The following is a 72,089-nucleotide window of genomic DNA, read 5'->3' as shown; positions in this document are numbered from 1 at the left end:
AGGGGTTCCAGGTTCGATACCCGGTAGAGGCACAAGTGGTTCGGATCCCACTTTAAACTGTAGGTCCAGTCGCGATTAGCCATACTGTGCATAAAGTGGACTTAAAACAACAAATCAATTGAAGGTTACCGAAATCTATCTTCCCAGGAAAAACGATTAGAGCCCAGATTTATAAGCGAAATGCATATTCTTTTCCAGACTTCTAATGGTAAGAAGAAAGGTTATACTTCGTATTCCATACCTTGATGAACTATTTAACCAAGGTTGAAAGTGCTTGGAAATGCTTATTTCTGCAGGAAACGGTTATGCTTGCTTATTTTATGATTTTGGTTTAAATAGCATAATTTACCCAAATCTATCATATTTCAATCCTATTTCAATCATGCGATGCCATCGGTGAAGACGAGATCAATGCTTCTAAATAGCCGCACGAGAGAAACGGCATCCTAGAAAAGATACAGTGCATCCATAATAATTTTTCCAAATTACCTAATATTATAACACAGTTGAAAGCTCGAAATAATACATTGCAACATTCGCTTTCTCTCATTGATGAAATTTCAGTAACGTTGTCTTCAGAAAGTCACGGTGTTGGTAAAAATTGTGTCCGACAAGCTCAGTCAGGAATTACTGAAAAATCCCGGGTACAAAACACTGTGTCAAATTTATAAAAAGATTTCTGGTGAAGAAACAGACATTGAAGAGGAATTCACCGAAGAAGAACTGTGGTGTTGTTCACATGCGCTTGTGATGTCATGCTACGTGGAAAGAACATTTTCACTGTACAAATCATTCTTCACTGACAGACGCAGGAGCTTCACACAAGAAAATCTCAGGATGACCTTCCTTACATACTGTAACAGCTTTGAATATATTAAGAGATCTAATAAACAAATATTTTTTTTCAGATTTTCCTGTATTTGTTTATGCTTTCATTTTTTGTGCTTATTAACTTGCTTATTTTACTGTTTGATTGTGCTTATAAATCTGGGTTCTACAAATGATAATAATACCATTATTATTTAAATATTCCTTTTTATTCTTATTAGTTGTAATAGTATACGCTTTTTCTATTCATTTGTGGTTGCCGTTCCGACTATTTACTTAAACCACTTTAAAAAAAATTGATTATGGTTGCTTAAATCGTTCCGGCTGTTAAGTTTGGCAATACCGTGCAAAATATAACTTTCCCGTTGCTTGGGTAGCCCTTCCTTGATCGGTTCGTCAACATATTATCTTTCTACCCGCCTACAAAAGTGACAACATGCCCATTGACAGCTCTAAACTCTCGTTGCTCGGTGAATAGTAGCTTCTATTCTCTGGCCGGTGTAAGAATGAAGTCAACGTAAACAAATACACTTGGCATTTGAGAAATACTATTGGTCGTTCCAGTGGCAGCTGTGGAGGATTCTTGCGCATAGGAATATAGTGCATGTGATAAAGTCATACCAATCAAGGCAGCTGTTGTATTTAAGTTGTGAGACCTTATACGAGCTGTACAGCTGTGACCAATGCATTCATGGGCAGAATAACACGAAAATGACTTATTTTAGAAGGAACTACTTCTCAGAAGTCACGTGGTGTTATTTACTCTTTACAGCAGATGTCCATATTAGAACGAAATATGAATGCATACCTTCCTAAAGTTACATGGGCTCTTTTCAAGTATTTATTTGCTATCTTTGATTGGTTTACTGGAAGATCCTGATATATTTTCATAATATCATGGAAAAACTTTGATATTTAATTTTTCTTCAGCTGAGCTTAGTTGCCTCTATTAATGTGCATATACCTTAACATGAAATTAATGTTTTACTGAGAAAAGTTTGCAATATTGGTCTAATGTAGAGAATAGTTTTATACACGCCATCTCTGGGTAGAAAATCATTCTACGTTGCACTTTTTCGAATGAAAGTAAGTAAACGTATAAAGTTCCCACTGCGTCATTGTCTGATTGACCATATACGTTTCAGCCTACGTCATTGTTCAGTGTTTCGCAAAAGGACAGAAGATAAACACAATGATATTGGCTTCGTTACATAACTTAGTAAATGCGATTCTAGCTGATTGTTATGCGTGGATTTGTTTCACAATGAGAATTCCAGATGGACTGCCCTTAAGGGAAATAAATATTTAGAAATAGGCGTTTGGAAAGATATTTTTCAAAAGTAAGTGAATACATTTAACTGTATTGTAACAGTAAGTGTAAAGGAGCTTTCAAACTAAAGCGACAAGCGAGCCACTTCAGAAACAAATGCAACCGTTTATACCGTTTGCGGCTCTTTATTATTATTATTATTATTATATTTGTTATCGTGATTCGTGGTAGAGTGCTTATTGAAATTAGTAAATAAGATATTTATTTTAATATATATAAGTAAGAATGCTTTGTTGATATTAATATCATGATACATTTATGAAATTTTTTGAGATATAAGTTTTAACTCAAGTGTTTGAGCCCAACCAATGATTTTCAAAAGTTGTCACCCCTGCAAGATAATACGGTATTGATTTTGTGAATTTTTATAATGTGGAAATCACAAATTTATCTGTTAATATAAACAAAGAAAATATCATTACACCATGGTAGAATGTACCCTACAAGGGTTCAAGAGATGGACTCCAGACTTTGTCCTCCAACCAAGTGTCTGTACTTTTGTTTGTTATGTAATGATTACAATTTGTCTACCTTCCGCATCTACAAGTGCTGCCACGGTACAAAGGTAAGTCCGTGAATGTAAGGTTAATTGTTTCCTTATCAGCGCATATCGAGCCACGTGTAAATATTACGAGACAATATCCAAATACCTCTTATCTAAGTCTTGTGCATTCTTTTTCTGATTTATGGATTCCTATGTTTCTTGTGCATTGTTTTCTCAAGGATTCAGAAGTTATCATCGACGGGGGGGGGGGGGGGACATAGTTGATGTATCTTTTTCAAAACTCTCACATTTGTTTTACTGTTCATGTATTCAATTTTCCTGTGTTTAGTTTCTGTAATCCCTAATATCTCTCTCTCTCTCTCTCTCTCTCTCTCTCTCTCTCTCTCTCTCTCTCTCTCTCTCTCTCTCTCTCGCTCCCTCTCACCAGTGATGTGCGTCTACGCGTAAACAACGATAGTCTACACTCTGCATGTAGACTATTTTATACACGTAGATGACGTAATCTATGTAAACAACATGGCGAAAGGTGATAACTTAGCAAAGGGCGCCGTGGAATTAAAAGAAAATTATACTGCGTATCAGTTGCTGATGTGTGAGGAGAACTTTTCATACTCTTTCTTCCAAATTCGAACAATTCCTCACCTAGGAAGAAACCTAATATAGGAAATAATCTAGTGTACCTCACGACTGCCAACCGTTGTTGTTTTTTGCATACTATTTATCTCCTTCCATAGTTGATAATAGAAGAGAAGATACATTTTGTTGTAATGTTAAATAGGATTCTTTTCAGTTTGTTAGGAACCAATATAGTTGAAAATATCACTTTCCTTTCATGAAACCCTTGGAAATTAATTTTAATGCACTTTAGATTGTCTACGTAGTCTATGTAAACTACAACCCAATGTAATCTACGCGTAGATTACGTGTAGACAACGCATGTAGACGTAAACTTATAGTCTACGGCACATCACTGCCTCTCACTCACTCACTCTCTGTCTCAACGAATAAATCTGTGTCCAGGGGTTCCAAAAATTTTTCTTTTCACGGTCACGGCTCCCTTAGTGTTTCAAGATACTTCTGCAGCTCCCAAGTCAGAATGTAAGCCTATCTAGCACTTGCAAGGCTCTGTTACTGTAGTTTGGTTGCTTGCCTTAAGTTTAAAAATAAACACAAATTTCAAATTCAAAAACATTTTATGTGTAAAAAGTACTAAATGAGCACATATTTGAAACAATCATATCATACATTGAATTTCAGTGAAAATATTGGAACATTTCGCGGCGCCCCTGCAGGCCCGTAGTTAGAATTGATCTCTGGGGGGGGGGGGGCTCACGGGTAAACCAAGTCCATTTTTAAAAAATATTAAATGAAAGTAAATTATGTGTGTGGGGGGGGAGCGCTCATTCATTTATAAATATCATATACTACACAAATACTACATTTTTCTACATCTTTTAAAACAACTTTTGAAGTGTTAATTGACTGATACTGAAATTATCCCTTACACACCCCATACTATTTTAGATGATACCAAAAACTCACAATATTTAATGACAGTGCCTACAGTATATTCCACCCCCGGCCGAAGCAATTAAACTCCCCTTCCTTCCCAAAACTTGGGAGCTGTTGTTGACCTTTGACGCAGATGCGGAGGGAACTTGCATGACGACATCAAAGTCACAGATTTCTGTCTAAACGGGAGGTCGCAACAGGGACAGTGAAGGTACAGATAAAGAAGCTCCCCTATGAAAGAACTTTCTGAAGTCTAGAGAATATTCTAAATACTTGCAGCTACTTCTGCTCATAAACAAAATGAGCGAATGTAATGGATGCTGTTCATATTCTGTGGATTTATCCTTAAAGTTGTGAGTTGTCTACATTTTCACCCTTCACTGCAAACATGCTGAGCTCCCCTGGTTCCTGCCTGGCTACGGGCCTGCGCCCCTGTAAGCCCCCAGGGCGCCTTGGCGCACAATTTGGGAACCATCGTCCTACACATTTTTCTCTCTCTTTTTTTTTATCTTTCTTTTGTCTTTTTCTCCTCCTTCTCTTTAAGTCTCCCTCCATCTATCTCTGATTCAGTTTTTCTTCCTTAGATTTGATTGATTGATTGTTGTTTTAAGTCCACTTTATGCACAGAAAGGCTAATCGGGACTGGACCTGCAGTTTAAAGTGGGATCCGAACCACTATGTGCCTCCATTTCTTCCTTAGACAATTTATATTTGGTGAAAGAAATTTTAAACATTCATTCCTCAAGTTCCAGCTCAGCACGTTGTCAAGACATACCACGTAAACAGTAATCAATCAAACTTTCCTAAGCATTAGAGTCTAGAGATAACTTTTAAACTATAAATAGGGGCAAGATAAGGATATAGCAGCCAATCTTTGAATCCAAGCCAGGAGATCATTAGATTTCGTAATGCCAGATGCCGATAAAGTTGAAACAATTTATTGCAGCTTAAACGTGGATTGTAATTAACGAAACTAAATTTAGCCTGACCTTGAACTTTCATCCGTGCTGTTAACATGTGCAAAACTGAATCAAGACGTTTCTTACATATTGACAAAATTTATGGCTTAGCCCAATGTTTCTCAACCGGGGGCCCAAGCATTAATTACCGGCCCGCAAGAAGTTCTGGAATTTGTCATTTAGCAACTTTCATTAACAAATATTTATATTTGTCAACAAACTTAAAATACACAAATTAGAAGATTGCTCTTTATTGCCATAATTTATTAATATTTAATTTCCTGAGTGCATAAACTTTTAAGAAAGGTATTTAGGAGTAAAATTGTTTGGATTGGGGCATCGTCTTTTACAAAATGAATTTACGGGGCCGCAACCTCAAGAAGGTTCAGAACCATGGGCTTAGTGGGCCTCCGTCAGGGGCGGCGCAAGGGGATGCTTGCGGAGCCCTCAATTTTCTTCCACAGCCTTCAGTACCCCGGAAGAAACCAACTCTTGAAGTGTAATATTATATCATGCCGTCATATTGAGCACCGAATTTTAGCTAATGAAGTGAGACAGCTGTTGTTCAATAGAAAGAAGTGACTTGATAATTACATGAAAGTGACTACATGATTTCGTATTTGTTGCGTTATTTTATTTTTCAAACAGCAGAACTTCAAGTTGCATAGCAATTTTTTTCTTTTACCCAGCAGTTGTTTCTACCTGTATAACATATTTAATATTTTATTAATAACTGAGTTTTGTACCTCCGCTTGTTAAATTGCAAGGTTCAAAAGTGTGTTTTTAAAGGCAAGGATGATTTTTGTTTCGCTATTTCAATAAGACCGTAACGTGTCTCTGAATCAGGGGGTGCTATTCCGGCTTCCCGCGCTACGGCGGCACGTGAAGGTCTTCTGCTAGAGTGACGTCGAAAAGGGGACCCCTCAGTTGCGGGCCGCTTAATAACATGTAAAATCATACAAGTTTATCGCGTCATAGAGGCGATTATAACTCTTGGGAAGCAATGTTTATAACATGTAGTTCTTCTTCACTGCTTTCCCGTACCTTCTCAAGTTAACTGAGGATGGCAAACGAACAAATTCATGCTGAATTTAGCAAAAAGGGAATCCATGTCTTTGGTTCTTTAACACTATTTGTCTACACTTCTACACGCAGCAAATAAAGTTGGTTGATTGGTTGATTTGGTGTTTTAAGTCCACTTTTTGCACAGTAAGGCTAATCGGGACTGGACCTACAGGTTAAAGTGGAATCCGAACCACCATGTGTCTTCACAGGGTATCGACCCCGGGACCCCTTGATTACGAGACACAGCAATGAAGTTAAATGATTCTTAGATGAGAGTCTCATCTTGAGACGAGCACAATAGAGAACACCCGAAAAATCGTCAAGTGAAACAATTTTAAATGCCTGTGTGTGCAGGAGGGGGTGGGGGTAGAGTCTCGTGCGCATATTTTCATGCAAATAGTTTACTAACTTAATTAATTATAGCATGGACATAACTGCAACAGGATCGAGAGAGTAAGATTGAACGGAAAGGATGAAGTAAGTCCCTCTACATGTATATAACGGGTCTCCATGACAGCATAACGCTTTAGGAAGCCAGAGGCCCCAGTTTGAACCATAGTAAGGCATATAGCAATGTTTGTCTCATTCTCCACTCATTAGTTCATCATTCATTCTCATAGTAGCGATCAACGCAGTAGAAATTCGTCTTTAAATGAACGACACATACATACCTATTGATTTATTATTATTTCGTTTTTCTGCTACTTCTGGCTAATCGCGAAGATGAGGATGAATCGTGATAAGATGAGGCGGATGAAGGGACAATCATAAACATGTAAGGACAACACAATACGAGCCCCACCGAGGATTATAATGGCCACGAGTCCAGACGCCAGAGCCTCGCTAGCCAATGGTATGTAAAATGCAGTCCAGGGTGTACTACGTGGAAATTAATACAATTGGGCACCCAGATATATATATATATTGTGTGTGTGTAACGACCCTATATTTAGGCTTTTTTGTAGTCTTTGGGTCCTGTAGAGTTGCATCCACGGGAAGCTCCAAAATTTCGGTGTTCTGTGTGTGTGAGTAAAACTATTATTATTATGAAGTTACAGTTACGCAATAATAAACTTCTAAGCCGTACGAATGCAAATATTGCCATCAGTTTCAATAATACGAATGTCTATAACGGTATCCTTCTTATTTACTTTTTATTTAACACGTAGTGTTTTTTTTTCTTTGATACGGAAGAAACATGCATCAAATTATGTCAATATATTGTACATATATTCAGGTAGTGTTGTATTTTAAAAATTTCCAGCAGTAGAATTTCAGCAACTTCTTTGCAGGGGCGACTTATTGTTGACAAGAATTAATTGAAGTTACTGCTGCATAACATAATAAGTACGAGTATATTGCAAAATCATCGAGAAAATGCAGTGGGTGGAGGATGTCTATGCAATTTATCCTAGTGGGGGAATTTTCTTTAAGAGGATTTTCTTAACTAGAGAGATAACATTCCAAAACCTTTCCCTCTTTGAGCACTGCTGCCTCTCCTGTGAAAAAATCTTGCGGTCGTCCTTGTCAAATTGCGTCATTACGAGGCAAATATTTTTTTCTTATTTTTGGGTTGCTTTCCTGTAACTTTTACCTAATTGGAAGGCGAGGATGAGTAATGAATAGATGAAATAGATGGACACCCGCTGTAACGGTATTGGTTGTGCTTTTAAGCTGATTCTCAGCAACATACACAATATACACAACCATACATTTTTTAATCCTTGTCTCGAGGTTCAAAACTTGCAGTACCTGAAGTTCTGTGGATGCTAGTTTAGGCAATAGACACGTACCTCTTCAAATTACAACTTAACGCCCATTTCCTTTTAGATATATACAGGTTTATTCATAATATATTTACAGAAGTTAATTCTTGGCCGTTATTCACAAAATTACATTCCGGTGTACCCTGTCCCCCCTTCCCGAAGAGAGTGTGTAGACTCGCGTAGCCACTGGCTCCACGAGTAAAAAAAATATATAACCCTCAGTACCAAAAAAGGTGGCTGAAGGTATGTGTGTTGTGTACCCGGTTTCCCACATGAAATAAACTATTGGAATAATGTGAAAAGAGCAAGTGTGTGTATTAAAAGAAAGAAAGAAAGTTAAAGTATCCGCCTATTCATATTATCAAGAAAAGTCTTCGTTTCGCCCCATAGAGAAAAGACACCTCTTTACCTCGCCGTATTGCACCAAAACATCTGAGGCCGACTGCTCCTCTGCCCTTCCTATTTATAGGCCCCGCTAATGACTAAACCGTTACTGGAAACTTACCGCTCCCCAACGGCCAAGAACTCAAACGTACAGGACATAGACATAGACATACACAATTTATAACATAAAAAAGGATCCAGTAATGATGGCATCATTACACCGCAAAGGGACACAACGTCCAGGCGGGACTCGAGCCTTAAACCTTCGCTGGGTAGCGAGATCGTTAATGAACTAATTAACGTTCTCAACTATTTCTATTTTGAGGGCCTCCCGGATGGCGTAGTGGTGGCGTCATCGCCTTATAATCGAGGGTTCCCGGGTTCGGTACCCGGTGGAGGCACGTAGTGGTTCCGATCCCACTTTAAACTGTAGATAAAGCCCCAATTAGCCTCAATGTGCATAAACTGGACTTAAAACGCCAATTCAATCAATCTGTTTTATTATTTCACGTAGCTTTTTGACATATAAAGCAAACTAGGGCAATGAAATGAAAATGAAAGATGAAATAGATAAGACACACAATGATACACACCCATGCCTCAACCAAGGTTCGCTTCTGAGTCCATAGAGCGTTAGGCTAGCGATTCCTGCAGGTAAGGGATAGACGATAGACGATTTGACGTACACCGAGGGGGTTCATACCTGCAGTTAGGAACATTCAAATGGAAAGTAATTGCTTCCAGTTTCCGCTTTCATTGTTCGGTATAAGCCAACTTCGAGGCACAGATTTCTCCCAGATATCAGAAAAATCTGCAGGTCCAGTAGTAGCGATCAGGTATTCGTTTGCAGAAGTGCTTGTGCTGTTTGTCTTGAATATTAAATGGAGTAATTTTAGGTCGTATTACGTGTATTCGGTGTCTGTACCATGAATAAGCGTGCCAAAGGTAAACATTAACATTCTTGTGCTGTTGCAGAGTGTACCAATTGGGGCTTTGAGGAATCTGGCACCACATCTATTTCTATTTTGAGGGCCTCCCCGATGGCGTAGTGGTGGTGTCATCGCCTTATAATCGAGGGATTCCGGGTTCGGTACCCGGTGGAGGCACGTAGTGGTTCGGATATGGAAAAAGTTATTCAATTTGAGATTGTGTTTTTATCCTTCCATGGGCCAACTGTTTCCAAGCAACATAAAGTTATGGACACTCTAAAGACAGTACTTCAGTCAAAATTTCCTGAAGTTAACGGAAAGATTATTTCCCTGTATGTCAGAACAAGAACTTTTATTAGAATTCGACATTTGAATAAACTAATGAAACTCAAGTCCATGGAAGCAAGTGCAGCGAGAAAAAGACGACAGTGGGTAGCATCGTCTTCAAAATCATAAGTCTCAGGAAGGGTAAGTTGTAATGAATTTTTATTCTTACTGATATTTATTTCCGCCTCTGCCTCCACCGTATAGTGATTAACAAATCACATTGCTAAACCAAGACAGAGGCCAGGCCTATTGTTCATGTATTTGTTATTTGACGTCGCTTTTTTGCCACTTTTGGTTAATGAGTGTTGAGTGTTGATCACATAAAATTGATGAAAGGGCAGGCACAAAGAACGTCAATGCCCACGACGTGACTCCAAGTCGGGAACTTCAGTGATGGGATTCAAAGTCGAACACGCGGTTGACCTGATTCGCCATCGAGCTGGCACGAGTTTCCTTGAATTTATTAAGGGATTACGCTTTCCCACGACATTGCATTTTGTCCATTTATTATTTATTTATTAATTTCTAAAAAACATATTTTGATGTTACGATTTTTTAAACAGAAATCAGTTTAGGTAGAATATTTCTGCAATTTTACCATAGTGTAAACACAAATGTAAGCGCTAGCATGTGTGCATCACTAGTTAAAGATTTTCACATCTACCAAAAAAAAAATATATATCTATCCAAAACCCATTTCCACCTCACTCAAGGATTATGTTAATTCAATTCAAATTGTACGCGGGTTCAGTGCCATGAATCTAACCTTTACTGAACAGAATGAGATTGGTTCATAGAATGTATCGCCGAAAATCAATTTCGCTGATATCCCGTTGTCGCTGTTCTATTTTCATTAGATACGAGCTCCAATTACCATTTTAACCCTTCGTTTTAAAAGTTATTCAAACACAAAAATAGTTAAAGGGGGTCATTTTAAAGGTTCTTTTTTTTACTTCATTACTGTCTTCATTTGATTTTTTTATATTCTAAAAATTTCGGCGGGCTGCAGCCCCTTAAGACCCCCCCCCCCCTGCGTACACCAGTGGTTGCCACACTCATCTACCCTACGCTCCCATCAAATTTATAATTTCATCATTCATTTTTATTGTTGCGGTTACCCTAAAAACGTAGAAAAGCGACGTCATTTAACAACAGCGACATCCTATGTATACTAGATATATAAATTATAATGAACAAATTATTAATAACAAACATCTGTGAAAATTTGAAGGTATGAAGGATAATAAGTATTGGTGTGGTAGCGAAATATTTAATATGTAAAATTGTATTTATTTACCCATACGCAACTTCAGATTTCAATGTAGCGGTGATATAAGAGGATAGTCGTGATTACTTTTTGTTTGATTTGTATAACGCCATTTATTGTAATTGCGTGCTGTAAACTTCTTCATATTATTGCCTAGGTCTTATTCCTTGCGGTTTGCTTGTTATTCTGCTGCAAATGGTTAATAGAACCAAGATATGGACAATTAAAAATGAAAATATTTTCCGTAAGCTTCCATTGCTACGCGAGCCTCACCACTTGACAGATCCCCTTGGTCACGTCAGAGCTCGTTGCGGCTTCTGGCCAATGGGAGAGCTCCGTGTCTCGGAATGCTCTTCCTAAAATACTTCCATATTCCTTGTCTCTGAATGTTTAGCCTCTATGACCACTTCCTTGGAGTGTAAGACGTAATATATAGTCCGGCTGCCTTAGCCGAAACCATGGACAGAAGTGCGCATGCGCCAACTGGACTTGTTCAGTGTCAAAATAGGGGTGACGGCAGAAATCACAGACATCTAACTTCAGACTGAAAACAATGGGCTTTTTAAGCCTCGCATCTTCGCTCTCGCATACTCCTGGAGGTAGAAATATGGTGGAGATGCACATTAGAGCTTGTTAAGTTTTCATTTTTGTGAATAAATTATTTATATTCACTTATGGAGTGTAATATGTAGAGTTATATACTTTTTAGTAAACTTAAAAATTACAATCTTGCATGCTGCAATGACTCATTATCATCGAAATACTTGTTACAAGTAGAAATATAAAGGTATGTTCGCCGCCATGATAGTATCTCCCTCTGTACGAAATTTTTGGCTTAAAGTTGACCCATATGCGTTTCCGGTCTGGTACCTGGAGCTCTGTGGCAGCAATGATATTTTGAGAAGGAAGGGTTTCCGTGAAATTCGTTTGCTGTGGAAACAGCAAGGTAACAGTTTCATACATCGGAGACACATTTCTTCAATTTTACACAAGAAACTACGTACGGAAATGAGTTTCTCCAAGGTTTACAACGTTCGTTGAGGTATTTTCTTTCATCGTGGAATATATTTGATCTGGAAATGATGTATTTTTCAAGAGAAATATCTCACCGACGCACAATTGCCATTGCTTTCATTTGCTTGCCTTACGACAACCGGATGTTGCGTACGTTTGATGATGTAAGCCCCTGTCAGTGTTTCAATCCCCCTTTTTTTACTATGCTTGCCTAACGTAACCTAACCTTATCGGAAATGGTTCGTGGGGCTATCGGTCAGCTAGCGTGCATAATGGTTTGTGGGGCTATCCGTGAATGGTTCGTGGGGCTATCCGTTAATGGTTTGTGGGGCTATCCGTGTATGGTTCGTGGGGCTATCCGTCAACTATCCGGGCTATATGTCAGCTACCCAGGCTATATGTCAGCTACCCGTGCATAATGTATAATTTCCACCGGTGACAAACACGATAGTAGGTATTTTTCGGTGCAGAAGGTTGAAACACTGCATAACCCCACAACGTGAGTCAAGATGTTCCCGACATATTGTGTGTTCCGGAAGCGAAGAAAGGAATAGAAAAAAGCACTCAGAATGTGAAACCATGCGAAACACAAAATATCCGATTTTAATGTGTCTCCGATCTATGAAACTGTTACCAACAGCAATATCGTCGGTAAGTAAGTAGAGAGATATGAACAAATTATGGAAGGTTCAGAATTTAGAAAAAGCCATCCATATAGTAATAGTGTGATCGTTTGACCGGCGCTTTTACCCGCTTCCCCTCTCGCGTTTGGAATAGACTTTTCCAGCTAGTTTTGTCTTCCTTGGCTGGACTGTATGTCATCATGGACTCCCAGGAGGGGGAAACAAGGGGTGTTAAGATCATCCCTGGATATTAGATGCCAACCTACAATTACATATTTCCCATATATCATTTCCATATCAGTCAAAGGTATTTATGTTTATTATTACAAAAGCATTGCAGGAACATGATAATTTCAAAGTCGAGTGTTTTCTTTAGAGGTTTACACTTTTGGGGGGGAAATATGACTAGTTTGCCCCCCCCCCCCCTGGAAATTCTTCCGAGCGTCCATGTATATCATTGGTCTTCCTTGAACAAGCTGTTCCTTTCAAATTTCCAAATATATTTGTTGTTCAAAGGCAAGTAAAAATTAACCAAGCCGCTAGTATTCTTCAGTTTCATTGGTAGATACGACCTAAAAGTTGATTGGTATTTGATGTAGTGGCTAAAAGTTGCATGCGTGTCTCATGTTTTCTTATATTCAGCATCGCACCCCCTAAATTTCATTCCTCACCCCTCAGCACCCCTAGATGATTGATCCTGGCTCCGCCGTTGGCCTCCGTGGCAGAGCCGTTAGTGTCCTCAGCAAAGACATGGCATGGACATTTCGTTTTTGCCTGTTTGGTAGATTGAATTCTTTTATTACACATTATATAAATTTAACTCAGCGGAAGTGTTCTCCATAACCGACCCGGATGTATGTACTATTTTATGATGGGGTCTTCATCGAATGGGTGTGCATTTCTGTGCACTATAAAAGTTAAAATTTATTGAAACGACTGTATATTAACAAAGTATATGAATTTTTATGAAAGTTGTGTAAGGAGTTACTTTCTGCTAAGCACCCAAATGTCAATTTTATTTCCACGTAGTACATCCAGGACTGACGAAGCTCTGGCGTCTGGCAACCCTTGATGGGGTTCTATGTTCTGTTGTCGTCTTTCTTACCCCACATTTCTTCTGTTCCTTCTTTTCTCTATCGTTCTTCCTTCTCTCTCCCTTTCTCTGCATGTGTATGTGTTTGTTTGCTTCCTTCGCTTTATTTATCTGTTTTCTCCTACTTTGTCTACATTCCTTCCTTTGTTTCACTACATACCTATTTCGTTCATGTGTTTTCCTACAAATATAACTATATCTCTTTCCTTCTTCCTCGATTTATCCTCTGTGTATCTCTACCTTTCTTGCTATTTCTACTTCTTTGTTCTTTCCTGTTTCTTCACCCCTTCTTCTTCCTCGTGTTCTTCATCATTCTTCGCTTTATTTTTCATTATATTCTTTTCACTCTTTCTTGGTGTCTCTCATTTTATTTTGATTTCTCAACCGTTCTTGTTTTAGCTCTTTCTTTCTCTCTCTTCTATCCTCTGTTTCTTGATCCCTCTCTCTCTCTATCTCTCTCTCTCTGTCGCTCTATCTCTCTCTCTCTCTCTCTATCTCTCTCTGTCGCTCTCTCTCTCTCTCATACTCTCTCTGTCTCTCTCTTTCGCTCTCTCTCTCTCTCTCTGTCTCTCTCTCGCTCTCTCTGTCTCTCTCGCTCTCTCTCTCTCTCTCACTCTCTCTATCTATCTATCTCTGTCGCTCTCTCTCTCTCTCTCTCACTCTCTCTGTCTCTCTCTCTCTCTTTCGCTCTCTGTCTCTCTCTCTGTCTCTCTCGCTCTTTCTCTGTCTCTCTCTCTCTCTCACTCTCTCTGTCTCTCTCTCTTTCTCTCTCTCTCTGTCTCTCTCGCTCGCTCTCTGTCTATCTCTCTCTCTCTCTCTCTCTCTCTCTCTCTCTCATTATTCATTTTTCATTCTATATCCATTTCTATCCTTATCTCCCTTTGTTCATTTTATTTTAATTGTTGCTCTACTGTTTGTAAATGATATTCGCAATTTCTTGTGCAGGTTACTTTGATGGCCAAAGAGTTTATCAGAACAGCTCGCAATGTCGACGCACGTCCTTGATGTTGGATAAAAATTTACCTCTTTCCAAGTTAACTTTTGTCTATTAACAAACAAGTCTTACACTTTCTTATCCCCTAGAATGGAGCAAGGATGAAATTATTACTTCACTTAACAACTGAGTCAGTCGTGCTAAATGAACAGTACGATGGCAATCAATGGCTTCCACGAACACGGTTGCAAGTGAACTCGCCAGTTTTCAATGACCTTGGCCCACAATTTTCAAGTCCACCTTCCCGCGCAAGGCTAGCTTTAGCCGGTTCCCTTGGGAAAATAAACTTGTTTCGCGATCACTTAAGCCCGGAAAGCACAAATGTTATGTAATATAAATAATGACTACAATTTTATTCATGGCGTCTACTGTGGAACTATTTTCGTACTTGTATCGCAAGGCAAGTAACAAGAATGTCATGGGTGTTCCCTGTGAATGTCCCTTCATCATTTCAACATATCATTGTTCATCCTCATCGTCGCTATTAGCCAAAAGTGGTAGAAAAGCAAGTAAGATAAACGAAATCAATCAATCACAAAGTTGGAGGTACCGGGGAAATAGACTTCGCGTAGTAAATATATTATCATTATTAAAAATTGTAGTGTATGATATTGTGCAGTGCCTTCATGTCTGTTTATGTTAATCTGCGGCAATGTAGATGTAATTTAATTTGATTTTTGTTTTTAGCATCGCCTTTCTACCACTTTAACTTATCGCAACGATGAGGATAAGCGATGGTATGATGAAATTGGTAGACACTCACAAACATCCATGCCTAGTCCCGTTATCGAACCCGGGACCCCTGACGTCATAGCGCGATGTACAAGATGGATGATGAAAAAAAGGAAAGGGCTGCCCTGTGCTTTGCAGCACGCCATGAAGGCATATAGAGGAGTTAGGGCCCCACACTTTCTTGTTCACAGCCGAAGGTGGGAGTGATGTGATCAGCACCACGCCCCTGGCCACCGTTAGAATCACCTCATCACATAACAGGGAAGCGAACATTTCAGGATCCAGGTGTCACGTTTTTATTGCTGGTGACATGTACCTAAATGTCATGTGCAAAAATGTGTTATTTGGTTTAAACTTCATTATATTACCACCAAGTGGGTTGAGCTGTTTGGGGGACAAGCTGGGGGACAAACCCTGTCTCTGGTCTTGTATCATTTGAGCAGGTTTGTTGTAGGTCCAGGAATTTTAAACGAATTCAATTCCGGTCCAGGAGAGAAAATGAGCAAGCGTAAATAGGTTCTGGACAGTAAAGAAGCTTTTTATCTGTAATGTATTTCAATTCGGTCCAGGAACATTTTTAACAGATCAATTTGAATACGGTCCATGAACCTTTTTTCAGCATAAATTTGAATACTTTTTTTTTTCAATGAAATAATATGCAACTTGGATCGAATTTAAATTATGCGAGAAAAAAGGTTCCGGTCCTGTTGTGGATCCTATTAGAATTTATGGGTACCTGGACAGGGGCGCCAAGTTGTCAAAATTATTGTGAGGGCTCTGATCACTGACATAAATTAATGAATGACTCACTCTCCATTTTTTAAGTTTTGGCTTCAGTGTTCGGAATCTCATAAAAGCCCATGAATTCCTCAAAAATATTAAAATTTTCTTTTACAGTTCGAATGCAAAATGTCAATTGTTCAAAGATGGATATGTCACAAGTTTCGTCAACCATAATAGCAAAATGTTCCCGACTTTTAATATCTGCTACCACAGAGCGCAAAACAGATCTCCCTAATATATCAATGATCTCGTTCTGAATGTCATGTGAGAGCCATTTGTAGCCCAAACATCCCATCCACTCTCCTAGTTCATGCACATCTTATTTTGAAACTCTTTTTAGTAAAAATGTTAACAATACTCATAATTATATACTTAGTATATAGTAATAAGTCATGTGTTTTGCTGTCTCTGGTCATAGCCCCCCCCCCCCCAAAGTTGATGGTTTAGCGGTCTCATCTCCCCAAAGTTGATGGTCTAGAACATTTCAAATGTGTATTTAAAGTTAAGTTCATGTGGCACAATTCAGAGTAAACTTTACAAGAGAAGCAAAATAATACATTAGCAAAATTATTTTGGGGCTCTGCCCCCACATCGTTAACATTGGGGGGCTCGAGCCCCACCAAGCCCCATGGAGTCGGCGCCTATGTTCCTGGACCTTTAACAACACTGCTTTTGAACAGTGCTATACTTAATCAACATTTGTGTAATCATGTACTGCGAACACTGTCCTCCTATTGCGGTAACCGAAAACCCTTTATCAAACAAAACGAGAAGCCTTATCAATTCCCTGCTCGCGTGTCTTACGTCACAGTGACTCTCGGTCATGATCGCTGCGGAGGACGAAGTTGTTTAAGCTTCGCCAGTCAGATCAGTGTTAGCAGCCAGTGAGATAACATGCACAACATTGTTGTAGGTAAGTCGAATGGGCCTTTTCTCTGCTTGGTTCTTTTGTAGTTCTTGTCCTATTTTACTGCACATTTGTGCAATGATGTTACGTTTTGTAGCGTGTTGAAGTAATGCGTTTTCTCTTATTGCAACCAAATCGAAATCTAGTGCAACACTTTTCCGGAACAATGGATGATTGATTGAATTACGCCGCTTTTCTGACTAATCTCAGCGTGGAAGATGGGTGATTTTATGGTGAAATGGATGAACGGGCACTCACGGACAACCCCCATGTCCAGGCTGGGATTCGAACCCGCAACTTCTTGGGTCGTAGCATTCTGTGATTACCACTACATTGCGGAGGTCTGCTCCAAATGGGATCCCACTCTACCGGGTGACGAACTCGGGCCCCCTTGATTGCAAGGCGAGGACGTTACCACTAGGCCATCGGGAGGTACTCTTGCATTCGTCTTTTACTTTATTATTTACATATTTCTATGAATATTTGATATGATGAAGGAACACTCATAAACACCCATACCCATGCCGAGATTCGAACCTGGGACCCCTCGGACTGTGGACGAGAAACGTTAGCGCTCCACTTATATTTTCCAAGATGTTTCTCAACATCTTCAATAATAATAATGATAACAATAACAAAAATAAATTAATGAAATTAATTAATGAATTAAATGAAAACTATTACAAACACCTCACCCCCGGGTTCGATACCCGGTGGAGGCACATAGTGGTTCGGATCTCACTTTAAACTGTAGGTCCAGTCCCGATTAGCCTTACTGTGCATAAAGTAGACTTAAACACCAAATCAATCAATCAGCAAACACCTTACTGAAAGTTTCGATAACTGCATTTAATCTCCAAATATTGGATGTAAAGGGTTACTTCCCTATAAGTATCAAACGTCATCCTCTCTTCCACGTAGTACCTAGGTATATCCCGGACTGCATTTTGCATACTAACGAAGTTCTGGCGTCTGACTCGCAAACAGTATACTTCTCTGTGGGGCGGGGCTAGTGTGGTGACCGATCGCACCCTCTCGAAAATTCCAACTTTTTTCCTTTCCAATCTTCACATTTGGATGTTTTAAGGTGCCTGAAAGTTATTTTAACATGCGGAAACGACAAATAACAGATATTGATCCTCCAAATGTGACCACGGTATGTCCAATGACCACTTTCGCCACTTATTTGAAGCAATTTTCGTCATACATGCAAGAAATCAACGGCGGATATCGAAGGATAAGGCGTAATTACTATCACCATGAAAAAAAGTGTAAATTTTAATAACGTCTACTACACTTCACACATTTCTTGTTCAACTCACGAATGTACACGGAGGAGGCTCTGTATTGAAGAAATCGTAACTTTCGTAACGAACTCTGTGGTTCGTGGGATCTTACCAAGAACGTTAACCATTGAGGTGGGTGTTGTAGCTACCACAATAAATCAATGGGTGATGTAACTTATTCATCCTTCATCCTCAATGATGAGAGCACTCGTCATTAACATGACAAGTTAAACGCTTGGCAGTGCGAAAGGCACAACTAAAACTAAACAGCTTAACAATTAGAAAGGGCAATGGTCACTCATTGGGTTTTATGAACCTTTGAACCTGAATCATGGCTGGGTTAGGATAATTACCTGTCTATCTGAAGAGTGATGATAATTTCGAAGAATAAGATAAAACTAAGTCCTCTCTAGGCTTCGTTGCAGGTTGACCAGGCCTCGCCTCACTTTCCCTCAAGTCCTTTCTCCAAGCTCCTCTCTCCTCAATCCAAATCAAAAGTCAGTCTCTTCCCAGTCTGTCTCACCTCTATATCACCCAGGCCATGGAGACCTTCCTCCATGCCGAATCGTGATTTTTACTACCTCAGCAAACAGCTGACTCCATAAACCTGATGGAACTTCCTACATCGTGAATACATCAGGAAGTTTGCATAGCACAACACTGTGCATTATTCACATACCACAGAGGTTGAGACAACTGAAGTAAACAAGTGAACGCCCTGGTCAACATGAAGCATCCAGAGAGAGTTTAAATAAAATATAATCTTATAGATTAATACGCTTTCAAATTTCGTAGAACAACGTGACAACATGTTTGGTACCACACTTTAGACTCGCGACGTTTACCTCAACGTTTATGCTAAGAGAACCAAACCTAGCAACGTAAGATTCCTCATGCGTGACGTCATAAATCATACCTCATAAAATCGCCGATTACTCGCTTATAACGCATTTCCGCGCGCTAAAACAACAAGAAACGTTCACATGAATGACAATGTTTCCAACCCACTAAAAATGTTCGTTTCTCGAGGGGCTACGAAGGGTCACCATCCCCTGTGAGGCTTCGGTTGTAAGTGGGTGTGTTTGTGACCAGTGGCGTGCCCAGGATTTTCGAAAGGAAGGGTTAAGTATACTTTCTCTTTGTAGTCAGCCCTCATTTTGTCATATTTTCCTACCTTCGACGTTCTTTTTTTAGGAATACTGGGCGAAAGGGGACCCCCATCAACCCCCAGCCCCTTGAGCACGCCACTGTTTGTGACAGTCCTGTCGATGAAATGCGGCGCTTGACAAGAAGGTGTTTGAGTTTGGTGCGATGAGTCTACCCGTGGCATTCACCGAAACATCGTCTTCAGTAATTCTCGCGCTCCATGACGTCACACCAGGATGATGATTGTTATTATTATTTATTATCTCAATAGGGTTACAATCAGGGTTGTTAAAGGTCCAGGAATTTTAAATAATTTCAATTCCGGTCCAGGAGAGAGAATCAGCAAACGTAAATGGGTTCTGGACCGTAAAGGACCTTTTTTATCTGTAAAGTATTTTCATTCGGTCCAGGAACCTTTCTTCCGGATCAATTTAAATACGGTCCAGGAACATTTTTCAAATAAACAATACGCAACTTGGACCGAATTTAAATTATGCGAGAAAAAAAATTCCGGTCCTGCAGCGGAACCCAATAGAACCAGTTAGAATTTATGGGTTCCAGGACTTTTAACAACCCTGGTTACAATTAAGTCATACAATATTTCATTTAGAACAATATTAATACAAACAATGCACTGAATGCCATATACAGTAACAGCAAAACAAGAGACATACAAGGGATTATACTAGCTGTGTCTCCACTCCTGACGCCAGAGCCGTGAGAGTCTACAGATAGTCAACACAACTATTTTAATTTAGCCGCCGATTGTACAAAGAACGGCAAAATAAAACTGGTCGACATGGGTTTGGATGTCTCGGTATGTGACTGTTATGTTATAATAATTTCAGCTTGCTAATTCCAAAAATACAATCCATTTTTACCCATCATGTCTTATTTTTTCAATAAATAGCAATATATTAACTGCCTTAATTTCACAATAAAATGTGTATTTCCATTATTTCCCCGATAGATGGCTCTGTTTAGATGCTGGTAAAATATTGATTCTCTACAATACAAATCCTCCAATTTTGAAACATAAATGCATGTAAAATGCTATGCATTTAATCCACCTTCCACCTTCACATGATACATTGGCATATAAATGGTACGGACTTTGGTTATTGTTTATGCGATTCACAGCTCACGCATTCAACATACACACCCATACACATTTTAAAACCTTGTCCCTAAATACAAAACATGTACCTGAAGTTTTGTGGATATAACTATTGGCAATAGACAGGTATTTCTTCGAATCATTACATAACACCCATTTCCCTTTTGATATATGCAGATTTATTCATATTATCTTATTTACAGAAGTTAAAACTTGGCCGTTATTCGCAAAATTCCCATCTCGGTGTACCCTGTGCCCCGTTCCGAAGAGTGTTTAGACTCGTGTAGCCACTGGCTTCAACGAGAAAAAATAACCCTTCAGTAACAAAATAGGTGACCGAAGGTATGTGTGTTGTGTACCCGGTTCCCCCACATGAAATAAACTATTGAAATACTGTGAAAAGAGAAAGTGTGTATTAGAAGAAAGCAAAAGAAAAGCTCTCCTAGCCGCTCCCCTTAGAGAAGAAGATGCCTCTTACATCGCTGTACTCTGCCAAACATCTTAGCCCCTCCCTCCCTTCCCTTCCTATTTATAGGCCCCGATAACGACCTAACCCTTTACTGGAAACTTTCCGCTGGTCGGTTGTCCAGCGACGCACCTACCTACCCCAACGGCCAAGAATTCAAACGTACAGGAATACATAGACATACACAAGAGTTGCACACTAACATTACCAAAACACATGAAACTAAAAACCAACCGGCCCAATTAAGTTAATTAATGAACATATAAAATAAAAAGAATCAAGTAATGATCGCATCATTACAGTTATGTAAGTTTTATTTTCGAAATCCATCATAAAAATTTTCTTCACAAAATGTCCAATACTCAATGTTAAAACATGGTTGGTTGAATGAACTTTGTGAATTAGGGAAAAATCCCTGACGTGATGGGAAGAAATTGATGTTTTTCCGTGATCAGAATTCAAAATACTTACAGAATCACCTATTGGTTTGAAAACATTCGGACATATTTTTTTTCAAAATGTTGACCAGTGAGATCTGAAGGAACGACAGCTGATCTACGGTGTAGTTAACTAAAACACAACATCCCTAAGGTAGCTTTCATAAGGGACTGAATTGTCTGTAGCTGAACCAGGAAGGGGACGTTGTTTAGTCCTCAAGGTCATTTTGCAGAACGATTCACCGGGTTTAATTCATTCTGTTCCAGTTCCATTTGTAATACACGAATTCGTAACGCTCCATTGACATTTCACCCTAAGACATTTTGCAGGGAACACTTGGATACTTGCGGGGTTGCATACCTTTCTCTTCATAACGGTTTTTGTGCCGACCTAGGTATGTGTGGTCTTTGCGCGTTCCCCTTCATTTATTTCATCATATCACTTAACATCGTCACGAATCACGATTAGCCTAAATAGGAAGAAAAGCGACGCTAATTATTATATGTAATATAACTTATATTACATATATATAATGTTGCCTAAAATTACACTAATGAATTTTTCCGTGGGTCCGGGCACACACCATATACGCCCCTGTTTCATGACATCTAAGCAATAAAACAGTTTCTCAACAAAGGCCCCCCCCCCACCCAAATCGGAGGGTGTGCCGACGCCTATGGTTTACAACCCTTAGCAGTCAATTTTCGTGACAGTTGGCAGTTCAAGACAGGCACATGTAAACACGTCTACCATTAGTATTATCGTGCAAATTGTCCATCACCATGTTCGTGCACTTTATTTGACCCGATAACAGCTTCAAGAATTAAAAGAAAACTCAAAACAAGCTGTTGACAACTTCTGCACCAGCATACATAAAAATCCATCGCTTAAAAACACATGGGATGTAAGAAAAAAGTTAATGAAAACAGTCGTGGACAATTTGCACGGTAATACTCATAGATCCCACTGTACAGACTATGCCATAGGAAAAACGGAAACTGACAGTTTTTTGTGTCCTTTTTGACGAAAAGTGTTAAGCAATATCTGCAAAACAAAGCAAGCAAATGCAACTTCTTTTAACTTTATTTATATCTTTGTTTTGGTGACCTTAACGAACTTAAATACTTTCATTTTCAACAACCGTTGTGAGACACTTAAAAATGCTACAGTTTATTTCTTACAAATAGAAATTATAGTTATGCGCGACATCTAGCGAGGAAGAGCTGAAACACAGTTATGGCGAGTCCAGACCAATCAGACTTCTTTTATGAGACTGTTAACGTAGGCGAGACAGCCATTATTGTGCTATTCAGGGCAGTGTCTGTCTCCTTTGATAATGTCGCCACTCAGAGAATGGGATAAGCTTTACTAAATAGTGAGTTAATGGCAGAGATAGACCAGTTTTGAATGTCTTCTTATCAATAAGTAGAAATGGACCGCAACAGCGTTCCGATTCGTGAATATCTAGAACCTTCCCGTTCCGTCTCGTCAGAAATGGCAACGGACCGTTCCGGTTTTTCTAGAGATATCACACTTTCGTTTTTTCCCCCTGACTAACCTAATGAGGCTTGCTTTTTATATTTCTGATACGAATCTGAGCAGACGTTTTGAATGACATTCTTAAGAAAAACGTAAAAAACACTATGGAAATATATTTCGCTTGCTCAAATTGATTTTTTTTTTAAATTAACATTTTTAAGACAAACACTGAAGATATCGATTTAATTTTAAAAAAAATCCCGGTTTATCGAGTTAACAACCAATCACAATGTCCGTCTGTTTAAATTTTAAAAAGAACAATATTCAAGAAGACTAGTGTCCATTGTACAGTGGAATCCACTAGAATTGCTCGGCAAATTGTCCATGACTATTTTCATTAATTTTTCTCTTACATCCTATGTGCTTTTAAGCGATGGATTTTTATGTACACTGATACAAAAGTTGTCAACAGCTTCTTTTGAGTTTTCTTTTAATTCTTGAAGCTCTTATAGGGTCAAATAAAGTGCACGAACACGGTGATGGACAATTTGCATGGTAATAATTATTGATCCCACTGTACTTGATATTATCTTATGTTTATGTAAATATTAACTACGTATTATTAATCCCTCTAAATTCGCCAATGCATGTTAACTGAAAAACAAACACTCCTTCGTCACAGTGTTCTACGTATTACTCGGTGACATTTTCAACTTAAATCCAGTCCTTCTGTAAACCGGAAACATTGTCACACGTTATAGGGTCAAGGAACAGTCACAATTGCGCATAAGTTGACTCGGAGCGAAGGTTGAAGATTAAGACTTACCCAACGCAAATGAATACAGAACAAATCCTATTTGTGGAACAGGCTCTGAATTTATTTACAATTAGAATTATCAAAACAAAGTCCTGTGCTGGTTGTGCTGTTTGCTAAACAGGTGAGTTTAAAATAAGCGTTATGACTTTTCCTTCTGTCTGAATACATTTTTAGAACTACAATATGGGAACATTATGACACCAAAGACACCGAATTTGTGAGGTCGTATACATCGTCCAATCAGAGCATTCCTTGTTTTCATTTTGAGTTTGTATTTAAGTCCATTTTATGCACTGATAGGCTAATTGGGACTGGACCTCAGTGGTCGAATTGGAAATAAATTGCTCGTATGCACAGACCTGTATTTTGGTACAATTCTTTTTTGAGTAGACCTGTCTTTTTATACAATCCTTTTTTGTGTGATTTCTCAAATATCGATTCTCTCTTTTACCACCACAAAGATGGAGAGAAAGAAATTAGCTACATTGGCAATTGTGCGATCAGCTCCAATAAATAAGTGTCAATTTTTAAATATAATACTGCCGGTATGCATTTTGGCATCTTAATTTACTACCGGCCCAATTCGATCACTGCAGTGAACCTACAGTTTAAAGTGTGATCCGAACCACTATGTCCCTCCACAGAGTATCGAACCCTGGACCCCTTGATTACAAGGCGACGACGATACCAGCCATTGGGGAGGCCTTGAAAAATAAATACATTTTGTCTTAAACATATTACAATTAAATATGTAATGGTATGTAACATATCTGTAGCCTTGTGATCAAGCTGTCCCGGGTTCGATCTTTGATGGAGACACATTGCACAGTGGTTCGAATCTAAGTCGAATGTTGGCGCAGTGCGATTAGTCTGAGAAAAAAGTGTACATAAATGAAACTTTGACGTAGTTTTCTCGAGACAGACCTCCTCCCACACGAGACTAGATACTGTCAAGTTGCCCCTTGTTTAATCATCATTCATCTCATTGCAGTTAGTCAATAGTGGCAGAAAAGCACAACTGATTTAGTTTACGTGTTCAAATCCCGAATCAATTTTATCTAATCATTCCTCATCTTCATAGTCGCGATTAGCCAAAAGTGGAAGAAAATCGGCATTAACTAACAAAAACCAGTTTATTTTGCGTCGAGTTTCTTCCTCTGTTTGCTAATTCCGACGGAGATAAATTGTGATGAGAAGGATGAATGAACAATCAGTAACATATGAACAACGCAACAGAGCCTCGAGGCGAATTATACTGGCTATGAGCTGAGACGCCAGAGCCTCGTTATTCTGCATTAATGGCAACGCTAAATACAAATTTATATACAAATATAACTTGCATTAATGAAGGACTTAAAATGTGTTGTCCACAAGCATTCAAACTGCAAAAATTTGATAACGGTCATTTTGGGACGTACTAGAAAACATAAAACTACAGTAAAACTTCTCCTAAAGGACACCTGTAAATTACGGACATTTTTAAATTCCCCGGCAGAAATACATGGGGTTTAATGGCAATATTACTTCTCAATAACGCACATTCTTAATAACGGACGCGGACACTGAAAACTACCTCCCCAATGCAAATAAAACATCTTAATAACGGACAACCTGAAAGAAAACGGTCGCAATTCCTGGAATTCGACACAACAATGGCCAGCATTTCGAACTAGGGCGCATTGTTTCATGCTACACCGAACGTATTTCTTTTAAAAAGTGCAGACGGTAGACAGTGTTCTTTGTGCTTATCTTGATAAGTGTGTGTCACTTCTGCTACGATGTCGCAGAAACGCAAACGACTTACTTTAGAGGAAAAAGTTGAAGTCCAACGAGAAAGAGAAGTTTAGTGTTCGAGACATGGCCGTGCGGTTTACTGTAAAGTTCGTACTGTAATATGCTTATCCTATTGTGTAACATCCTACACTTTTTTTCTGAATAGCGGACACTTCTTAATAACGGGCATTTATTTTTCCGCCAGGCCTGTCCGTTATTGAGAAGTTATATTGTAATTGTAAATATTTTTCGATGTTTTACAGTGACATTCAAGGTATGAAGGTGAACGACAATATTTGTACTTGCTTTTTAAAATTACGTTTTTAGCTGTGGACGGGCTGAAACCGAACACAACATGAATCGACTTTGCTCTTCTTGTTACGAAAGACCAATCAGCCTGCTCCGTAATGGCCTTACTGAAGGTTACGGACTTTGGATAACCTTCGTGCCCGTGGCGTGATGTAGGTCCAGGATCCTTTGGTGTCTGCCAAAGGTCCTCAGAGACGGAGGTTGCCCTGGGCGAAGGCCAGGTCTGCTGGGTGGAAATATAGAGAGAACGGAGTTGAATGAAGTCTAAATTATACATAGATAGCAAAGTCCATAAGAGAAGACTCATGTTCCGGTTGAAATTCCATGAATTATTGGTGTTTTTCAGGCACTATCAAAGCTGTCCTTCCAATTGTTCACGACATATGAAGTCAGGTTGGTTGTGACGGCTTGGTGCTCGAAAACGTTTGTTGTAAGTTTAGCTTATGCCTCAAACATTTCATCTTTCCTACTACCCTAGAGTCACCAGGGAGCTTTACAGAGGAGGTCGGTCGTTGATATAAAATTTATTATTATTATTGCTAGTCACCTTCAGAAAGTTGAATCAGTTCAAAAACTTTTTATCATGTTATTATGCACGAAATTTAAAAATAATAAAAATACTATGACCAATATTACTCTGGTTAACACAGTTGAATATGTTTATTTTAGAAGAAATAAGAATAATGAAAAGGATAAATTTTGTACAGAAGATCTTAACTTTCCATATAGACAGTGAATACGTTTTGCATAATATATCTTCTAAATTGCCAGATATTCCCAGAGGTATATATCAATTCTTACATGTCTAAATAAGGCAAGAGGTTTAGTAACTGTACTTCTTGAAACCTACAATTTGAATTTATGGTAATGTACAGGGTGACAATTAATTAATGACCACATTTATTTTGAGTATAATTTTATGTATGTTAAACTTGCAGCTACAAAAGTAAAGGAGTAAGTAGTATGATATATGAAATTACAGGAAAATAACAAACACTGCTTATTTTTTGAAAATAACAGACTTGAGGTACCCTCCATTGAATCGTATGCATTCCTGAGTACGAACAAACACATGATCCATAACTTTTGAAAGTGTTTCATTTGATATCAAGTCAATTTCATTTCTTATGGCTCTTTTCAAGTCCAGTAAGTTGTTTGGTTTCGTGGCATAGACTTTAGACTTTAAGTAGCCCCATAAAAAAAAAAATCTGGAGCAGTTAAGTCTGGGGAACGAGAAGGTCATTCAAAGTCACCAAACCTCGAAATCACATGATTGGGAAATTTCTGTTGTTTCACGACTAGTGTGGCTTGTTGCACCATCTTGTTGAAAAAACATGTCCTCAAATTTGGGGTTTCGACGCTGTAACTCAGGGGGGAAAAAATGCTCTTAACATTTGTCTGTAACGGTCACCGTTAGCAGTTACAGTAACACCATTTGCATTTTCAAAAACAATATGGGCCTATGATCCTTGATCTCGATAATGCACACCATACAGTAACTTTTGCACTATGTTTAGGGCGTTCATGGATTTCATTAGGGTTTTCTCCAGTCCATATTCTCACACTCTGCTTATTCACATAACAGGATAAGTGATAATGAGCTTCATCGGTCATTATGAGCCTCTCTCCAAAATTCAGATTAGTGTTAAGTCCAATCATTGTATTGCAAAGTGCTAAACGTTTTTGAAAATCAGTGTGTTTCAACTGATGGGATACCTGAAGTTTGTACGGAAACAAGTGCAAATCGTTTCTCAGGATTTTGCACACTGTTTCTCTATTGACACCAACTTCTTGTGACAACCTTCTTGCAGATTTCTTTGGACTGTTTGTGATTGAAACTCTCACCCTTTCAATTGTTTCTTTTTTGCGCACAGATCTCCGCCTACCAGTACGTTTAGCATCAGTTACACTGCCTCTGTTTCTATGGGATGCAACATATCGCAGAATTGATTCTCTCGAAGGACACGCACGCCCGCCAAACCTTGCACGGAACCTTCTTTGAGCAGTGATCACCGAGTAATTGCTAGCGAAATAAAATTCCAGTATTGCTGCTCGCTGTTGTGCACTCCACCTTTCATGTTACACCACTAAATTTTGCAAAGGTCGATCTCTATATTCACCTGAAATGAAAAAGAAAAACCAAATTAGTAACACAAAATTTACAATATAAATGTGGTCATTAATTAATTGTCACCCTGTATAAGATTGTATGATCCACTGTATTATTTCGTAATTATGTATTCATTTCTGTAATTTTGTATGAACAATTTTGACGTAGTGGTGTACCTGGTTGTCAAATCGTGCTCATCAAATAAATTAATATTACATATATTATTAAAATAGTAATGACCATAATATTTATCATAACCTACTAATAACTACAATAATCTTGCACAACTATTTTATAATTAAATTTTATTATAACCTTTGGAAAACGCTTCTACTCGATAGGGGTGTAAGGGGTGAACGTTTTACTATAGACCAAAATGTCAACCTCCCTTCTCAGTTATCTCTGGAGCAAGGCCGCGCATAACGTAAGAGAAGGGGGAGGAAACCGAGTGGGCAGAGCAAAGCAGAACACGCTGCTGCGAAGGCTGGTAACTGCAGTCACTTTCCACCAAGGTTCTTAAAGGTCCAGGAATTCTAAATAAATTCAATTCCGGTCCAGGAGAGAAAATCAGGAAGCCTAAATGGGTTCTGGACCGTAAAGAACCTTTTTATCTGTAAAGTATTTCAATTCGGTCCAGGAACATTTTTCCCGGATCAATTTAAATACGGTCCAGGAACCTTTTTCCGAATTTAAATACGAACCCTTTTTCCGGGATGAATTTAAATACGAACCCTTTTTTCGGGATGAATTTAAATACGAACCCTTTTTCCGGGATGAATTTAAATACGAACCCTTTTTCCGGGATGAATTTTAATACGGTCCAGGAACCTTTTCTCCAGGATGAATTTAAATTCGGTCCAGGAACCTTTTCTCCAGGATGAATTTAAATTCGGTTCAGGAACCTTTTTTCCAGGATGAATTTAAATACGGTGCAGAAACCTTTTTTCCGGCTGAATTTAAATACGGTCCACGAACCTTTTTTCCGGGATGAATTTTAATACGGTCCAGGAACCTTTTTTCCAGGATGAATTTAAATTCGGTTCAGGAACCTTTTTTTCAGGATGAATTTAAATTCGGTCCGGAAAACCTTTTTTCGATGAAACAATACGCAACCTGGACCGAATTAAAATTGTGCGAGAGAAAAGATTCCGCTCCTGTAGTGGATCCCAATAGAAGCTATTAGAATTTATGCGTTCCTGGACCTTTAGAAACCTGCTTTCCATTCTCCATGTAGTCCCGTTCCTTCTCACGTATTTATTGGTGGAGGCGTGTCGCGTCACTACTTGCGCATCAATTTGTTTTCGTTCGCTTGCTCCAGAGAAAACTGAGACAGGGTATAGTACTCTCTGGACTGCATTTTGCACACTAGATTGGACACTCAGCCAGTATAATAATGTTTGTGATTGTCACTTCACCCCTCTCAACATTCATTCTCATGTTCGTGATTAGCCACAAGTGGCATAAAAACGAAGTAAAATAATTAAATTAATCAATCGAATTCTCGAAGCCGCCTTCATTCTGACGCTTTGGTGCTAGAAGAAGCTTTTAAGTTCATTTATGTCACCGTACGTTTAATCTTCCCTAATCCTTGTCGTCCATGTTGGGAGATGATGTCAATGTTCTAAGCATGTTATTACTTTTTGAGAAGCACGGGCCTTTTTTATTAATTTGGTTAATTTTACTTCGCTTTTATGCTACTTTTGGCTAATCGTGGAGACTATACTGAACGCAACTCCAATTGGCGGCTGGGAAACAGCGAATCAGCGATCAGTTGAATTTTCTTCGACTGAGATCGGGCATTTTCGAGTCACAAGGTACCGAACGTTTTTCGCGGGACGAATCAAATGAGCTTTGGGTATACCACATGTTGCCAAACGTACCGTAAGGCGAGAAAGAGTTTTCTTGGTCAACACCAGAAATCAGTGGGTTCAACTGAACGCGTGGTTCTGCACGATGGAGTTTCCAGAAGGACCACCCACAGGTTAGAATGCAGACGGACACAGTCATATAAAGACAATTGGCAAAAGCAGAAGTACGCTTGGCAACGTTGCTTCGGGAGAGTGATGTAATCCCTTCAGCTTTTACTTCGCGACTAAGTTTGTTGACACCCATCGGACGACACGCCCCCTCAAATGATTGGAGGACAGAAATAGCCATCAAGGTCAACCGGCCAGGCCGGGATTCGAACAAAGTATATGTTTTATCTCCACAGAGAATAATAAATATTACAGAGAATATCGCCCATGATACGGTTGTGTTTGAGAGTAAATTATGCTCGAGCAAATTGTCATAATAACAATAATTATCATTTTCACATATCTCCTGCGTATTATGCACTTCTCTATCATAAAATAGTGGATATTGGTTACAATTTCAACTGCACTTGCAGTAGCAATAAAATGATGTATTGAATACTATCTTAATTATTTTATACCACGACATAAATAATCATAAAATACGTTTAATACTGCTTCAACAGAAAATAATAAAAAATAATCTCATGGAATACAGCAAGCAGCACTAGTATTGATAAGACACTGTTGCATTGAAATCTCTCCTGTAATGATTAAATTGTGAAGTTTACACGTACCGTAAATAGTTAGTTATTTGCAGTTAAGAATATGGTGGTAAAACAAGGCGATTGCTATATAAAAAAGGGGTTTGTCAAAGTTTATTAATCGGGACTGGACCTACAGTTTAATGTGTGCCTCCACCAGGATCGAACCTGAGACCCCTTGATTACAAGACGGCGACGTTATAAAAGGGAATGAGAGGGGGAAGAGAGAATGAAAATGAGAAAAAGAGAATCAGAGGGAGAAAAGAAAAAGGGAAGCAGAATCAGAGGAAGAAAGGGAGAAGAGAGAATGAGATGAAGAAAAGGAAAAGAAGAAGAGAATCAGAGAAAGAAAAGAAAATTAGTGACAGAAAAAGAGAATGAGAGGAAGAGAAGAAAATGAGGAACACAATCAGAGGGAGAAAAGAAAGAAAAGAGAATGAGAGGATAAAAAGGAAATGAGAAGGAGACGAAGAAAAGCAGATAGAAGAGAGAATGAGAAGATGAATCAGAGGAAGAAAATAAAAAGGAGGAAGAAAGAATGAGAGGATGAAAAGAAGAACAAGACCAGAATGAGAGAAACAAAAAATAAAATGAGAGATTGGTTGATTGACTTGCTTTATTTTACTTCGTTTTTTGTGCCACTTTAGGCTAATTTGGGAAGATGGGGATGATATTATATTTTATATATACAGGGTGTTTCCGGGCTGATGATACAAACTTTCAGGGATGATGGAGAAGGGCACATGTATCAATTTGAGATATGGAACCCTGGTCCGGAAACAACTTAGTCGAAAGTTATAAGCGAAAATCGGTGCATGAAGATGTAATAATTTTATTACCTACACAAGTTTCACAAGCTGCTACATTCACAACAGTTGTTCAAAGTAGCGTCCCCCAGCTTCGCTGCAGGCATGACAACGTCGCACAAAGTTCTGGAGTACCCGTAGACTGAAGAGGATCTCCTGGCAAGAATTCTCACTGCCTGTGACATTGTTCGAACGACCCCAGGGTTGTTCCAACGAGTACGCCAGAACTTTGTGCGACGATGTCATGCCTGCAGCGAAGCTGGGGGGACGCCACTTTGAACAACTGTTGTGAATGTAGCAGCTTGTGAAACTTGAATGATATCGCGATGAAACGAGTCGAGAATTTTCACAGCATCATATCGTCTCCTGTGTGGTGAGGTCCTTCTCGTTCTTCTTTGTGCTTATTTTTGTTTCGGTTTCCACTCAGACGTTGTTAAAACTCATTCTAGATTCACGTCATGCTCAGATAGACTAATCGGGACTGAATCTGCAGTTTAAAGTGGAAAACAAAGCACTGTCCATGTGGGACGCTTCAATTACAAGACGAGATATCTCTTCCTGGCTATTGTTGCCCACGAGACGAGACTTTGGCCTGTCTCGTCTCGTGGAAATGCTGTGAAATGCTGTCTCGTCTCGAAAATATTCGTTTGTCAAAGGGACACATGATCAATCTCGTCTCGTCTCGAATTTTTAAATGCCTGTCCCGTCTCGTCCCGTGGGCAACACTAGTCCTGGCCCACGAAATATTTAGTATAAGCAATACGTGTGTCACCACTCAAAGTATCACCCTATATATGTAAATAAAGCAAGAACTTTTCTTAATTTCATTTTTCTGCTGTGAGCCGTCGAAATACGGAATTATATCATGAATAAATGAAACTCTGCAATTACAGTAAACAAAATATACGACTTGTTTGAAAAGAAAATCAATAACATATGCGCTTGGTATGTTTGGAGAAGACACACAGTAATTTAAATTTACTTTAAGCAATTTATTCAAATATGATACCAGAGTTTCAAACGAGATCGTCTCGGACATCAAGTATCGTCTCGCTTTGATTTTGCAGAGAATTATTTTAGTCTCATCTCGAAATTTCAGAGGAAACAGACTTTTCTTGTCTCAGTCTATCTCTTTAATATATAGGTTAAAGCATACTTTTCCCTCTTACAAAGTTATGAAAATTATGGGTGAGGTACAGGAGTACATTGTACCCCTCCCCTCAAGTCGGTCTGTCGTGTCTCGTCTCGTTTGTGTAAGCATTTCGTTTCAAGAAATTCCATTTGAAAAATTGAAAAGAAAAGAAGGCCAGTCATCTCTCCTGATGAATATTTGTATCTTCGAATCGACGCGACCACTTCTTTAGAAAAGTGTACACCCCTTACGCAAAGGAGCACTGTCCTGAATTTTCGTCTGGAGCGTGAATTTCTGAGAGTAAACTTCATCGTTTCACACAGATTTTAAACAATTTTCATCTCCTTAAAGAGGTTTCCAAGACCACAGGTCAATGAACTAACTAGTAACAAGCACAATTTAATAGAATAAGTTTATAATGGTTTGAATTTCTGTGGTAAGGAAAATAATGCTATAAGTTACAAACAATATACACTTTATATATTGAGCGAAATGAAATATGTTCTTATAATAGTAGCAACTTGCATCTGTCAAATTATCTAAGGGGGGTACAGGGGTACAATTGAATTTACGGATTTAGGGGGTACAGAATCCTCCTTAAAAAATGGGGTGCAATGTACCCCTGTACCCCTCGTTCCTGCCCACTGATCAACAGGGTGAGTTAAAAGTCAGGTTATATAGGGAGTTTTTCTTGTATCGTTTCAGAGTAAGTAATGGAAGATGCTGACGAAAGGGTGATTTTCCTGAGTGGCCACAGCGGTCTCCAGACCAATGGATTTTTTTTGTCCTTTGGGGTCATTTAAAGACGCTCGTCTACTCAGTTAAGATTCAGAACATTCAGCATCTGAAGGAATGCATTGTGCAATGTGCACACATGATTATGCAAAAGGTTCCGGAGAACTGGAAACGTCACGTGCACAAATGCATTCGCATTGAAGATATACTATAAATCACTATGTAACCTGACTTTTGACTCACCCTGTACGTGACGAAGGGATTTACTACTTTGTTCTTTTTAAATTGCTTTCACGAGCGTTAGAAAAGAACACAGTGTGCCTAGTCAAGGAGGCACGTGAACTCCAGACGATAGCTTCCCACGCCATATGGGAGTCCATGTTAAATTCATCCAGCTCGCTTGACCCCGGGTTTAATTCCCAGCGCTTGTTTTTCTTTCATCTCAAGGCCAAGTTTCAGTAGGCTCACTACGTAATACGGTTGTTCGTTTCTGTATGCAGCATAGTTGCAAACTTCGCAATTCAATCGACATTGCTCGATTATGTTCAAGTTTTAAACATTTAAAACAGACGACGTTTGCTTTTTGACAAAGATTTCGAACACACGTTTTAAGCATGTTTCTCTTATGCTTGTTTAAAATGCATTTTGATACTTGATATTTGATAGTCTGTGGTGATCAATAGATTGCTTATCCACCATTATTCTCAGAAAATAAGTCTTCTTGGCATTGTGTTTTTAAACGTTTTATTTCTTAAACGCGTTTTTTGTTATTAACACCGCAGTACACGCGTTGGCGGCACAACGCCGCTCGGAGAGAACTAATTGTGATATTACAGTAAAACCTCGTTAATCCGGACTAATGGGGAGGATAAGTTGACCGGTTCAACGAAAGTCCAGATAAACTGAAATAACCTAAAAGAACAGTAGAAAGTGCATTAATAATCCGTTTATAGCAACAAAACACGTTTATTATGGTGTATTTAAAGGGCATAGGCCTAAATACAGTATACAATACAGTACAAAGTCTGCGGGAAACAGAATTTCATCAGTGGTTCATTGGGAAGTTCTCTTGTTGACTTCTAGCCACATTTAAAACCTTGCATTCTGCTTTTTTTTTGGGGGGGGGGCTTTTGCTTATCCAGATTAAGCTAAGTCCGGCTTATCGGGGTCCGTATTAACGAGGTTTTACTGTATTTCGCGGTTCTGTTGGATGTATGTGTCCTTGCAGGAATTCTCTTGTGCAAGTGTCATCTCCATCTCCTTACAATGGTTATACTGGTCGCAACTCCATCTGGCGGTTGACCTTGATGGCTATTTCTGGCGCGTCCTGTCCCCCAATCATTTTCGAGGGCGTGTGGTCCGATGGGTGTCAACAACCTCAGTTGCAAAGTAAAAGCTGAAGGGGTCACATCGCTCTCCCGAAGCAACGTTGCCAAGCGTACTTCTGTTTTTGCCAGTTGTCTTTATATGACTGTGTCCCCGCCTGCATTCCGACCTGTGGGTGGTCCTTCAGGAAACTTCATCGTTGAGGACAGCATGTGCTGTTGTACCATTAACCCTCTGCTGATTTCTAGTGCAGGGTTGCCACAATATGAGGGCAAAATTTCCCTTTCCAAGGGGCAAAATTTCCCTTTTTGGACCAATTTTTCCCTTCACCTAAGCAAATTATATAATAATTTACTTACCTTACCAATTGGCTCTACAGCTCTGGGTGAGCTTTGGCCTCCTGCACTATCAGCCTCCAAGCATTTCGGTCCAATATCTTCTCCCTCCATCCATGGACTCCCATTCTTTGTAGATTTTGTATGACACTATCCCGCCATCTTAGTTTGGGTCTGCCTCTTCTTCTTGTGGAGTACATTCTCTCATACATAATTCTTCGCGGCATTCTGTCTTTATTCATACGTTCTATATGACCCATCCAACTAATTCTTCTGGCTTTAATAAATCTTACTATATCCTTTTGATTTAAGATGGAATTTATCTCTTCATTGTTTCGGCTTCTCCAAAAATCTCCATCCTTGATTGGTCCATATATTTTTCTGATTATTCTTCTTTCAGTTTTCCTTAATTGCTGTTCGTCTTCTACACTCATTGTCCATACCTCAGCACTGTAAGTTATTACCGGTCTAATAAGTGTTTTGTAAATCAATAGTTTGGTATATCTGCTAATTAACTTGCTTTTTAGTAATTGTATGTTGGCATAATATGCTTTGTTCCCTGCATTTGTTCTTTCTCTAATTGCATCGTGCATGTTATTTTGGTCATTTATCGTCATTCCAAGATACTTTAAGTTTGTTACAGCTTCAAATTTCTTGTCATCTATTGTAAATTGGTGGTAACGTTTTCCATCTTGTTTTGGAGTCAGCAGTAGGAATTTGGTTTTATTCATGTTTGTCTGTAACCCAATTTTATTTGCTTCTTCTTCTAATATCCTGTATGTTCTCTTTAATTCTTCTTCTGTTCTGGATATTATAACTACGTCGTCGGCATATGCGTTGATTTGGCTGAGTTTCGTAAATATTGTTCCTCTTTTGTCTATTTTGCTTATTATTGCATGTAGTGCTATGTTAAATAAGCATGTAGATAGTCCGTCTCCTTGTTTTACACCTGTGTTATATTCTGTTAGTTCACCCATATCGCTCCATATTTTCACTTTAAAATATGTGCGTTGCAGTGTCATGTTTGTTAGTCTGATCAATTTATTAGGTATTTGTAATTCTGTCATAATTTGTATTAATTTGTGTCTTTTTATACTATCAAAAGCACTACGAAAGTCTATGAATAACATGTAGAGATTTATATTATGTTCATAATGTTTTTCCATTATTTGTCTTATTATAAATAATTGATCTATTGTGCTTCTTCCTTGTCTAAAGCCTGCTTGGTATTCTCCTATTATGTTTTCTGTTATTGCTGTTAATCTTGTTTGTATGATGCTGGTCAATATTTTGTAAGTTGTATTAAGTAACATGATGCCTCTATAATTACTACATTCTGTTTTGTCACCTTTCTTGTGTATTGGGCACAATATTCCATTATTCCATGCTTCTGGTATGTGTTCTTCTTGCCAGATTTGTTTTATCATTTTGTATATTTCTTCTATCATATTTGGTCCTGAATATTTTAATATTTCTGCTGTTATTTCATCTTCTCCTGGTGATTTATTGTTTTTTAGATTTTTTATTATCTTCTCAACTTCTTCTCTTGTTGGTGTTCCTTCTGTGTTTTGTTCATCGTTATTTTCTATTTGTTCTTCTCTATATGTTTCATTGTATAATTGTTCTTGGAAGTGTTCTGTCCATCTTTCTAGTACACTTTCTTTGTCTCCTATTATCTCTCCATCTTTCCTTTTACATCCTATCTCTTTGGGTTGATATCCTTTATTTATTCTCTTTATTGCTGCATAGTACTTTCTAATCTCTGACTGTTGACTAAGTTGTTCTATTTCTTGGATATTCTTTCTTATCCATTCTTTTTTCTTTTTCTTACATAAATTATTTGCCTGTTGTCTTAGTTCTTTGTATTTGTTACAACTGCTTCTTGTTTCTCTTTGCAGCATCTTCATTCTTGCAACATTTTTTTGGTAAATTATTTGCTGACATTCTCCATCAAACCACTCTTTCTTCCTTGATGTTTTCTCTTTGCCTATTACTTCTTCTGCAGCTTCTGTTAACACTTTTTTTATTCTTTTCCACTTCCCTTCTATTGTTTCTTCTTGAGTATTTTGTTGTAACTTATTTTTAATTGCTGTTTGATAATTCACCTTGTTTTCTTGGTTGTCAAGTTTTGTATAATTCCATTTTGTTCTTCGTATGTTCTGTTTGATTGGATTATTGCTTAATCTTGCTCTTAGTTTAATTTTTACCAGAAAATGATCTGAATCACAATTTGGTCCTCTTTGGCTTATTACATCGATTATTGTTGAGGAGTGTCTCTTATCTATTAATACATGATCTATTTGATTTATTGTTTCATCGTCTGGTGATTTCCATGTGCCCAAATGTATCTTCTTATGTGGGAAGAAGGTGCTTTTAATTACCAGCCTATTTCTTATTGCGAATTGTGTTAGAAGTAGGCCATTTTCATTACTGTTTTTGTGTAGGGAATGATTACCAATTATGTCTTTGTCACTATTTCTCACTCCTATTTTTGCGTTGTAATCACCTGCAATTATTATGATGTCATATCTTGCTATTTTTTCTATTGTTCTTTCTAGTTGATCATAGAATTGTTCTTTTTCTAGATCTTCTTTTTCATTGATTGGAGCATGTACCGACAGTATACTAATATTTTGGAATTTACCCATGATTCTTATTTTGCATATCCTCTCATTGATTGGTTCGAATGATAGAACTCTTTCTCTTAGGTTTTTTGTTATTATAAACCCTGTTCCATATTGTCCTGTTTTCTCTTTTGTTCCGCTATAGTATACGCTGTAATCTTTTCTGTCTATTTTACCATGCCCTTGCCATCTGATCTCTTGTAGTGCTACAATATCAATTTTGCGTTGTGTGATTACATTGGCTATTTCTTGCATTTTACCTGGTATTAACATTGTTCGGACGTTCCATGTTGCTATGGACCAATCATGTACCTTGTTCTTGCCTAGTTCGTCATCTGTGTTTCCCATCCATATCCGAGGCTGATGTGCAGGTTTCTTAACAAGTTGCTTTTTTACGAGGTGAGGTTGTCAGCCTAACGCTCAACCAATTTAACCCTTGGAGGGGTTTTTCTGTTGGGGTTTACTCCCCTAGATGGTCGCCTACCAGGGCTATGGGGCCATCTCCCCATGTCATTTGATTCGGGTTTCCGTCCCTTAGACCAGTTGCTTTCACTACAGCTCTTGAGCCTGGTCCGCCCTTCTTTTGCTAGTTTTGGTCCGCCCCGGTTTCCCGGTACCCTCCATATCTGGAGGGCATTCCCATATCCGCCACCTAGGGAGGCGCCCGATGGGGGACTAGCAACCCCGCACGGGATTATATAATAATAATAATAATAATAATTAGTAGTAGTAGCGGCATTATTAGTGGTGGTGGTGGAAGCAGTAGTAGTACGTAGTAAAGTATTCCGTTGAATTCGTTATTCTCTTGAATAAAAAATATTTTTAAAAAAAATCACATTTCAGTTTCATCACTTCCTGACCAGATGTCCCAGGTTTGAATCCTGGTCAGAAATCCATTTAATCGTTAATCCTCATCGTTACTATTTATCCAAAGATGCATAAAAGCAACGTACAATAAACTTACAGGAGCAGAAACAAGTAGGAATAGCAAAAATATGGATATGAAATTCGAAATTAACATAAACTGCAATAATGTAGTGAGATTACCTTAAAAATTTCCCTGCAATTGTGGTATTTTTCATCGAAATTCCCTTTTCCCTTTTGGCTCAAATTACGGTCCGAATTTCCCTGCAAAAGGGAAATTTCCCTTCATGTGGCAACACTGTTCTGGTGCTGACAATACCGTTGCCGAGAAGACTCTTTCTCGCCTTACTGTACGTTTGGCAACATGTGGTGGACCCAACGCTCATTTGTTTCGTCCAGCGAATAACGTTCGATACCTTGTGACTCGAAAATGCCCGATCTCACACGAAGAAAATTCAACTGATTGTTGATTCGCTGTTTCCCAGCCGCCAGCACGAGTTGCGTTCAGTATAGTTCCCTCGACCTATGCTACTGTCCGAATTGTTGTTGCGAGAATGATTGAGAGGCGGAGGAGAGGTCAATTTCGGACCTGATAAACGAGCTGATTGACAAAGCAAACAAATAATCATACATGTAATGCTGAAAATTAATATTTTTTTAGCAAAATATTTCGGGAACCGCCACGCTTCGTGCGCGTGTAATGGCGTTACGGAAAAATCAGGCACAGTTGCACAAAATTGCATAACCTTCATTTCGTGAACGAGACAATGGTAATTATTACAGAAGAATGAATACGGATGTGTAGCCAAATGTTCAGTGGTGTATAAAATGAAAAAAATGCTGAAAATTTAATACAGTATTTGTGATTTTATGTCGCTGAGCGCAACACTCCCCGCGCGTGTAGTTACGTTTCAGAATTTAGAGCATGTACTGCGGTGTTAAACACTGTTTTAAACATGTAAAACAAATAACTGTTTCTTTAAAAGACACAAATTTTGCCAACATTGCGTTGCGGAGTGCTTGGCAAAGCACGCTAAGACGTCAGAGTCTCCGGGTTAAAATCCTAATCTGGGCATTCCTTGTGATTGTCCCTTCATCAATTTTATAATGTCATCACTCATCTTCATATTCGCTATTAGCCAAAAGTGGCAGAGGAGCGACGCTAATTGTTCAAGACGTATTTTCTCATTTATTAAATTAGTCTTTATTTCTTATTTACAGTGAAATTCTCTAATTCAGTTTGTAAGTTTGTAATCCGTGAAAATGAAACTATGAACAGAGTGTGTAAGGCCGCTTTAGACGCAAGCATTTCCTTTTGCATTTTTTCTAGCTTAAGGCCGTACTAAAGCTGATTTCGCGGTAATTTTTCGATAACAGATGGCAGCACCGTTTGTCACTGTAATCGCGGGCCATTTTGCCAGATGTCCGCGCATAATCAAGATAAGTACATGCAGGTTGGTCGATCAGAATATTTACTACTGATGCAAGATGACGTCAGGTTGATTAGCGGAATTTAGAAAAAAATCATAGGTATGCAGCAATGTTATTGATTTTTATGAAATCAGTTAGATACTTTCATCAGAAAAAGAACGAGTGTATCAGTAATGGAAAGCAGTAAAAGTCCAAAATATTAACAAAAAAATAAAAACAAACTTTTGGTTAATTCATACACCAAACAGAGCAAGGAAGAATAAATAATGCAATTACGTTTGAAGCAACTGCTGCGTTGACTACGAGATAATTGAAGATACTTATAGATACTTATAACGCATTTTGTACAACACTATTTGACGACATTTCTTGCCTTTATCAGTATTTTTTACCATATTTTCTTCATAAATTTGCTGGAGGAAGTTCCATCTTCAATATATCAATATTTCTGATACTTACTCTTTACCCATCCTCCAGTTCTTTACCTTATAAGCGACTAAAGTTTGAGTTCTGTGGCCTTACTCTTTCCGGTGTTACGTTTCATTCTTAAAATATTTTACAGAAAATGCAATAATTAAAAAAAATAAAACAAGTCCTGGGTTCACAATATAATAGAAATAGAAACGTGTTTGTTCTGGAAATTTCTTTGCTTGCGTGCGATGGTGATTTTTAGTATTAGTACCTCAAAATGTTCTTGCGTAGACATTTCAGGTTTAGATGATATCCAATATAGATACCATTTTCCAAGAAAAATGCAAAAGGTAGTCGAATATTTTAGAAACCACGTAATGTATTCGTTTTAGTTTCATAATATTTCTTTCGAGAGTTCATAAATAAAAAATAAAGTTTCAGTCAATAGATTTTCTGCAGATGTTTACTTGTTATAGAAATAAGAGCATTATTGAATAAATACTTAAAATTCACTAGTAATGTTAATTGTCAACGGCGTTCGTAGAAAAGGGGGAGCAGGGAGCACTTGCTCCCCTGCGATATCGGAAATTTTAATGTAATTCGAATAGTGAAATTGTGGAGTAAAAACATGATGGAGGGGTGCTACGAAAGACAGAAGATTAAGTGGAATCTTATACTATGATATCGTTGTTAAAGTGTGCAAAAAAAGGAAAAAAGAACTTTTCGTTAACAAACTAATTGATGTTTATGGAAAGGAAGCAAGTCGAATTCGGTTTACAGTTTGATAAGCGGACTCAGTCTGAAGTTTAACAGCACGGTATATTAAATTCGATTTCAATTCTTTAATTTGTAAAACAATAGTAGTAATAATAAAATGTAGAATGTGAGCTTTTATAAGTGAAGGGCAAGATAAGACTTCTTACTCTGCCCGCACCCCAAGAGCTGGTATGGAAATCCCTATCTGGGGATGAATCTTTACCAGTGGCGTAGCATGGCCATTTCGGCTGGGAACGCCAAACCGAAGGAAAGGTCGGCCCTTTTTTGCTAAATAATTTACTTATGGAATTAGTCGCCACAGGTATTGTTCATTTGCCTGAAGTCAGCTGAGTTTTCAATAAAACATCATCTATGCATGTTTTAGCTTGGAAATGAGATGCCTCACTATGCAACAAATGTTTTGAATTCTGGTGTTTTATACTTTTCGGTATGACGCAAGTCATCAGAAAACCTACCTGAATCACAAGCGCCTCTGAACAACAGTAGACGTCATTGTTGTGGGTGATCCAACTACTGATTGATTTGGTTTATTTTACTTCGCTTTTCTACCACTTTTGGTTAATCGCGAATATGAATATGAGTGATGATATTTATGAAGTTGATGAAAGGACACTCATAAAGAACACCCGTGCTAAGGCCGGGATTCCAACCAGGGACCTCTGTCGTCTTGGCGCGCTGTGCAAAACACTCTGACACGGAGGTGGGTGGATGATCCAACTATCGTACACTTTACTGACGTATTTAAAATAATTTTGTCCATAGACCATTCGATGTTAAGAGTTTTCAAATGAATGCTAAACATTTCCATTGACATAATATTAAGCAGTTAGATACTAACAAAAAAAATAATAATAATAAAATAAGAATAGTTTTGCGGGTTAAGTGGTAGAGCAGGCACAGGCTGAACTTCTACCACGAGGACTTATTTGACAAAAACTTTGTTGATCTTTTAGTTTTTAATACATATCGCTGTTCGTGCAATACATTATACAATGCAATGGTCATTAAGAAATAGTATATTTGAGTTCGGTAAAGTTACGTCAGTCAATATTGCGTATTGTATCATCACATAGCACGAGTGCACGAGGGCGAAGAACCGGGTAGGAATTCTACCGCTGTCGTCTGCTTCAGAAGACAGGAAGGGTCACATGAACCAATCACGTAGCCCTCTGTTCCATACGTTGGCGTATGATAGAGCTTTTGCGCGCGTGCCTAGCCTGTCCAAGCTTTCCCGCCGAACCTGCCCGGTGTCCAGGCAGGAAAGGCATTGAAAAAATGCTGGAACGAGTGTTGTTAGTGGAGCGTTGCAAGCGGTTCGCGAAAAATAGCTATTATAATGCCATGAAGGTCAAGCATATATGAAATTAGTCAAGATTTACTTTATATTTACAGCATTTATGTATTTTAAAATTTTAAATCAGGGAACGCCGGGCGTATGGGCGTACTATAACGCTACGCCACTAATCTTTACCCAGTGTGAGGAAAGTTGAGCGGAAACTTGTATGGACAACATGGATTGTTTGATTTACTTGATTTTACTTCGCTTTTTGTGCCTAATTTGCGAAGATGGTGATGAGATGAAATTATCAAATTGATGGACACTCACAAACATCCATGCCCATACCGGGATTCGAACCCGGGACCCATGGTGCGCGATGTGCTAACCACTCCGCCACGGGGACCGGTGGAAAACATGGAGAACATTCAGTGGGTGGTGGGAATCCCCGAAAATATTCCTAGTAGTGGAAAGATATGTGAGCATTTTTTAATTGGGTGATATCATCACTCCACGTTTTTCCCACTCTGAGCACTACAATTCCCCTGAGAAAAAATCCTTTTAGCGACCTTGGCTGATATCCAGTCCTTGGAAGTAACGAATCAATTACATAACAAGTGTCAAGATTATCAAGTAACACTAGCTGTAACTAATTACTTTTTGATATTAGTAACTAACTTCGTTAATACTCCAAATAATTAGTAACTAAATTAAGTGTTTTAATATTGCTGTTCCTCCCTTTTTGCATGGAAACTAATTTTCTTCAGCCGCGAGTTCACAATATTGTCTAGCAAATGCCGGACTGAGAGAAGGATGATTATTAAAGTTGTAATAATAATAATAATAATAATAAAAGTTTAAAAATGTTATAAGTTAACTTTATTCACAGAAAAGCTAATTTGTAATTATACCCACAGTTTAATGTTATATTTCTATCACCAAAAACCAACAACCTTATTTATATAGGATACCTACCTGAGATTGAACTTCCTACACCCAAAATCAAACAATCATATGCCATTGCCCATGAGTCACGTAAAACAAAACACAGTTAATAGTCTTAATATAGGAATTAATAGGATACCTACCTGCTCCGCTTATTACCTTGCGAGTACAAAGCAAATATGAGCAGCATTTACAATACATAATCGTGAAATGATCCACCCGTAGTGATCCATACTTCATTAGTTGGGCACCCATAAATTTCATATCATGTGGCTTTTTCTCGTCAGTTTTTGTATTTAGATATTTTCTACCTTTTAGCTTTATTATGTATGAAATAAACGATAGCAGTGATTCAAGATTGAGGCTAAATTTTAGGGCCTGCAAGATTGCAATTAATTGTGTGTACTATGGGGAAGTGAGGTTGACTTTTTTTTGGATGTCTGCCTGCTCAGCAGGTCACCCCCTTACACCCCGAAAGTTTTTGTTAAGCTCCCTCATACCCAGAAGGTTTAATGAAGGGATTATGAGTCAAATACTCAATGTGCTTTTCGACCACCTATTAGATTCATATTGCAAGAATTGTTTGTTCTTTCATTTGGTCAAAAAATCCCGTTGTCTGATGAGTGTATGCTTAAATTCAGACATTTTCATGCCCGTGACTACTTTCATCAGGTGGTGAGGATAGCAGAAAGTGCTCAAGACCAGAAATCACATGATCAGCTGTTGGAAGTATTTACAGCCTTAATTTTAATGGTAAAAGTCGGAAACCTGACCTGCATAACCTAACAGCGAAATCATTTAGGAATGTAATTTACCTTCATTCCTACATCATGTGGCATATTAGAAGGAACAGTCCATATCAGAACACCTTTCAGTATTTCTTTCAAGTCCATGACATGCAGAAAGAAATGCGCTTGTTGCCTGCATGAAAATAAATTCACACTGAAGCATGCCAACAACTAAACCACGTGCAACATGCCAGGCCAGGTTGTAGATTATGCACATGCACAGTTTAAAACCTGGTGAAAATAGCTCAAAAACTAATTTCACCACCTGGTGAAGATCACTCTGTTTATATACTTGTACTTGCATAACATTTTGATCTCATAGTATTGTCTGGTGTTTAAATATTAATTTCTTATCTTTCAGATCACTTTTGGGTGCCTGCGAGCCATGGTGAACTTCCATGGGGAGCCGTGCGAGCAGGAAAGGATGAAGATGGTGACATCTACATAGGAAGAGCAAACCACAGCGGAGATATTCTGCCTGCAAAAGTCATACCAAGGGAGGGAGCTGCATTTGTCAGCTGGAGAGGAAAGGAACTGCCAAAGTATCAATACGAGGTACGCATTTTCATTTTCAATTAAAATTACCACTTGAGTGCTAGTGTCGCTTACAATGGGCCCAAGTTCATATTGTTTAATTCCTGTTCCATCGTGGTACTAGGTCCGTAGCGAGGAGTAGGCAAAGGGACCTGAGGCCTAGGGCACCATTCAATATGACAACAAAGTCAGAATATTCAACGAAGAAATTTACACTTGGAATTTTCTGTTTTCTCTCAAAAACTTTGGTAATATCCCCTACATATATTGTAGGTCCAAGGTCCCCCACTGGGTATAAGTATGAATTTCACCTTTAAATATTTCATTATTTTATCTTTAGCACATAAAACACATATTTCTAAGGTAAAAACATAAAATGTACTTATATAACATCTTCCAGACAAAATAAAGTTTCAATTTTTTGTGTATAAATACGTATTTTGCAGTTAATGCATAAAATAATGAAAATATGCATTAAATTAGTAAATTACTATACATTGTAAAATGAACGCAACAAGTACCAATGAGGATGGTCGCAGTGGCCACCAAAACTAAAAACAGCTTCACGGAAAACGTGAGTTCTGAGTTTCTCTGTAATTATTTACTACCACATCTCTCATATCCCAAAATATGAATGACTTCTAATTTTAAAAAAAACTGCTTGGTTGGAGTGCAGTGCATATCACCATATTATTTTACACAGTACATATTTATTTAATTAGTTTTCAAACATAAGCATTTATGATAAAACAGTTTTTATATTAAAATGTGTACATTTTGCAGTCACATTTTTTTGTTCCGGAAAGTATCCCGTCTTGTTGTTTTAAAAATCTTGTCACTTTTGGTTAGGGGGTGCTCTACTCCTCACAAAAATTTGGGGGGGGGGGTACACTGTAGAGTTGGAAGTGGTCGGAAAACAACCTGCTTTTTTTGGAGAGAGAAAACAAGAGATTTTTCCGTGGCTTTTTTAATTGGGCTTTTTTCCCCAAAGTGTTTCATAGCTATCATTTATAACTCTACTGTAAAAAGACATGTCTAAATTCAAAATACAACTTTCGACATGGAATTCATAACTAGACACAAGCAGTAGTTGCAAAAATATCAGCTTTTTTGAATGAATGGCTTTTCCTCAAGTGTTAACTTCATACTTCAGTAGGTTTATTAAATATATCTACGTAGTGTGTAAGCACTCACACAACTGGAGTACTTTTACACATATTTTGTAAAGAGAATCTAATAGTATGATATAATTTTTATTGTTTGAATTTGACATGTCAACATGCACATGAAGTAAAATAAGAAAGAAAGAAAGAAACACTGTCCTATTGCATGGTGGCCTAAAAATGAGGTGGAAAAAAAAATCATTGAAAAAATCTGGCTCTCTCTCGGTAAAATTTTGATTGTCCACTTTATTCTCAGATATGCTAATTCAGATTGAACCTACAGCTTAAAATGGAACCTGAACCACTGTGCCTCCTTGAAAACTCTTGAATACAAAGTTACATCATTATTGTATGCAATCAGGGAGGTTCATTCTTTTATATGTGTCTGGCCATTTTCCAACAGTACTCAGAATGGTAAGTTACTTTGGGATATAAATCACCCTTGTAGTGGCATACTGATCTTAAGTATTAAATAGGGACGATATATTCATGTAGTTCTGCATACATACTATGAAATGGTAAGGTTTTAAATTGTCTTGAAACATATAATAGTTTAATATTAACATTTGCCTCATTTTTTGTGACATCAACGGCACAATTTTGAGAAAGTTAAAGTTTGTTTTATGTTCAGACAGTTACTTGTTAAGTGTTTTTATTTCTTAATGAACTGCCTTGGTCAGCAACTTAGTGTTTTTATTACTTTCTTTTTTTTAAAAAAAATCTACTTTCTGAGCAGGTAAGAGTGGTAACACAGTTATTTTATGTCAGGACTGTCCTTCTCCTCTCCAACAATACCTAACTCTTTGAAATTATACTGAACCCCAGTACCAAATTTTACAGACTTTTTGAAAAAAAATAATTATATCATGACTCCGTTGTGCTGATGGTAATGAAAGTACTATTTCATTATGACCTGGAATGGCAAACAAATATTGAGCAATTGCCATAACTTGAAATGGTTTCAGAAGTTTTATCTAGATTTTAGTTCAATAACTTTGTTCTCTATATATTGAATAAGAATGGGAAACACCATCCATCAGTATAAACCCCAAGGCAAGAAATTTCACTCAGGCACTGAACAGTAACATCATCAAAATATGCCCCCAAAACTTTGTTCCTTAACTGCTTCCGATTTTTGTTCTATAACTGAATCAAAATAAATTTCAGTATTGAGTCTGGGAGCATAGTCCATAGACTTGTAACTTGCATAATTTCACTTTAACTGAATCACGTATTTTCCTAATTAATATTATGTGACGCTCAAAATGTAGGACATTTATGATATTTTTCAAATTCCTCCCGGAAGCCGGACATAAGGCAAAAATGTAGGACATGTCCGGGAAAATCCGGACGTCTGGTAACCCTAGCACAGTGGTATATACTATGTAGATATATTTAATAAGCCTACTGAAATGTGAAGATAACACTGGGATTCCATAAACTACTGCTTATGTCTAGCTATAAATTTGATGTTAAAAGTTGTACTTTAAATTTAGAGAAAAATGAGCTTGTGCTTGAATTACTTTTAGTTTTGTCTACCTCTGTGTGGTACCATGTGACTAACAAGATTGTGAGGCTCCCTAATTAAAATTTGTGCAATCTTTTTTGTTATTCCAGTTGAAATGTATCTATTTTGTTTGTTAAGTCGCAAGTCTGATTCACACCTTTAAATTTCCAGGTGCTGTGTCATGCGACAGTTCTATGGCAGGCAGCAGCAAATGGAGAAGTTCCAAAAGGAGCTCTTGAAGTAGGCCGAAGCATCGATGGAGAACCTCTGTATGCAGGAAGGGTACTGCACTATGGGTCTCTCACGTTAGGCAAGGTAGGAACACTTTTTCTTTAGTAACATCTGTATTTTTATTTCCATTGTTGCATCAGTGCCAAAACCACGAATGTGCAAATTTTGACTTTTCACCTAGTGCAGTTTCTGAATATTTTTTGTTGATAGATTCCTGTGTTAACTCATATGCCCTAGTAAACAGTCATATGTAGGTGCACATTTTACTGATAACCAGGGGCACAAACCTTTGAAAAACATTGGGTGAGGTCTAATACTGGCGTTATGAGTTCACAAAAAAATCTCTCAAACCCTCCTTTACATGTATCATGATATTAATGCACACCAACAGTGCATCCTTATTTATTTTGTAACCTGTCATTTAGTTACTTCAATAAGCAACCCACCACATATAACAATAACAAATATAATGAAATAATAATAATAACACGAAAAGTTATTGGCGACTCTTACCTCACAAGTTGGTGCCACTGCTGATGAAAATTTAAAACCTGTTTTTTCCCAGGACATTGAATGTTAAAATGCTTTTATCTCAAAGTAATATTTAGCACATTCATGGTTTTGGCATTATAATGGGTGATCCATAAAGAACGCCGGATTTGAAAAGGACGCCATACTGTTTTTGTTTGGTTGGCAGCATTGTTTGTGCGATTGTTGTTATCAGTTATCATTGAGGTTTTGTGTTGAGAAGCGTTTGAGTTGTTCTACTGTTTGTGTGTGTTGCTAACGCCATGAAAAAGTACAGTAAGAAACAGCTTGTTTTGATTGTCAAAAGGCACTACAAGAATGGTGAAAGTTTCGCGGTGACTGTTCGGAAACTCCGTACGATACTTGGTCATCTTCATGCACCGAACGAATCAACTGTTCGTAGTTTGATCAAGCAACTTGAAGAAACGGATCAACAGAAGACATCAAAAGCCCTGGACGCCCTCGAAGTCGCTGGAGTGAAGCAAACGTTGCTGTTGTGCGTGATTCTGTTGCTGTGAGTCCTGCAAAATCGTATCGCCGTCGTGCTCAAGAACTGCATATGGCGCCAACTACAATGCAAAGAATCTTGACGAAAGATCTGCACTTGCACGCGTACAAAGTGCAGTTCACGCAGGAACTGAAACCAGCGGATCATGGAAAACGACGGCAATTTGTTGACTGGATCCTTGAAAGTGCAACGTCCGCGCGCCGGAGCACTGCACACTACACCACGGAGCGGTGCAAAAGTGTACCCATATATGCTAGCTAGTAGCCAGCCGAAGACATGGACTCAAAGTATCTCAGGGCTTGCGGGGTTTAGTATGGAAAGGTCAAAGGTCAACTTGTAAAAGTTTATTTATATTTATACACGCATGTAAATAACAGTTTAGCACATACGCTCTTAAATCCTCCTCAGTGAGGTACCTGGGCAGTATTAGTATTCTTATCTAATTTAGGGGGGGACCCACTAATACAGGTAACCAATAGGAACCTGGGTAGCCGTCACGTGCCACCCTGTCTGGGGACAACATGCGAAAGCGTCAATAGCGAGGGACGGGCCAAGGGGGCCCGCGGTTTCACAAAGGTGTTGGTGTGAAAGGACGCCGCAAAGTCAATCCAGCTACGACAAGGGAACGGTTCGGTCCCTTGGCATGTCCAGTCAGTAGCAAGAGACGGCAAGGTACAAAGGGTAGGTCTGGAAGCACCCAGGAGACTTGGGCTTGGGCCGCCACGACCCAAGGGTAGCACATCAAGCTCTTATGGGGCAGACCAGGTAGGTAGGAAAACTGCTTTTCTTTTCTCCTCCTTCCTTCTCAAGGAAGCTATTGGATCCTGGTAGGGGAAACTTCCAGACTAGATCTGGGAACCAGGTCTTTCGCAGTCGGCATCTGGCAGTCGACTCAGCTCCGGGCCTCGCTGCTTTGTTTATATACTGTTTGGTGGCAGCACTGAGGCGGGTGGAGAAGATCGGAACTAAGCTGGCTGCAGCGTTGCAAACTCCCTTCAATTCACGAGATGCAACTCGTGCGTTATTAAATATCAAGTTTAGCATTGTAAAAACCACTAGCATGTGGCGATATAAACTTAACACTTGTGTGCTAAACTGAACACGTTACATTAAAGAAATTACAAGATAAAGAGATTCGACAATGCAAGTTACAAATTAAACAACAATTACTGCACAAAAGATAACTGGATGCGTAAACCACGCAGGGTATTTAGCATGCTTCCTTTAACCAAAACCTGTGTGTTACAACAATATATGTTTCATGCTTAACAACAATGCACTCAAAATTAGATAAAAGATAAATCAAAAGCGTAAGCCTCGCAGGGCATTTCTCAAGCATTAATAATTATATATTAAAGAATATGGCTATCACGCAGGATAGCTACATGTGATGACCACGCAGGGTCGTTACAAAAGGGAACGAGAGAACGAGGGTTTCGCAAAGCGCATCATTTTCAGCGATGAAGCTCATTTTCATTTAAACGGGTTCGTAAACAAGCAGAATTGCCGAATATGGGGATCTGAGAACCCAAGAGTGATTCAGGAAAAGGAAATGCATCCTCAGAGAGTTACCGCTTGGTGTGGGATTTGGAGTGGAGGTTTGGTTGGTCCTTACTGTTTTGAAGACGAAGAAGGAAATGCTCTGACAGTGAATGGAATTCGTTACCGTGCAATGCTAACTGATTTTCTTTTGGCCTCGTTTGGATCAAATGAACATCGAAAATGTATGGTTCCAACAACTTCCCACACTTCAGAAGAAACAATCAATCTGCTGCGTGAGAAGATCCCGGACAGAATAATCTCGTTGCGAGGAGACCAAACCTTCCCACCTCGATCTTGTGACTTGACACCATGTGACTTTTTGTTGCGGGGTACACAAAGTCACAAGTTTACCAGAACAAACTCTGCAATTTTTTAGAACTTAAGCAAGAAATTCGACGTGTCCTCAACACACTTGATGGGGAAATGTGTGATCGGCTCATGGTGAATTTCATGGACAGAGTGATTGCGTGTAGGGCTAGTGGGAGGGGTCATATGCCTGATATTGTTTGCCATGTTTAAACCTTAATATCTCCTGAAGAGAATGGTATGTGTTTTGTGCTTTTTTTCCAAAAATAAATTTCATTTATAGCAACTTCAAATCTGGCGTTCTTTATGGATCACCCTATATAATATTATAATAAACCATGGCTCAACAGCCCTGGAAGGGCCTTGGCCTATCTCCCAACTGCCAGTCTCCCTCCCACAATCCTACCTAGAGGTGTGGAGTTCTTCAACCGGTGATGTGAGGTCAGCACGTCGAACCCCCAGCTGTTATAGGAGATTTGAGAGATTTTCCTCACGATGGTGGGTTGCCACCAGTCCTATACACAGACAGATAACCCAGAGACTGAACCCAGGTGGACTTGAGCCCAGCCATTCCGCAGTCGGAGCACAAAGCACAGCACCTTAGACTGCACGGCCATGGAGATGTGGTTTTGGCATAGGTGCAATATACGAGGGGCATGTAAAAAAAAAAAAAAAAAAAAGGCCAATTGGTTATTACAGAATAAAATCAAGCGAGAACATTTTTATTTTGATGCTATACAAGTGCATACCCTGACTATTTTTCTACATAGTCACCATGACGCTCCAAGCATTTTTGGTATTGTGGAACAAGTTTACGTAGACCCTCTGCATAGAAATCTGCCACCTGGGATATCAGCCAGTTGAGAACTGCTGTCTTGAGAACTTCACTATCATCGAAATGTTGCTAAGGAAGCCACTTTTTGAGGTGAAGGAACAGAAAGTAATCACTTGGAGCAAGATCGGGACTGTATGGTGGGTGATTAAAACGTTCCCATTGGAATTTTTGAATTGTCGCAACAGTACAGTCAGGTGTGTGTGGGCGGGCATTGTACTGAATAAGCAGAATTCCAGACCGTAACATTCCTCTTGGCCATTTTTGGATGGCACGTCGCAGATTAGACAGTGTTTGGCAATACACATCTGTTGTGATGGTTCGTCCCGGTTTCGGGAATTCCACAAGGATTACACCTTTTTGGTCCCAAAACACTGTTGCCATGATTTTGCGATGTGATGGTGTTTGCTTGAATTTCTTCGGTTTTGGTGAACCAGAGTGACACCAATGCATGGATTGCTGCTTCGACTCACCAGTGACATACGATATCCAGGTTTTATCTCCCATCACTATGTGAGCAAATAAGTAATCCCCATCATTCTCCCAGTGGGCCAAAAAATCACGTGCTGATTTCATTCTTTCATCTTTGTGAGTGTTTGTCAACATTTTTGGCACCCACCTTGCACACAGTTGCCGATAACCCAGATTGTCTGTTACAATTCGGTGCAATGTTTCATCAGACACTTCAGGAAACTCCTTGCCTAGATCAGTAATGGTGAAACTGCGATTGGATCACACTTTCTCATCAAAACGTTGCACAAGGTCATCCATCTGAACACTAGGCCTGCTGCTCCGGTTGTCATCATGAACATTTGAACATCCTTCCCGAAAGCATGGCACCATTGTCTTACCTTTCCTTCACTCATTACTGTTGGTCCGTAAATGGCGGCACATAATTCCCGATGAATCTCAGTTGCACTCAGTCCTTTTGCGTTGAGGAATCTAATCACCGACCTCGCCTAGCATTTGGCGGGATTTTCTATTATGTACAGCAGTCATTTCAACTTCCTGCTACTCACACGTACACACCTTCACACTGAGAAATATGCCTCTGTTGCAGACACAGAATACTAAAGCATGCTTCCGTGCACACACAGCTTCGTCAGTGTTGCCAGTCCCAAATAAAAAATTATTGGCCCTTTTCTTTTACATGTGCCTCGTATTTCTCAAGCATCAACCATCTACTTATAAGAAAAAAAAAAGATTAGTTAGGAATGAAATTCCACGCTACAGTCATGCTAAAAATAAAGATCTCGGCAAACTTGTGAACTAAAGTGAAAGACAAAGGCACTTGTGCCCTAGTACCCACCATGTCCCTTGCTTCATTGTCAAAAAATAAAAAAATGGAATGTTAAATATTACATCTCTGCTTTTCCTGTTCATAACATACACTTGTCACTGAATAAATGTGATGGTGATTTTGCCAACACAGGGGCAGGATTTCATTACAAGCTGCTGATTACTCCACTCACACTCCCTCTGCTCCCTTAGGGTTAAAAATTGGATGACAGTGCCAGAGCGTTTTCATTCTTCTTCATACCAAATAACCAAAAGTAAAAGTGTCTTGGCCAACTGTACTGAAAATGGTTGGCTAAATGTAAGAACATACCATTGGGCAACAGTAATTTTGGTCGTGGTTCCAACGTTGGCTCAACGTATGGTTTTTATGTTGGGCCAATGTACTGAAAACTAGAGTATAGATAGGTTTGTGTTTTGATATATATATATAATATAACATTTTGTGAGGCCAAATATAAAATATAGTACAAATTATTTGTGTAAAATAAAAAATACACAGCACTTTCTCAGTCACATGGTACCATCAAGTGGTAGCACAAAAGCTTTCTAAAGTTTACTTAGTTTTTCACCAAGGTTCAATTACATCCACATGTCTTGCTTGTACTACCCATTGCATTTAGAATGTTAGCTGCAGGCCCATCCTCAAGGTGTGGCAAGGGGCCCTTGCTCCTCACTTTGAACTACGAAATATTTAAATGTGAACCTATAAAAATCGACAAATATAACTGACAATATTTCAGATTTTGCAAGAATTTATACTTTCTTCCCGCTCCCTGTCGTGTGGATTGACGATAATAAAAAGTGTTGCTTAAACTTCGAAATTATTCTAAATGCTTCTAAATTGTGGTAGGATTTATTATTAATTTTTTCGGATAATTGTAATTCTGCATCTGCTTTTCTAGAGTTTTGAACCTGCATTACTTATTTTTAACAGTTATGTAATAGTGTAAATTTCCCCCCAAAATTGTCTAAAATGGTGCAACAAACGACATTGGTTCAACATCGAACATAAAAAGGTTTGGAAAAATTGTTTGCCCCCAACTTTCTACAGATTTCCTACCATAAAATCTCCTGACAAACTAAATCAGGCAGGATGAAGAAAAGATAGAAGATGGATTGTGACATGGTTGTATAAAAGCTTTCCGCTGGATCGGCATACTCCCTTTCGTTTGAAACATGTCCGCTGGTGAAGTTGAAATATGATTTGGACATAATTTTATTTTTATTTCCTGAAAAAATATTCCTTTGAATTCGATTCCCCTCTCCCAGGGATTGGCGTTTGCAGGTTATGCTAGAAATGGTGCTAAGTGCCAACAAAGATCAAATTGTGCTTGGTTTAGTAACAATTTGTTGGGGTTGGCATCGCTGATTGAGGAAAGTCTCGCTGGTTCCTCAATCCTCGCCGATCTTCGTAACCTTTCCCCACTCCTTTGCACTGCCCCTTCCACCCCCACCTGTCTGTCTGTAGGATGACCACAGAGATTCCTCAGCAAGCGGTAGAAAAACCAGTGTCCATCGTCTTTGGAGTGCTACTGGAGCGACCGAGAGCAGTCAACTCTTGACAGTAACTAACCTAGGCAATTGCACATACATTGCGCTCATAATTTTATAACACGCATTAAACTCCTAAAAAGTAGAGAACTGGAAATAAGTAAAAATGAACTGTAGGAAGTTCCTCACTTCCTACATGGAGGAATCGCCCCTACTACTACAGATAAAGAGACAAATAATAAGCAATTTCCAACACATGTTTCATCCATGATAGCTGACAAGGAACCAGTTAGTGACTATAAGTTAATATTAGCTTCTTCTACTTCCATTAAAAGTATGTGTTTTTGAGTGAATGGTTCTAAAAGAAACCCCGTTACATGTCACTTATTTTACACTAAAATTTACAGCATACTCTTGAAAGTGGTCTTAACAGGAGAAAGTAGTTTTTAAAACTGATTTTGACTCTCTTTTCCATGTTTTAATAGGTATATATAACAACCAAATATTAATTTTCTAACCACATTTTCATTTGTATACATAATATTTTAAAATTATGCACAAATTATTGTAATACTATACATGTGCTGTTAGCAAAAGGTACTTGTTGACGTGAATGAATTACGTATGTAAAATTCGCTGCACAATACCAGCGAGTGTCTCCTCACTGAGAATTTCTTGAAGTCTGGCAATTATGAGTGAATTCCACATGAATTTTTCTCTTAGACATAAAAAATTTCAAGTTTTATTAATCCAAATCCCATTGAATTAATACATATTATTAGTCATTGAATTTGCTCGGGACCAAACTGAGTAAATACCTGTAAGTGACATAAAAATCTTGAAAAACCTTAAAGAAAAGTTTGATTTAGATGTATAAACCTAAAATAGGTTCTAACAAGCAAAATAGGTTGTTTTACGCACTATAAAACTTCATCAGTTGTTTCGTTTTTAAATAAAATGCTGATGTAACTTATTTATTCACCTGAAAAGGAAAATAATAGGTTAAAGATCTAAAATTCGAGATCTACTTATGACTAAATTTCTCAGTACATATGTATTTACTTCACAGGTGCAGCCAAGCAAGAAGGTGTGTCTGGTTCCTTTCTCTGGCAAGGAGTACGAGTACAAGGAATATGAAATTATGATCCTTAGAGATTTCTGAACATTTGCGACTGTAATATTCATTGTTATTGGTTCAAAGTATTGATCTGTGTGCATGTATTTTTATATAATAAATATTATAGGTATCTATTTTTAATACTTCTCTTTCCATTGCCGATTTTTCTTAGTTTTATGGAATTGGATACAATCCAAACAGGAGTTGTTTTTTTTCATGATGGATGCAGTAAACAGTTTAAAATTACGTGAAATTTAGAAAATTTCGCACTTCCGCATTGCACAATTTAATGGTTAAATCCTATTAATTTCGAAGATCAACTGTCTTCATTCACAAAAGGGTATGGCGTTTGAAGCATAGATGGTACCACATCACTGCATTGTTTGTTCCTGGGCGGCAGTAGTTGAGATTTCTCCCATTCAGCAGCACTGACGTACACATCCTGGTTTGTGTCGTCTGCTTCCTGTTGTCAGGTGGCGATGCCGGGTGGTGGTTGGGGGGCTGGGCTGTGCTGCTCGGCATGGTGCAGTTCCTGTTCCCCGCGTGGCTGGAGGGGGTCGAGTATGTGCACCGCATCTTTTCTTTTTTAGGTCTGGGATCGGTTGGGTGAAGTATGGATATGGAGGAGATGGTGTGGTTAGTGGAGTGGAGGTGTTGAGGGAGGCCTGATTTTGGTGTGTCATTTTTGGCATTTTACATGTTCGTTAATCCATTCTTGGACAGTGTGGATGGTTCTGCCAATGTAGATGTTGGGGCATTGGCATGTGGTCTTGTAGACACCAGGGAATGCAAGTTTGGTTAAGTAGTATCTCTTGAAGTTGGGCAGTGCTCTTCCGATTTGGGATATGGGTTTGTGTGCCACTCTGATGTTGAAAGGTTTGAGGGCCTTGGCAATTTGTCAGATGTGGTGGGCTGGTATGGAAGAGGACCTAAACCATCTCCTAACTGCCCTCAACAACATACACCCTAACATAAACTTCACCTTTGAAAGGTAACAAAATGGCCACCTCAAATTTCTCGACCTCAGCATCAGACGGCACCAAGACAAATTCATCACATCCGTATACAGGAAACCAGGTTCGGGCACCCAGTACATCCATTCAAAATCCAACCACCCACCAAAACGGAAAGCTGGAGTATGGATGAACTTTTTCAGAAGAGCCTTCACACAGCTGCACAGAAGATGACCTCCATGATGAAATAGCATGCGTAACTGAAATAGGACTAAACAACGGTTACACCGAGCGCCAATTATCCATGTAGTGTGCAAAAACAGAAGCCCAGCTCAGACACAAAAGAAACAGAGATAACCCGAACCAAAATCCTAAACCCAAATGGATCACTTTTCCATACCACCCAACCACATCTGGCAAATTTGCAAAGGCCCTCAAACCTTTCAACATCCGAGTGGCACACAAACCCATATCCCAAATCGGAAGGGCACTACCCAACTTCAAGAGATACTAGCTACCCAAACTTGAACACGTAAAAGATGCCAAAAATGACACACCAAAATCAGGCCTCTCTCAACACCTCCACTCCACTAACCACACCATCTCCTCCATATTCATTTATTTATTTATTTATTTCCCTTCAACAGAGACAAGTCTCCAGTTACAGAAAGGTAATATCAAAATATTACATTTTCATTTACAACTTGTATGTACGCACGTACACATTCACCCTCCTTCCTCCTTTACACACACACATATTCACAAACATAGACAGTTAATACATAATATATATATATATATACAGACATCTTGGTGACAGAACAGGTTTACTGCTTAACTGTGACAACAAATGTTCAGATATTTACACATTTCATCTGAATTACACAAAACAAGTATCACAAACACTGGTATAATATATCATTACAACAAACTTCAATATGACAAATCCAATTATCATAATAAATACATATTAAGAGAGATAACCCTTTAACATATTCATACTTCACCCAACCGGCTCTGTCATAGAAAACACTGTCAAAGAAACCCATGCCATCATCCAACAGAAACCAGCACTGAACCTGGACAATGGGCAGGCACACCTGACTTGGCACCATCCTCAGAAAGATCCCAGACCTGAAAAAGAAAAGATGCGGTGCACATACTCGACCCCCCTCCAGCCACGTGGGGAACAGGAACGGCACAATGCCGAGCAGCACGGCCCAGCCCCCCAACCACCACCCGGCATCGCCACCTGACAACAGGAAGCAGACGACACAAACCAGGATGTGCACACCAGCGCTGCTGAATGGGAGAAATCGCAACTATCGCCACCCGGGAACAAACAATGCAGTGATGCTGTACCATCTCCACTTCAAACGCCGTACCCTTTTGTGAATGAAGACGGTGGATCTTCGAAATTAATAGGATTTAACCATTAAATTGTGCAATGCGGAAGCGCGAAATTTTCTAAATTTCACGTAAGTAAGGTGTTTTTCGTTTAGATGCCCAGTTTAGTGTGTTTTTCTCTCTTACATTTTGAGTGCATACACTGCTCCCATCATCAGGAAGCATTGATTGGAAACCAGGTCTAACAAGATGATGCTACGGCTTGGGAAAGTGAGTTTGGGACTGGACTTTGTGTAGTATTAAAATATTCTATAGGCAGGATTAGGAAAAAATACAGGGTGCCTAAAAATTTTCCTGACACCTAAATTTTCAAAATCAGTTCTAAAATATATACAGAGTGGTCCAAAAGTAACCTTACAGTTGTTGATCTAATTTTTCAAAACACTAATTCCAAACTAGTAGTTTATATCCTTTATCTACGTTATAGAAATGTTATTAAGCTATTTCTTGAACATGTAAATGTACTGTACAGTGCATACCTACTAAGTGTAAGGCTACTTTTGGCCCACCTTGTGTGTATTTTGAGTTTGCTTATGGAAAATGCAATTACCTTTTTTTTAAAAAAAGAAAACTAATTAGTACAGCGTGTAATCTTAAGTATATGTGCGTGTGTGTAGTTTTGTTAGTTGGATTTAGGACTTTCTTAAACTTACTTTTCGTTCACTTTTATGCCTTTTGGCTGATCGCAAAGATGAGGATGTAAGATGAGATTGATGAGGGGTCACTCACAAAGAACACCCTGGATTAATGGCTGAAGGCCAATGAGGCTCTGGCGTCTGGACCTACAGGGCTGTATTTCGTTCTTATATGTGCCGAGTGCCCCTTTACAGCCTCGGCTTTGAACCTGTGTAAAAATATTTTGGTCCTAAAACACATGTTGGTTTTTGCCATCGTAATTGACATGCGCAAATAGCCTAAGTGCTGATACTCAGAATTTTCACTTTAATCAATTAATATGCATGCCCACAAGCTGTACAGAGACCAGTGGGGCACATCAGGATGTGCCCACCCTCATCCACAAGCTTTCAAATTCAGCACAGAACATCTCAATGCTGTTTTAACAGTTCCAGTTATTTTAGAGGCGTCTTCTGAAAATTTGATCTGGTTTACTGCAACAGTTCTTATTTATTGTATATATTTATTATTCACCCCCTCCAGATTAATTATATATAATAGAAATAAAACACAAATGCAGGCATGCAAGGACGTATTTAGGGGGGGGTCCGGACCGCCCCCCCCCCCCCCCCCGAAAGATTTATCAAGTACTAAAATTAAATAATGAAAAAGGTATTTATTTAGCCATTTTTATATAAGTTCCTCTGAACTTATTGTAAGACAAGGATTATATTGGGATCATAAGTCTCTGAAGGACACAAATGACGTATTTCAGGGGTCTGGACCCTCCCCTCCCTCCCATCCACTTGAAAGACTTATTAGTTACGAAAATTAAATAATGAAAATATACTCGTTTAGCATTTGTTGTATACTTTCCTCTGAACTTATTGGAAGACAAGGATTGTATTGGGATCATACAGCTTTGAAGGACAGGAAGGAAAAATTTAGGGGGGGGGGGGTCTAGGGGTCCGGACTCCCCGAAAGACTTACTTACCAAGTACTAAATTATGTAATGAAAATATTAGCATTTGTTGCATAATCGATGGTTACTAATTTCCTCAACTTTTTAGAAGGCAAGGATTATATTGGGATCATATGGCTTTGAATGACATTACAAAAGATTTGTGTACAATACTACTCAAAATAATATGCATAAAATTTCAATCAGAAACTTACTTTTCTCCAACTACATGTAACATCATTTTTGCTACTCGATAAATATTCAATTATTCATCTATTTGACATTAATTTCATTGCCAGGGCACTTGTTTTTATGGACGTTATTCCAATCTTTACAGATAAGCTACGTAATGAATATGCATTGTTATATCTCTATTTGTGTAAAAATAATATATTTATTATTTGTGTTGTAATTAGTATTATTTAATATAATTATTTTAATTTAAACATTATTATTATTATTCCTGAAACACTTGGTTTGGACCCCCCCCCCCCAAAAAAAACATATTTCTAGATACGTGCCTGCAGGCATGCAAGAAAAACAAAGACTGAAATCAGGCAACTTCTAATTTTCCAGCAGTTTCTATATTTTTTCTGAAAACACTGGTCAACATGAAATTTGTTACAAGGAATGTGAATGGTGTTCTAAGGTAAGTCGATGGTGCTGAATTCAAAAATGAAATCAGTTTTTTCCTATCGGGCTCAGTTTTCTTGTTACACACTAACCTGTACCTAATGCAATTCATGAAAATTCTGCCTATTGGGCTGTGGTTTAACCTATATTTACTCTACAGATATTGTTGAATAACAGTCATTATATGACAATAGAATGACCAACACGTTCCTAAGGCCAGGGACTTTCCTCCAATTGCAACAAACCAAACTGTGAATAAGAGAGAGGCATGGCAACACTGTCGATGGGTCATGTCCGAACACGTAGAATCGAAGTGTTGTTTGTTAGGTGTGTCTCAGCATTGTGAGTGGGAAGTAACTGCCTCTGATTAGGTTTGGATTTGAAGTTTCAGAAGTCGTGTGTAGTGTTAGTGCATAAGGAAATGCCTCATACCTGCGTAAATTGCCCCAATTCGTTTTGTTATATATGTGGAGAGTTGACATTTAAGTCACAAAAGCGACGAATTACCCCTCTTATAAAGAAGTGCTACGAACTTTATTTTGGGTGTAAAGTTGGGGACCAAGACAAAACATGGGCCCCCTACATATGCTGTTTGACCTGTGTTACACTTCTGACAAGCTGGTTAAAAGGATCACGTCACATGTCGTTTGCTGTTCCCATATTTTGAGATAACCAACAGATCACACAACAGACTGTTATTTCTGCCTCACCAAAATAGCTGTAATCACTTCGAAAACAAAGAACACTGTGCAGTACTCAAATTTACTATGAGCCATGAGACCTGTATGTCACAGTGAAGAATTACCGGTACCAAAGCCTCCTGAGAATGTGAGTGAAGATGAATGTCATGACCAACATCTGGGAAGATGGTGCAAGAGGTGAAGAAACTGCTGACCCAACATTTAAAGTGTCCGGTTCATCAATGGAGCCACACTTATTGTCACAAGGGGATCTGAACAATCTTGCGTGGGATTTACATTTGTCTAAGCAACAGTCTGAACTTTTAGCATCACGACTGAAAGGTCGGAATCTCCTCGCTTGCGATACGAAAGTCTGTTTTTTTTGTGATCGCCATACAATTTTCTCAGAATATTTCTCCCACGAAGGAGACATGGTTTTTTTGTAATGACATCTCATCCGTTATGGATTGTCTTGGCATGAATACAGTTCACACGATTGGCGTCTTTTCATCGATTCCAGCAAAGTTAGTATGAAAGCTGTACTTCTCCATAATGGAAACAAATTTCCATCAGTACCAATTGCTCATACTGTTAACATGAAGGAGACGTATGAGAACTTGAAACAGCTTCTGACAAATATCCAATATGAGAAATACAAATGGAATATATGCGGAGATCTGAAGGTAATTGCAATTCTGCTTGGCATGCACCTTGGGTACACAAAGCACTGCTGCTTCTTATGCGAGTGGAACAGCAGAGACAGAAAAAATCACTATTGTGGGAAAAGATGGCATCTTTGCAGTGAATTAGTGCCTGGACAGAAGAATGTGGCAAACACTCCTCTTGTTGAACCAAAAAATGTGTATCTCCCTCCTCTGCACATAAAATTGGGGCTAATTAAAAACTTTGTGAAAGCCATGGACAGAACTTCACAAGGATTCATGTACTTGCAACAGAAATTCCCAAGAATCAGCGATGCCAAAATGAAAGAAGGAATATTTGTAGGGCCTGAAATAAGGGAATTGATGAATTACGAGAATTTCATTCAACATTTAACAGATGTTGAAAAAATGGCATGGTTGTCTTTTACAAGTGTATGTAAAAACTTTTTAGGCAACCATAAAGCAGAGAAGTATCGCGATATTGTACATAGACTAATTAGATCTTACCAACGTATGGGATGCAACATGTCTCTCAAATTACATTTCTTGAATGATCATCTGGACTTCTTCCCAACTAATCTTGGTGCCGTTAGTGACGAACACGGTGAACGGTTTCACCAAGACATTGCTCTAATGGAAATGCGGTATCAAGGCAAATGGAGTGCCGCAATGCTGTATGATTACTGCTGGACCTTACGAAGAGATGTTCCCGAGGCAAAGTTTCGTAGGAAATCGAGAAGGAAACATTTTTAGATATGTTTATACTTTCATGTTACTCATTTACTTCATTCCTTTGTATACTGACACAGATTTATTACCTTTTACGTTTGTAGCACTTTTGTGAAAGCGAGTCATTTCGACCAATACGTATAGAACATAGGCTGAGGTAGGAAAATACAAAAAACCTATTTACAGGAAATCTAAGCCCAATGGAGAAATTCTGAAATTAAATCTGCATTCAGGGGCTCAGCAACTTCTAGAAACAGCTTCTTTTGTTCTTGTAACATTCACAAATATTTTTTTTGTAGACCAGTGAAATTTTCCCTTTTCCCTAAAATTGGACCTAGCTTCTCCTTTACAGAGGGAAATTTCCCTTCCATGTAGCAACACTGCTTGTGCCAAGAGCAGCACAGAAAGCAGGAAGGAAGGATGCTGTTTTCAGCACAGTGGAACTGATCACGCAGGCTGCATGTTTTTAAACAGCCACTCGCTTTAAATCCCTCACCCTCCTCGCATTCAATCTGGGAGGAGACCTGGTCCTCAGAAAGGTTTAAAAGCTTGTGATATCAGTCAGCATAATATATAGGGTGTACACAAAGTGTCTGACACATTTTAATTATTAATAAATTAGAAACTAATGAAGATACAAGTAAACTGGCGGCAAAACGTTTTCATGTCCTACATCAGTACACTTCTACATGTGGTCCTTTTGTCCCACGTTTACCTAAAAACAATGTCTCCCACATATCCCAGAGGGAAAAATCCAATGGGGTTGTGCTGGTTGACCTTCGGGCCCAAGGAAACAGACCACCAAGCAAATCCATCTTCCCGGAAAGCGTTCATTCAAAACACAACTATGATGACGAACCTTATAAAAGTGATGAATATTGATGAACTGAAAGCCAGAATGAACCACGCGATAGCTACTGTGGATGTCTGCATGCTGACCCCAAACATGGGAAGAAATGTGTCCGACACTTTGCATACACCCTGTATAATGAGCAATTACCCATATATTAGATCTCTATGTATAAAAATATATGAAAAAAGTTGGTTTACTGGCAGTAAACACAGTGACATGGAGAATACGCCACCAAGATATTTTTTTAAGGTCAATGAAGCAAGGCATTCAACCTGGTCAGCAGAGCACTTCTGGATGTGAACAGCACAGAAACTCTCTTGTCACGTATGGGATTTGAACCTGCAACCTCTTAAACACTCACCTGAACTCGCTGTTAAACATTTTTAATCAAAATTTAGCTTTAGATTCCTTAGTTTCCAATTCTGGACGAAGTATAATACAATTACTTTTTCATGAATAACGTATACATGCTTTTGTAATTGAAATAATATATTACTTTTACTAAATAACAAATATAACATACAAAAAAATTGAAAAAATTAGTACAACAAATTGAAATGTACAACAGCTGTATAAACAATATGATACAAGTGAGAGAATTATCTGCTAGTTGGTATGACAGAAATGTGAAAAGATTTCAGAATTATTTTATAGCATATTCCAGTTGTCAGATTTACATAAAGAACTTGTTAGTGTTCAGAACACACGTATCTAGCTTGTAGCATCATTTAACACATTAATGCTGCATAACCATAATATTAACATATTCTCCCAGCTTTCACTAATTCATGTTTAATAAACTCTCCAGTTATCCTAATGATGTTGGATTAATAAAAATCTGAATTCAAAAAAGGCAAACTCAGTTTTTCTTGCATTTTTAGCGAAAGCAATACAATTGTCTAGCCAAAGACCTCACATTAATAACAGTACTTTTAAAAAGTAAATAACTACAATTCACTAAATGTGCAAGTAATTAAGGAAAAATTGAGATTATATAAAAAAAATGTTTTTATGCTAGGGCTGAGCTGATATCACTTTGGACCAATACTGGTTGTGATAACCTCACCAACTTACACTGATACTTGAAAATTGTAATCATTAAAAGGTGTTCAAGTATTGATTAATTTTTGTATGCATTACTCTAACTACATGCATCTATTTAGCACTAATTGTGCTTTAAAATATTCAAGAATTTCCTGAGAATATTAAATTATACATTATCACAAAATTCAGTTTTTTCACACAAAACTGGTGCAAAATTAAAAGACATTTTTTACATAATTTCTAGGATAATTAGCCTTAGCAAAAGTGTCATTCGCAGAAATCGTGAACTACCAAAATGCCAGAAAAGTATCGGCTGGTATCGGTAAATAAATTCCTGCTGATACATCAGTCCTAGTTTATACAATCAAAATGAATAGTTCATTAAACCACAATTTTTGGTTATTATTGGAGAGTGAGTGAGATTGTGTTTGAGATTGGACATAATTGGGGGCATGGAACCCCCTCTGGCACTATCACTCTTAACAATAGCAGTAAAAGAATTCCTTAAATGGAGGGAATATAACTTCTTTCTTAATTTTCCATTTCTCAATTTCTTTCCACACTCTGGTGAAGATGCCACAGACTCTGGAATATGCTACAACAGTCATAACTACACTTACAAAATGGCACACTCATACAGTAAGAAACTTTTACAGTACCCAAAAGTAGATACCAAACATTCCAGAACTCTCACAAGAAAAACTTAAATTTAATGAGTACTTGTTGAAAAAAAAATATTTGATTTTCAGTCTTTGCAGCTGAAAGATTCCAAGCCTTGAATTCTTGTTACCATGTGGGCATATTAGTATGCATAGTTGCTTCACGTGCTGAAAGATATTTTTCACCATTTGATCCAACTTTAACACAAACCAGCACTTTTGGACCAGACATACAAAACTACAGCACACAATGCAGAACATTGTTTCAGTTACAATAGAAGGCAAATTTAGCACAATATTAACTGTAAGGGGCTTTCAGACTGAAGCGATATGTGTCGGGTGACATGGAGATTTTACACCAAAGTGACAATTAACATTGGCCCGTTCAGTCTAAAGCAAGCATTCTCCACACATGTGCGAATAACAGATCGAGGTGACACAATGCATAATATTGAGAAAATGGCCCAGTCCAAGCGACACTTGCAGGTTGTTCTCTCAGTCCAGAAGGTTGTTTTATTTCTGTAGATTGGTTTCCAAGTAACTTGTGTCTCTTGCCACCTGTCATGTGTCGCTTCAGTCTGAAAGCTCCCTAAAAATCGTTGATGATCCAACTACTCACACTGAGAATGATTTTTGTTGCCACAGTTGACAGAGACAGAAGAACTCGTACAAACTTGAGGCTCAATCAGGGATCGAACCTGGGACTTAGGCATTTGATGTCAATGCTCTACAACTAAGCAAACCTTTGACCAGTTCCACAATATCTGTACCTTAAATGTCTGTGCAGTTCTATGTCCATTTCAGGTATACTGTATCTTCTTGTTTCTATTGAATACTCTTGTACAGTGTGATCCATGAATATTACTGTGCAAATTGTCCATCACCATGTTCCTGCACTTTATATGACCAAATAAGAGCTTCAAGAATTAAAAGAAAACTTAAAACAAGCTGTTGATAACTTCTGCACCAGCATACATAAAATTCCTTTGCTTCAAAACACATCGGATGTAAGAGAAAAATTAATGAAAATAGTCATGGGCAATTTGCATGGATCCCACCGTACATATGAAAACTATTTGATATCTCCACAAAATTCAATTGACTCGCATCTGACCAATGTTTGAGCCACAAATTTTCATGTAGCTTTTCAGTGCATTCCATGCAACTACAGTATTCTCCATATTTTCTGTCAAGCCTTGATCACATTACCTTACAAAAGAAACATACTGTCATTAAACATTTTAATACTGTTCATGCATTTTGGTTATCCATAAAATTGTGGAATCCATTTGCTAATTATTCATACAAATGTGATCTAATGCAATCATCGTCAATTTTATATCTCACATGGTGCATATCAGGTCAAATATTGTTATGCAAAAGAGAGCAATTGTTATGTATCACGTAAAGCAAACGACGCGAAGATTTGCGTGAATTCTAAGCAGATGTAATTGTCCAGAATTTAGAATAATGTGGCAGTTTTTGAAAAGAGGTGAAATTTCGAAAATGGTTTCACCGAGTGAGGTGTGCTCGGAGCATTTATGTTCCCTTATCGCGGTTTTCTGGCTGTCAAGACCAGAGTCTGCAGTTTCAACACGGAAATTGTGCAGCTATCACAGAGGATCGAACCCAGGTATACTTACACCAAGGACATGAGTACTAACCATTCGGACATGAAAAAGTCCAGCCAAGCGTTAAGTTGCTTAGTTTAGATGTCCTGCCATGTTCTTCCTATTATTGAGGACTGAAGTGGTGTACCGCTGCCTTGGCCAAGACTGGTAAACAAACGATAAACAAGTATGGAGCATGTAAACTGCAATAATGCATTAAAAAGACAAATTTTGAAATAAAATCATAAATACACTACTGTGTAAATGGCATTATTCATATCACACACATAAATATCAATATTTGTTCTGATGAAAGCACCATGCAAAGTTCTAAACCACAGTCTAAGATACAAATTTAGTGCTTGTTTTACCCAGATTTTAGATACAGTAGCAAGATATACAATGGAAACCAGGAGTTTACAATTTCATTGATTGTTTAAACTGTTTTAATTTCCACATACAGTAAAACCTCGTTAAGCCAGACTTCGCTTAATCTGGACAGGCAAAAGGGAAGGAAAAAAAAGCAGAATGCAAAGTTTTGAATGTGGCTAAAAGTCAACAAGAGAACTTCCCAAAGAAAAGGCAGTCAACCACTGATGAAATTATGTTTCCTGCAGACTTTGTACTGTACTGTACTGTATAGTGTATTTAGGCATATGCCCTTTCTACTGTTCTTTTAGGTTATTTCAGTTAATCCGGGCTTTAGTTAAACCGGTCAACTTATTCCCCCTATTGCTCCGGATTAACAAGGTTTTACTGTATTAGTGTTATGTAGATGATTTCTATTGTAGTACCTCAAATCACACAAAATGTAGGCTATTTACAAAAATTAGCAGGAGACAGTATTTGTTAAATATTTAGAATTTTTACAATAAAATTGGAGGTAACTATTACATTTTAAGCCACTTCAGATCGGTCTTCCATAATAACATTAAAATATACACATATACATTAATTTTAAGAGTATTCTGTAGTTGCATTTCCACTCTTCTTAATTTTTTTGGACATATTAGATTTTTAATATTATCTGCAAATGTACAGTAGAATAATATAGTTAAAAAGAAGAGCTCAAAAGTGTACGTGTTTAACTATTAATGCTACTTACCAGAAATTCTGGAAAAAGAGACTAATTTACTTTAAATACTAAATCAGATCTTATACTGACAGTGGCGGCAGTTGTCCCCCTCTCACTTTTTGCCACTTTGGCCCACGCCCTTGCCCCCCCCCCTTTGTTTTCGCCACCACTGTACACTGACATGTACTTTTTCTGCATACTGAAAAATAATAGTTCTTACACTAACATTTCATGCATTTTTAAAATGCAGTTTACATTTTGTTTTTCATTATTCTTTGTGCATAATTGAAAAGTTATATACAAGACAATTTGTCCCTAAATTTGCCATTTCAGAGCATAAATTCATCAGTGATGCAAGCGAATGTAGGTTTCTAAAATAAAATCTGCAGGTGTAACACTTTTTAAAAGTCATTACCAACTACGAAAGGGTTATACCTAGGGCTGAACCGATACACACCCGTATCAATTCCCACCAATACCGGTGCTCAAAAATTGTAACAATTAAGAGTTATTGAAAATATTTATTAATATTAGTGGGTGAGTATTTTGCTCCAATTATAAATATCAAAGTTTTGCTTTAAAATATTTAAAAATTACAATGGAATAGAAAAATACCTGTTATGTAATCACATAATATTGGTACAAAATCAATGCAAACTCCGAATTTTGAATAACTTCTGAGACAATTAGACTCAGTGAAAGCATTGCATTGCGTTGTTGCGGACCCTGTGAATTATAAAAATGACGGAAAAGTATCGGCCGGTATCCAACCGATACTTGCAGATACAGATACACTGATATTGGCCGATACATCAGCATCAGCTCTAGTTACGATCTGGAAATTTTAGAGACAAGCGTTTGCATAATACAGGTCCAGTATATGGATATTAAAAGTTCAAGAACATGTAAATTCTACTGTAATAGTTCTATTGGGTTCCACAAGAGGACCGGAATCTTTTTTCTAGCACAATTTAAATTTGGTCAAAGTTGCGTATTGTTTCATTTCAATACGGAATTTGGACCATATTTAAATTGATCCGGAAAAAAGGTTCCTCAACTATATAAATTCAGCCATAAAAAAGATTCCTGGTCCGAAATGAAATATTTTACAGATAAAAAGGTTCTTTACGGTTCATAACCCATTTACACTTGCCGATAATCTCTCCTGGAGTGGAATAGAATTGAATTTCTTTAAAATTCCTGGACCTTAACCACCTGGTTCACTAGGTATATTTCTAATTCAAATGAATGGCTCGCCAGTAGTTACAGCAGATTAGTGTATCTGATTAGCTAATTCAATTTAGAAAAAGAAAAATGGAGATGCAAACAGAGAACCCTCTCAAGTAAATATAATCACTCTAACATAAAACTACATGTATCCCTTATGTAAAAATGTAAACATCTTTTCAGTCATACAAACTTGTAACAAACACACACATACAACATTTTAAATTATGCTTAAAAATCCACTAATGTTATCGAAATGCGGCAAACAGCGTGTCAACTACACTATATATCTGGTCAAAGTGTGGTCTACTTTCCGGATCATAGTCCCAACATTTGAGCATCAGCTGGTACATTTCTTCTGGAGTGCCATCGGGAGCTGGCATGCGATAGCCTGTGAAAGAATATCAGAATTCTAAATTTGTATCGGTATTATTTTTCAAATCATAATATTGCACTAAATTGTAACATAGATATATCGGATCGGTAAAATTATAAGTAATGTTTATATTGGCCAATACTGACAGCATCCAATTAATCTGTTCCACTCCTAATAAATTATATTTATTATTATTATTATTCAATTACATCAGCAGTCTGAGCTGCCCCTATAAAATTTTCTGGCAACATACATTTAGAAGAAAATGTTGACAAACTGACCTGAATCAATCTTTTCCCTAGCTTTGGAGTTGCTCAGTCCACTATATGGCGTTCCTCCTTTTGAAAATATCTCCCATGCCAGAATCCCATAGCTCCACACATCACATAAAGATGTGTATTTTCCTGAAATTTAAAAGTTTTTGCTAAAAAAAAATATATAAACTAATAGCTCTTAGACAACTTTGTCAAAACTCAGAAATATACTGATTTTTAAATGTTACCAATACAGTACAGAGACAAAATTCGATGTAAATATTTAATGAAACACTAACATGTTTTTACATGTTGAACAAATATTCTTTATGCAATAGATTAAAGTAGAAGGAAAGGAAATTCAAAATAGCATTATTGTTCAATTGTAAAAGGGAAATTTATAACAAATGTAAAATAGTAATACAAAACATTAAGTATTTCAGTTCTGAATGATAATTGTTGTAAAATATGTATTTAATTATAAAATATTGTACTGTGAAACAGCAAAATGGCAATATAGAAAATTTTGTTTCAAAAAATCTTAAATAAGCAATATAACTATGCAGATTATAAATACTAATGAAAAAGAATACCGTAATTAAGAGCTTCTGGTGCTGTCCATTTTATTGGAATTTGTTTCATTCCATCTGAAACAATGTATTCTTCTTCTTCCCTGGACATCCCAAAATCTGAGATTTTCACTATATTTTCATAACCTGAAATTAATTATAATATTTATTACTATACTTAGGGAGCGTTTAGAATTATATGACAAGGTACAAACAACAAGGGACACTTGTCACTTGAAAACAAACCTACAGAAATATATGCAACCCTTCATACTGAAGTAACATAACAAACAAGCTGCACTTGTCTGAAAAAAAAAAAAATGTTGCGTGATACTTGTAGCTTGTCACTTTGGTCTGATAGCTTGCTCAGAACATATTCAACATAAAAAATTTGCGGACTAACCTGAAAATACTGTGTTTCCCTAGGAGAAAATTGCTTTTTGCTGGTTTTTTTTTTTTTATAAAATCATAGAAACTATGTTGCTAAGTGTACTATTATTTCTTAAATCTACATGTCCTCTTTCCAAAGATATATAATACATTACATTTTATTTCCTCACATTTGTGAATGCTTTTCTCCAAAAAATTTTTGAAAGAAATGTTAAACATTGTCACAAAAGTTACAGAAAACATTTTCAATATATAATATACAAATAATTAATGAAAAATAACCTAAAATCTTGGAATCGAAATTGTCACTAACTGTAAAATCCGACTCAGAATCCCCATGAAGATTTTGCACAATGTGCATAATTTGTTCAATGCTATTCTCAAGAATGAAATGAATGAGCAGAAATAACCACTCCTTCAGACGGTGTGTCACATTTCAAATAATGTCAGCATCATATGAGTGAGGATTGATCGAATTAAATTACATTACTTTTCTGCCACTTTTGGCTAATCACAATGATGAGGATGAGTGATTCAATAATGATGAAATTGATGAAGGGGCACTCACAAAGAATGCCCAGGCTGGGATTCGAACCTGATACCCGTGTCATCATAGCATACTGTGCTAATCACTCCACCATGGAGGTTGGCTATTTTAGTGATGGACATCACCCAGTCAATGATTAGTACAACAAAAATGAATTTCATTAAGTAATAAAGAGTAGTTTTGACATGTACTTACTTTGTTCTCTAGCTTTCACATCATGTGGCTTCTTCAGGAGATAGGACAAGAATAGTCGAGATTTAAGACATACAGGGTGAGCATAAAGTCTTTCCCTGATTATGATTTTTTTACATTGCGCCTCAGTTACAAGAATTTCAACCATGGGTAGTGTTTCAACAAGATGGTGCACCGCCATACTGTGAGTTAACTGTTCGCCAGTTGTTGCATGACACCTTTCCAGACAGATTGATCGGTAGAGACTGTCCCATATCATGGCCACCGCGTTCGCTGGACATAACCCCTCTTGACTTTGGGGGGGGGGGGGGATGGGTTACATTAAGGACACAGTTTTTAGTTCACCAGTTCCTGATATGCCAACTCTTCAGACACGAATACGGGTGACGGAAGAGATGTTGGCAAAGACATGGAGAGAAATTGAATATCGCCTAGACGTTCTAAGGGCAACAAAGGGAGCACATGTCGAAGTGTACTGAAGTGTACTGATAACAAAACATTATGAGTTAAGCTACCATTTCCAACAAACCACATATCTGGATCTAGCATAGTTCTTTAACAATAAAAGTTTGTAATCAGGGAAAGACTATGCTCACCCTGTAGTTTCCTTAACTTACCTTCCCATGTCTTAAATCTTTACTATTCTTGTCCTATCTCCTGAAGAAGCCACATAATGTGGTGAAAGATTGAGAACAAATTAAGTACATGCCAAAACTGCTTTTATAACTTAGTGAAATGATGGCATGTGGTGTAAGTTATGCCTTATCTAAAAATTAATTTGTTTGCCCACATATCAGTCTTGTGTCATGAGTAGAGATAATAGATTTTCATATTTTAAAAATTAGCATTTTAAGAATGATTTTGAATGAAATTTATAATTTTGGGATGAAAGACATTTTTAAAAATTGGCAATTGGATGGTAAGGAATCAGTGTGCCAAATGGTTTGTTTTTCTATATTTTCTAGTTTCAACTCTTGAATATTACTGAAGGAACATATGAAATTTGATAAAAGATTAAAATGTTGACAAAGGCAAAATTTATTGTATAAAAAACATACACTAAAAACGTAATGTTTCCACCCTCTAACAAAGTTTATTTATTGTGAATCTTTGTCTAAAGAAGACCTTGTTAGAGGGTGGAAGCATTACGTTTTTTAGTGATTTTTAATCTTTTATTAACATGAAAACAAGGCTTAACAGTGTTGCCAATGAAATTTGAGTGAAATTATGAGCACTGAAAGTACAGGCTTCTCTTTAGATAGAGCAAATTTCTTAATAAATGGATGTATCATACAAATGTAATTTCACTCTTATTTCGCAGGAAACATACCTTTTGCATTTTGCAGTCAATTTTACACTATGAACACAAGTGTGTATGCTTTGTCATCACATTACTTCTAATAATTACAAAACCAACATTTCTCATGATAGGAAATATTATTAAAAGTTTATAATGGACGAAAAATATTTGAGTAATCAAATCTTGTTTCAGATAAATGAAAAGTATTTTATTGCAACAGCATAGCATGAAGAATACTTACCAACAAGACAGTTCCTGGCTGCCAGGTCCCTGTGGATACAGTTCTTCGACTCGAGGTACCTCATCCCACCAGCCGCATCTCTACACAT

At 38.0% G+C, this 72,089-nt stretch overlaps 2 protein-coding genes across 3 annotated transcripts in view; one reads left to right on the top strand and one right to left on the bottom strand.

Moving 5' to 3' along the window:
* The first annotated feature begins 16,922 nt into the window (after positions 1–16,922).
* On the top strand, positions 16,923–55,165 carry LOC145999527 (pfs47 receptor-like). Its single transcript, XM_083136496.1, has 4 exons — positions 16,923–17,024; positions 44,328–44,521; positions 47,342–47,485; positions 54,977–55,165. The coding sequence occupies exons 1-4, from the start codon at positions 17,006–17,008 to the stop codon at positions 55,067–55,069; spliced, it is 450 nt and encodes a 149-aa protein (XP_082992622.1). The 5' UTR covers positions 16,923–17,005; the 3' UTR covers positions 55,070–55,165.
* An 11,909-nt stretch (positions 55,166–67,074) lies between these two features.
* LOC145999777 (tyrosine-protein kinase Fer-like) overlaps positions 67,075–72,089 on the bottom strand; it is a 311,283-nt gene continuing 306,268 nt past the window's right edge. For both annotated transcript variants that reach the window (XM_083137080.1, XM_083137079.1), the window contains exons 14-17: positions 72,002–72,089; positions 69,356–69,478; positions 68,790–68,912; positions 67,075–68,523 (exon numbers count right to left, since the gene is read on the bottom strand). The exon at positions 72,002–72,089 is cut by the window's right edge and continues 65 nt beyond it. In XM_083137080.1, the coding sequence (XP_082993206.1) occupies positions 68,381–68,523; positions 68,790–68,912; positions 69,356–69,478; positions 72,002–72,089 (477 nt within the window). In that variant the 3' untranslated portion in view covers positions 67,075–68,380. The remainder of the gene's footprint in view (positions 68,524–68,789; positions 68,913–69,355; positions 69,479–72,001) is intronic.

The sequence above is a fragment of the Lepisma saccharinum genome, chromosome 15 (assembly GCF_977018435.1).
Source record: "Lepisma saccharinum chromosome 15, izLepSacc3.1, whole genome shotgun sequence".
Lineage (NCBI taxonomy): Eukaryota > Metazoa > Arthropoda > Insecta > Zygentoma > Lepismatidae > Lepisma > Lepisma saccharinum.
The sequence above is the reverse complement of the archived record's forward strand: the minus strand, read 5'-3'. Positions and strand labels throughout refer to the sequence as shown.

Coding starts and splice junctions, on each gene's coding strand:
- LOC145999527 (XM_083136496.1), top strand. Junction 44,522..47,341: donor TGCCAAAGTATCAATACGAG/GTACGCATTTTC, acceptor TTAAATTTCCAG/GTGCTGTGTCATGCGACAGT. Junction 47,486..54,976: donor GGTCTCTCACGTTAGGCAAG/GTAGGAACACTT, acceptor TTTACTTCACAG/GTGCAGCCAAGCAAGAAGGT.